Below are 70,328 nucleotides of genomic sequence, written 5' to 3'. Positions count from 1 at the left end.
AGCAGATTCAAGGAGCTGGATTAGAGAGTGCCCACAGTCATCTATCCAGTCTGGTGGTATGTCATACACTTGTACCAAGGTAAGGATTTGAGTTATGGAATCATCATCTGCATATTTCTGTGACAGTGCTTTAAGCAGAGTGACTGCTTCCTTTGGAGTCCATTGGTTTATTTGTACAAGTTTGAGGAGCATTTCAGTGGATTTTGAGTGGGCTTCTTTTCCATTTAGATCTGTGAGTGTGGATAAGAGAAGCTTTAAACACTGGATTTCCATCTTTAAAATGAACACAGAGGCTCTGCTGACTGTACTCTGCAGTGATGATGTGAGGGTGCTCAGGAATTCAATTATAAAGAGGTTCTCAGTAGAAATCTCATATTCTGCCCATTGTTTGGCTATGAGGACAGCATCATTATCAGATCTGCTACCGTCATGGAAAAAGTGCATCAGGTTCAGATACAGGGCTTGAGTCAAGAGGAAACTCTCAAAAACACCACATGCTGATTGGCTGATGGATCCCAAATGGGACTGCATATGATTGGAGATGGTTTGTAGGGAAACTCCTTCAGATATCTCCAGAGACAGAGCACAGAGCTCTATGATGAACACCTGAGTGTGCTGCAGAGTGCTGATGGATTGAAGAACCTTTAAAGGTGCCCCAAAGAACCATCAAGAAATGGTTCTTTGGGGCACCTTTAATCGTTTTTCAAAGAACCTTTTTAAAAAGATCCTTCAAATGGTTCTTTAAAATAACCATTTTAAAGAACCTTTTTTGAGTGGTTCTTTAAAGAACCATTTTCAATCTTTCAAAATAAAATGCATCATAAATTGAATTTGAGTAGGGTAAAATAAATACGAGCACAGCATAGACATATATTAATGGTTTATTGTCATTTTGTAGTATACCAAAAGACAAAAAGGCATTTTAACCCTCAGCACAACATCACTACTAATACATGTCACATATTAGTGTTTTAAACAGTAATAATTAAATATATTGGCTATACTATAAATAAATATATATATAAAAATACTATATCTACAGATAACACAACAATTAATACATGTATTGTTTAATTAAGAAAACATCAGAAAGTGATAAAACACATTAGAAATAGCTTCATAACAGACCAATAAATCAACACATTATCATCAGCAGATGTTTGCATGTTCAGTAAAAATATTTCAACAACAAGTTTATGATTAAAATGATCAATGAACTTCAGCCTTACGCTATGTAATGTACGTTTCATGTTGTACTCATTGTCCTTTGTTAGTCCAGTTTAGGATAATGTCTCTGATGTATATATCATATCAAATATATGTCATATCAAAACAAGCCCACACCTGCAGTTGTTTCAGTTTTTCACTGGTGTTTCCTGTCAGCTGGTCAACCTCACTCAGGCGGACATCCATATCAGCCAACCAAACGACAAGTTCCTCCCTTTGTGCTTCAAATCCCTCCCACTCTGAGACAAGGAGCTGAAAGAGATAGAGAAAAGAGTCAGTTATAAAGAAGAGAGAAAAGTGAAACCCTCCTCAGAAGGTCTGACTCGCATACCTGCAGTTGACCTGTGATGGACTCCAGTTTGGCGTTCACGTCATCCCTAGTCGATGCCAGCAGCCGAGTCTGCAGGGTGCCCTGGAAGAGCTGAGTTAATGTTCGACTCCTCCTGGTCAGGCTCTCCAGCTGGATGAGCCGAGGTCTCCCCTCTCGCCACTGCCTCTGAACACAGAAACACAAATTGCATCTGAAGCAGGAGGTGCAGATTTTTTTTGCTATTCTTTTCTAAATCCAGGCTTGATCACGTGGAGGTATTTGGAAAACTTTTTTGGCCAGCGGACGACTGTTGTCTTGCAGAAAGTCAAATAAAACATATGCGATACACAATCAATTCACAAGAACACATTATAAAAAATAAGTCCAGTTCTTGCCTGATTTCAAGTGAAATCTGCATCAAAACAGGGTGACAGAAGTAAAACGAGAGCACAAAGCCTCACTTTGTACAAGCCTGCTATTACAGTTCTCCTCTATGCAGACGACTTTCCTGTTTTCAAGGCACAACTTGGATCTGCTGTACGAATCTCATGGATACACACTAAATGAAACAATAGTGTGCATGACTCCAGATTCTGATCCCTCATCCTAATATGGTCCCAACATAGCAACAGTAATAAAGCAGATGTTGAGGCTTCAAAATACAAAGTCCATAAACCAATGGCTGACATGGGTTTTATCATGAGGGTGATAAATATACAGATTTCAGTCTGTCTTAGAGATTTGATGTTCATTTACCTGCAGATGCCCTATACGTACCTGCTCCATGGTTTTCCACAACGTTTTGCACATCACTATTTAATACAGGAAGTAGGTGAACTAAAACAAGTCATCTTTCTTTGTGAGAGGACCATATTAATGAAACAAACCTCAATGACATCATAGGGAGTCCTAAAGATGCTCCTGCTGCTTCTCTTCCTCCTCATCCTAAGCTTCCTTCTCCTTGTCCTCGCCTTCCATCCAATTGTAATTCAATCTAATTGTGTTTCTCCCCCTCCTCTTCCTCATTTTGTTGGAGCTGTGAACACAATTAATGTGAATCTGGATTAATTTGTGCAAACAAGAAAAATCTACAGCTTTTTGGTCAGAGGTGCTCTTGTGATTTAAGCCGGGTAGAGTAGATTTATGTGTTGATGCTACCTGCTTCAGCTCTGGCTGCTGAGTGATATTTACACCCTGGCTGGATTACAAACTTTAACCATGTGCTGAACTTTGGCCCAGCGTTGATACCTCTTGTTAGTATAACAACCTCTTCTTAGCTTGTATGTATGATGTATGATGGTGGATAAATGAAATATACAAAAAAATTAACTATATTACAAAAGAACATCTATCTTGGAAACATCAAATGACCGGAGCATAACTTGTCAACTAGTCCGAAAATAAGTTATGCAGGAACAGTCAAAGACACACCTTCTCATGTCACATTTCTATTCACATTTCTATATAATTCGATTAGACAATAAAGAGTTATCTAATCTAATTATTCATTCAAAACACTTATGCATAGCTGTATTTTATACAGCTCATACAGAATTCAAAGTACAGGTTCATGTGAGTATTTAATGTACGGCTCAGCTCTACTGAATTTCAGAGTTTCTAGAGCAGACACAGAGCTCACATCACAACAGGCTTCAGGCGCCATTTTAGTGACTTTAACAATATATTAAATTTTAATTTCGGTCTAGCTGACATTAGGTTATGTACGCAGCACGCAATTGAACCACATATTTTAGAAGCCAAGGGTTCAAATTAGCTGGGAGCACCTTCACTTAATTATAACAGTGGTTTTGTCAGGAAAACAGTTGGATACTAAATTGCGCTTACCTCAACAGCTAACGTATCTAGCTAATCGCTACTGTTAGCACATTAACAGCAAGCTACAATGACGAGTAACAAAAACAAAACAGTAATAAGGTTTTAATGAAAATGTTTTACCTTTTCCAACAGTCCCAGAATCCACAGCTTCAAAGTCCAGCAGGTACTGAAGGCTGTTATCCGCCTCGCTGTCACCGTCCGTGAGTTTTTTTCCCCGAAAGGTCAAGGCCCGCCGCTCGCACACTCTGTCTGCGCGTGCGCATCCCAACGACTGACCCCCTCCGTCCGCTCCCGGGAGGTTATAGTATGACGTGTTCTGACGTCACTGTCTCTCTCCCTGTCATTTATTTGGCTCGAAACACATATTAACAAATTGCTCAGTGATGAACAACTACTCAGATCATTTACCTAAGCTGTGCTTTGTCAAAACGAAGTGTGTGTTCATTACACTGACATTCTGTTCTGCGATTGTTATTTACTTGTATTTTATAATTTGACTTTACATACTGCTGGGTGGTTTGTAAAGTTTACAATAACTAGTATTATCATTATACTATATTTTCAAAAATATATAGTAATCTCAAAAGTAATGCCTTGGAGTAGAAAATAGTAATGCTTTATTAAAATTTAAAACTAAAGTACAGTATTTGAATGTGTGTATTGTGTCTACTGTTTGTTAACTCACCATATTCATAATGTGTTTGTGGGGTTAGGGGTGTGTGTGTGTGTGTGTGGGGGGGGGGGGGGGGGGTTAGGGTCTTTAGGCTTTGGCCCCCACCCCTGCCACCAGTATATTTTTAAGCAAATATTTCTAACTTTTATTTGAATATTCAGTTTCCTACCATCTTCTCTTAAAGGGTAATTGCCAGGTATCCCGCCCTCTCCCTTCGCACACACATGCACACAAAGAAAACACACAGTATAATTCACAGCCTCGTTATAGTGAATACATATTTATGCCATTTACACCATCAAACTTAGATTGCTAAGGATGAAGAACCTTTTGTTCTTTAAAGAACCATTTGTAATAGCTGAAGAACCATCCACAAAATAAAAAGGTTCTTTGACGTATGATGGTTCTTTAAAGAACCATGAAGACATCTGAAGAACCATTTAAGAACCATAATTTTTCTGAGTGTGGGATCAATTGGGATAGAAGGCAGAGGCAGTGATACAGGAAACAAAAATGAGCCTGCCAAGCTGGTGAGTGAGAAAGGGTAAAGAAAACACTGCACAAACCTACGCTGCCCAGCCTTTTCCTCACAAACCACTATTATTAACAAAGGGGATGAGCTGAGGCTACAGCTGGAAGATAATAGACTCACTGGGGACTGCTGCAGAGGATTTACCCAGCAAAACCCAATGCACTTGTCAAGACAGAAACCAGAACTCAAAGAAACAACAGCAAGGTGGGGGTCTTTCCCTTTATATTAATGAAAAATGAGCAAATAATACTAAGACTGTGGACAATCACTGCTCTCCAGACAGAGTTTGTGGGATTTTTCTTCCTCGTGAGATTCAAGCTATTCTGACCACGGCACTAGATATAGCTTCCAATGCTAAATCTAACTCAGCCCTTAGCCTTCTACATAATGCCATTCACACCCACCTGAATAAGAAAGATGAATAAGAAGCAGCACACATTAAAGCTGACGTCTTTAATCATGTGGACTTAAAAGTAGTGTTCCCCAAATTTCACTTGCATGTAAACTGTGCTACATCTGCGAAAAGGGTAAAGTCTGCTCCAACATTAAACAGAGCTACTACAAAGCCTCACCATCACCCGCCTGGGCCAGTTGGACCACATATCCCTGTTTATGTTTATGTTGCCAGCTTACATCCCCCTCGGGAAATGAACCCCCCACACACACACACACACACACACACACACACACGCACCCCCACCCCGCCACATTTGTAAAACAAAAAAACTGTTAAGTTTTTTTTAACAATGTATAAAAACAAAGCTGACACTTGTGAGACTTCATTAGAGGTGTAAGCGTCACAGAAGGTGCTTTTTAAGACACAGAAAAATATGAAGGAGATTTTTTTCTATCCTGCCTTTTTATAGCAGATAATCCCTTAAAAATATTCTGCACTAGATCAAAAATGGAAGAAAACCATGAATCAACATATGAACATTGCCTGATGCTGAACAAAGTTTCAGAGGTTTTATTAGAGACAGAGCTAAGCATTTTGCAATTTGGCATAATTTGTAAAAGTTTCAATTTCTCTGGTATTGAACAGCAGAAATTAGGCTTTCTTGTCAGAGGTCATTTTTGAAAAAGTAAATAAATAAATAATAGTGGGCGACAGTGCTGTAAAGAACAGTAGACTGGTGAAAAAGCTTGCACACAATTGCAGCCAGTGACATATTTACCAAAAGAATCTTTGAAAAAAGTGGGATACAGTAATATTGTTTTCCAATGGAAACTAAAAAACAGGTCACTGCCTATTCAAATACACTCAGCACTGAAGTCATTAGACTTAACCGAGTAATAAAACAGATTTGCTTCTGGGATACACTGCATTGGCCGTTGGAGTCTGGGGCTCAAGCTCATATATGTGTGGAAGTAACAAAATAATTTCAGAGTATTTAATCAAATAAATGTTCAGTTTATTCCAAAATAGAAAAGGCTTTTGCTTTGAATTACATCTCTGCTCTCCTTGTAATATATGCATTCAAATAAAATAATTTGAATGCAGCTAAACAGAAACAACATAAAAAAACATTACATTTTCAACTTCGTTTAACCCGATTTAAGCCTAGAAGTCTTTTACCACATGTTGTGGGCATCTGTTGAATTAACAGCAGCCTTTTTCTTCTTTTAAAGAAAGACATAAACTCATCATTTCAAATCCTGTTTGTAAATTGCTTCCATTTTACATTTTAAGCACCCCCAAAACAAAAGCTTCCCTGTCAACTTGTGGCATCACGGCAGCATCTTAGTACCATCTAAGTATAGTAAGTAAAAAGGTGAATGGTGATACTGTCATGTTTGGAGTTGGTTCAAGTGTGGACCCAAAAACAGACAGAGGAGGAGGCAGATTGCAAAGTGAAGCAAAACTAAATACAACATACATGAGACAAGAGTTTCCAAAATAAACCAGGAAATAACTAAAGCATGAGAACACCTTACACAGAGATGGGTGGTATATACTGAAACAGTGACTAAAAGCAAACTATAACCAAGAACTAAGCTAGATAGCAAAACTGTAAATAAGAATAGCCCAAGGATGAAAACAAAGAAACTAACCATGAATATTTGTAATAGAAAACTCCAAAAACTCAAAGCACCATAACACAGGACACCCCAAAATAAACATAAAAGCAAATGACAAGATTTTAACTAGCTGTCTCTCCAGCAATATGTTATATTGTGGACTGTATTGTGGACGCTGTCCCCAAGTCTTAAATGAATAAATAAGATGTCATTAACACAGCAGTAGGCCCAGGCTACAACTAAACAATGGACACGCCATGCAGTTATGTCTTACATACTTGGCTTTGAAATGACGACTCTGGTTCAGTTTTGTTGAATTCCTATTTCCCGACTCCGCACTCCTTTGCTTGTATCTATGAGGATGTAGAGACTGTGAAGAGAGAATGGGGGACTGAGAAACAACAAGGGAAAAGCAGAAGTGCAAAATGCTAACCGGTGTCTTATTTTACGAGTAATATCTTTGACAGCCCATGTTGCTCATATGCAGAGGAATTTGGCTGAAAGTCTTTTCTCCTCAGTGCATCTCTCCATCAGTATTTTCTAACTGTATCTTTGGGAAATATAAACATGCAAAACAAGTCCATCTAAACAACACCATGCAGCTCTGTGTGTCTTCATAGCTCCAAATTAGGTTAACTTAGTGTGTGCACAGTAACATTATTGCCATCTGTCAAACAGACTATTTAATAGCCCAATCTAGAAATGAACACACACACACACAACACACAAAATACAGCACTTACTTTCTTGCTATGTCAAAATAAAAGCAATACGAAAACAACTTCTCATCATTAAGTTTTTTTTATGCTTTATGTGTAATAATGGCCATAACTCCTAGTAGTTAATAGCCCTACTTTATGATAACCTCTTGAAGTTAAGCTAAAAGTCTGCGCATAAATCACATTTTGACTGAAGAAATATGCATTAAAATCAGTCATTTAATCAAATCAAATTTGATTATTGAACACATATAAACAGATATGAAAGAAACTCCTTAGCTTACTCTGGATGTGCATGAAGTGTTCTGAAGTCTGCCACATATAAAATAACACATTTATGCTTTTCACCTGTCTCTTGGTGTGATTTCCTGCTGCCTCGACGTAAAGACAAAGGTACACGTCTTTGCTTCAGAGGATGTCCAACACCATCTGGGTTTACAGCTGTGTCATCCAGAAAACCACAGTTTGTGTCCCCATCGGAGCTTTTATTCTGCCCGTGAGTTTCGTTTTGAGTCGTTGTAACGGGACATGTTATGCTTTGTACGTTTTTTAAACTTTCTGTTTTGGGGTTGTTTCACCAGCTATTTACTTTTGCTTTCAGAGTTAGTCATTTGAGCTGTCTACAAAGGTCAAGGCATGTAAGGGCTTAGAAACGTGACACTGAAAACAAATGTTGACTTTTCAGATTACAGATATTTTCACTTGGACTATTCCACCAGGCTCCTCTCACAGTGGTACATCCTGTCTTCCCAATATAGAAAAGTCACGAGTTTTCTGAGAAATTTTGTTGAAATGTCCTTAATTTATGGTTGACCATAAAACGACAACGATGCATATTAAGTAGAAAACCTTGAATCAATAAATAAGTGAGTATAAAAGTTTGTTATGTTTTTTTTCTCATTATATTTATTCACTTATTGCTTTTGGTTTTTTCTTTTGTAGATGGAGTGACTGAGTGGGACTCTCCTTTACAGATATGATCCAGACCAGTTGGAGGCAGAATATCATACAATTAAAACAACAACAAACAAAAACAAAAAAATTCTAAATTTTTAATATTGATTTAATAAAATGAATAAACCTGTGATTTTAATGCGAAGCTGCCTCTTGTTATTTACATGTTAGAATCCTAATGTTTAATGGTAAGGTTAAAAAGGTTAAAAATATATAAAACAGCATCATCACAACATTCATCCTGCCCATACATAAAGAAGCACAGCAGTTTAAAGTGTTATTAGTAATTTGCTGTGTATCAGCAGAAATACCATTGAAGTCTTACTGCACTTTAGCAGTGACCTCGCTGCTGTTTCAGTATTGTGTTAGGGTACAAATATGATCAAGGATCAATGTCAGACTTCAACATATATATTCAGTTAAATTCAGTGATGGGAATAACGGTGTTACTTTTTTCAGTAACAAGTAATCTAACTAATTACTATCGTTACAATGCCATTACCGTTACTAACAAGAAACTTGATACTTCAAGATGACAAAGCAACAAGGTGATATATACCAGTTTTTAAACTGTGTTGATAGGCCACGTAAAACCAGAGTCATGATAAAAAGTATATACGCGGGTTTTTTTCTTAAATACTTTCATAACGTTTACTTTCTAAGGACAGCGCTAGCAAGCACTCTCTGCTTTTGACCCAAAAATTAAAAAAAAATGAAACAAAACAAAAGATACCACAAGTGTGTAGTTAGTGTGTTGTCTTGTGTAGTTAGTGTGTAGCGTAGTGGATAATTTTGTGTTGTGTGTCAAAACAATGAGACGACTGCTGAATGACGCAGGTGCTGCTAAAAAGCCACCAAAGGTCTGTCCCGCTGTTTGTGAATGTGTAAAAATTTTGAAACTTGCATAAATAAATACATTAAAAAAAAAAAAGCCACCAAAGGTAGATTACAGTGTAAACAGTGTCTCCAGGTAGAGAACAGGAGGAGTGACACACCTGTTGCTGTCAGACCTGCAGGTATCAGGCTGTGATGTTCTCCTTTATAGTGGACAGAAATTATTTTTGGGAGTGGCACAAATAATTTGTGTGGCATCTTATTTAATGCAGAATACCTGATTGTTATGTAAATAGTTTGAAATGGCTGCAAATAACTTTGTTTGCAAAACTTGTGCATAGGATTTTAAAATTTACAATTTATATTTGCATTTAAAGTTATGAAATATGATTCATTAAACATGTTTGTGGTTGTTACAGTAAAAAATATAACTTTTTCTACTTGGATTTTACGTTTTTTGTCTGATTTTAGATCATGTGTGTTAATACAGTATGTCAAAATGAAAACATAACTGTAAATTCAGATGTGAGGTTCGTGTTGAAAAGAATGATACCAAACAAAGCAAAGTAACTAGTTTTTAAAGGGGAAATGTAGAGATAAAAATAAAAGTAGTCAAAAACGGCCAATTATACTCTGGACCCCAGAGGGTTAAACATTTTTTAAAGTAAGGCAATAGTTACTTTCCCTAGTAATTAATTACTTTTAGAATCTTGTAACTCAGTTACTAACTCAGTTACTTTTGAAAGAAGTAACTAGTAGCTATAATTAATTACTTTTTCAAAGTAGCTTGCCCAACACTGGTTAAATTAAATATTCAGTTAAATTAAACCTGACAGTCGGTTTTCATACCATTGAAGTCCCATTGACCTTCAGTCATGATTTCAACATCGTTTCAGTATAGACTAGTCTGATTTCACAGTGATGTAACTTTAAACTTCATATTTTGGATATTTACTCTAATTGACACTTTTCTGAGCAGTGATGATGGGAAATCAGTTGGATATTAAATAAAACAAGTTGAGTGTTAAGAGGAACAATTTAGTGGTAAATGAAAGTCAACCACTGACCTGAGTTTGACCTCAGTTTCAGGGCTGAGAAATCACAGTACCAAAAAAAGATTTTGTTAGATATTGTTACTCGTTATTCTGAAAGTCAATCACTTCCTTAAACTTTGTTCCAGTTTTGTTAAAAACGTTCCACTCAGTTTGAGGCAACTGGAAATCCCTAACATATGTAAAAGCAGTACTATTCGGCATTATAGTATTATAATGTTCCATCTAGCTTTCACTCAACAGTGTTGTCACAAGTGGTTTACTTTGGCCTGCCTTTGTTTGTCCCACATTCTAGTGGCAAACATTTCAAAGACCCATGAAAGTCTCGCCAAAGACGCACAAAGAAAACCTCTGCTGTCTTCCCAGTCTAAATCCCAAACTTTACTTTAAATCCATCATCTTTTTCTTTCAGTCAAAGTAGCAATACCACAGTATAAGAACCAAGTGTTGAAATTACCTTCATAAATTTAATTTAGCAATGTAGTATTAATCCTTCGGGATTAATAAAGTATTCTGATTCTGATTAGTATTCATCACCCTAGCTCACATAAATGTTGCTGGCCCATTTTGTTGTTTTTATATCCCTCAGCTGTTGAGATCATGTGAGATTTATAGACTTTAATTGAACTAAAGCCAATTTTATTTCAGGGGTCTCATTTATGTCATGAGATGGAATCGGCTTGACTGTTTTTGAATTCAAAAGCACAACCCAACAACAGACTCTTCCTTGTTTCCCAACAAGTTTATTTAGAAGATCACTCATCAGTCACCGGCATTTTAGGGACACAGTTCAGATGGACGAGGAGAGAGTGGTAAGTTAGAGCCAGAGCAGATGTAAAGCACTCCTTCCTCAGGGAATGCAGACCAGCTCAGAGTTTCCAGGGAAGGCTGTCACTGAAGGTAAATGGTTTCGCTGACAAAGAAAGTAACATATTAACAAAACAACGATGGCCCCACCTTATCATGCGAATTCCTGAGGTCAGACCCTGGGCTGTCTGACCTCAGGAATTTGCACGTCTGACCTCAGGAATTCGCATGATAAGGTGGGGCCAGGTTTCACAATGAGCTCACCCGAAACTCTGGCTGATTGGGACCCACACCCAGTTTCACACCTTGGCTCAGGCGATTAGAGGATCATCAGGGGGTCCTTTTGTCCCTCTGTGGGGGGTTACTCCCACTAGGTTTAAATCTGGGACTCCCCACCATTTGACCTTAGAACTGAAGAAGCTTCTTGGATGAGAGGTGAAACGTCTTCAAGTAACTTAAAGAAGTCCAGACGCTTTTCTTTGCAAGCTCCTTTGACTACGATGTCCTGGATGACTGAGAACCTTCACAGACATCTGTTAGATCGATCAAACTAATCTCGCGGGTGACTGCATTCAAGAGCTGTCTGAGTATTAGCATCTTGAACTTGTACATTCATAGATACTTGTTCAAGACTCGCAGCTCGCAGGATGGGACAAAGTCCTCCAACTTTTTTCGAAACAACAAAATAACAGCTGTACCAACCGTTTTATGTCTCTGGTGCGGGGACCACTCGTATTGCTCTTTTCTGCAATAGCACCTTTATTTCTTCCCTCAGTATCATTGCTGCTTCGATGCCAATGGTAGTGTTTACAACTCTGCAGAAAGGAGGCGGCTTGACCCGGAACTGCAACTGGTAACCCATAGCAACAGTTTGCAGCACCCACGGAGAGGGCGCAAGTGCGTCACTGAGGGAAGTGAGCAGCCAGCCAGCTGGCTTGCAGCACCTCGGTGGGGCATGTCGTTCCCGAGTGTGTCTGCAGGGGAATGCATCACCTCCCTGACCTGGCTCATTCTGCCTGCATGCTGAGTATTTGTGATTATTTGACAGTAAACACTCTTTATTGATTGTAACATGGGAATATGCACATTCATATATTTTGATGGAGGCAACTTTCCAGAGTTACAGCCTGAGGCATTTTGTGGGCATGGGGTTTGTGCTTGGGAGACAGTGTTAGGAAAGTGCAGCGCCTTCTGGGGCTGACAACCTGAACAGAACTTGGACGGCGACAGAGGGGTAAAAGCAGCGTCTCCCTGCCGCTGGACTCTTTCTTCACTTAGAACCAGAGCTGGGAGGGCTGAGGCTTCTTCCTCCTTGGCGTCGGGTCCCGCCGGTGCCCTTTGCTCCAGGCTGACTGGCGTGTAGATCAGACTGGATCAGTCGGCAGAGGAGTGGCGGGCCTGTGAGAGCTAGCTGTGGGCTTGGGCTTCGCCTGACGTGTGGGGGTGATGTTGCACAGAGCTTCTGTCTGCTTCTTCCTCAGATCAAACCTAGCCTGAATGGCTTCAAGTGAATGTCTGAATAACCCAGCTGTAGACACTGGTTCGTCCATATATACAGCCCTGTCCCTCTCCGGGACATCAGAGAGGGTCAGCCATAGATGCCCCTATATGCCACTACTGTCAAAGCCATCCTTCTGCCCAGGGAGAGCGCTGCACAGCGGGACTGACCACATTAAGAACAGGTGCCAGCGGGCTGTCATCAGGAACCAGCGACCCGAGCTCCACCAGGCACATCGCCTGGTACGTCTGGAGCATGGTGACAAATCATAGATGTCCAGGCTGATGTCCAGCGTGCTGGAACCATGCTCCTGCATGGTTCTGGCTTGTCTTTGACTAACCCCTCAACACATTCCATGTGGTAAGCCCAGCAAACTGCGGGGACATCGACCAGGCTTCAGGCTCCGTCAACGCTCCCCTAGCGTGGACGATCCCCAGACAGAGCAGGCATCATGCTGGCTGTTGTGCAAAGAGAAACCGCATCCCTGAGGACCGGGGTGAACAGAAGATTTCTGCTTTGCTCGCTTCGGTTTGGAGTCCATTCCAAAACACAAAGCAAACCGCTGCCCAGGAAAACTCGAAATTACCACTCGAACGCACCAACTGCGCGGTGGATGCTAAAACCAACAGGGGTACTTAAGCTAAGTTCAAGTCAGTGGTCAATGGTCAATGGTAACTTTATTGTCCTTAACGGGAAATTGATTTGCAGTATGTCCATACAGAAATATAAAAAATAAACAAACAAACACATCACATATACACAAAAAAAAATATTTTTTTGTGTATATGTGTGTATTTTTTTTATCATCAAAAAAGTGCAATGTGCAATGGCAACAACACTTATGGTTTAGTGTTATTAACCATGATAATAGCAGTAGGTACAAAAGACAATCTATGTCTCTTTGTCTTCACTGCAGGCAAGTTTAAAATCAAGTTTAAACTGGTTAAGAACTTTATCAACTAAAAGATGTGGCTGGATAGTATTAAAAGCTGAAGAAAAATCAATAAATAAGAGCCAAGCATGAGTTTTGGCACCAACAAGATGGCGATAAAGGAAATTCAACAGAGTAACCACTGCATCATCAACACCTCTACGAGACCTGTATGCAAATTGTAGTGGGTCGATAAGCTTTTCTACTTGCTGCAGGATCTTCCTGACAAGTTTTTTAAAGGACTTCAACATTAAAGATGTTAAAGCGACAGGCCTAAAATCATTTAATGATGTAGGTTTTGTGGTCTTAGCAACTGGAGAAATAATTGATTTTTTCCATACCTCTGGAACCTTCTGTTGCTGAAGTGATAAAATGTATAGCATGTTCTAAGCACCTGGGCACATATATTATCAGGACCTGGACTTTTATTAGTCTTACTCATTTTAAAAAGATTTTCCACCCTTCTTTCATCAAAGAACAAAGCTGGGGGGCTCTGGTGCTCTCTATTAAGAAATCAAGTGTATTCCTAAAATTATAATTATCATTAAATCTCAAATAAAATCTATTCAGCTCATTGGCTAACTGAGAGTCTGAACTAAAACTAGGGAGACTTATCTTATTACAGTCACTGTAACAGTGACCAGTCATGTGTTTCATGCCTGCCCAGGCAACCCTTATGTTATTGCTGTTATTAGGGAAAAAATGCACAACCTTTGAAGGGATAATCATGTCTCTGCAAAAGGAGATATAGCTGCAGACAACATCAGTGAGTTCATTAATGTCTCTACATGATTCTGTAAACACCGACCAGTCTGTACAGTCAAAGCAGCCCTGTAGGGTTAAAGAGGCGTCGCCACTCCAAACCTTTATGTGGTGTTTCCTCACCTTCTCAGCACAGTCTTATAAACCGGCAGGAGATGCACTGTGTTGTGATCCGAGGATCCAAGGGCGGGGCCAGCCACAGATGTGTACGCACCTTTTAAGGAACCGTAACATAGATCCAGAGTCTTATTGAAGCGTGTGGGACAGTTCACATACTGATAAAAACTGCTCAGTGTTTTCTTCACGTCGCAGCGATTCAAGTCCCCAAAAACAATATTAGGGGCCTCAGGAGAGAGAGATTGTAGTGAGTGGATGACGTTGGAGATGGTGTCAGTCGTATTCTTAGGATTCGCTTTAGGGTGGATGTAAACAACAGTGACGTTGATCTGTGGGAATTCCCTCGGCAGATAAAACGGCCTCAAAGACACAGAGAGGAGCTCAATGTCAGACAGACACACTTGTTTACGAACTGTAACGTTTTTACACCATTTCTTATTTATATACAAACATACCCCTCTTCCATTTTTCCACTTATTTACTAATCTTATCTGAACTATGACAAATATACAGGCAAAGCGTTTGCTTTTGCCTGTATAGCTGTCATAGCTTCATCATTCTCATCATTCTCTTAGGGCATCTCCTAATCAGAAGATTGGTGGTTTGATCCCTGGCTACTCCAGTCTGTATGCCAAGTATCCTAAGATATCCACGATACTAATCCCAAGCTGCTCTCCGATGTGTGTGAATGTTAGATAGGACAAAAAGTGAGGAAAGTTGTGTAAAGCACTTTAAGTGCTCAGATAGAGTAGAAAAGCAGAACCAGTCCATTTATAGCTTTGTAGCTACCCTGACATTTAATACTGGATACCATACTCTCTTTTAATGGAATTCATCCTTTTAACCACTGATCAGACTTCAAGAATTTCTGTCTCCCTTTGCATTTGTAATAATTCTTCTTGTGACCTTTTATTTTGAGTAAGATTTATTTAAAAGAAAACAAAAAGTTATTTCAGCTTTTAATTGCTTTTAATTACTTTATCACATTCCTTTGTCCACCTGGGTACAATCTTCTTTTTGCTCTCACTTCAATTCAATTCAATTGACTTCCTTCTTTATAGTCAGCTTGCTGCTTGTAGAACACCATTATAAACATTCATATCAACTATGTTGCATTTCCTGGCCACTAAAAAGCCCGAGTGTCCCCCATCTGCAGAAATGAAACACCACTTCTGCGCACCCCCTGTATCATACTCCTCTACACTCAGTTCGATCTCAGTTATTACAGGATGGTGGTTACTGATCTGAGATCCCTGTGTTGGTTTTGTTCTGCCATTATTATAATAACGTTGGTCCAGGATTGATGTGATGTCATGGCTTTGCAATGTGAGGACATTTTTAAAAAAGATAAAACAGCATTTGTTTCTGTAAAACTGTTAAGCATTTTGGGTATTTCTTTATTAATTTATGCAGCATCTTAAATATGCTATCAAGCTGTTAGCCAAATTTCCATTATTCATGTTGGTTTACTAGTGAGTTCTTTTTTTTTTTTTTTGCTAATGGCAACTGAATGCTCAGACAATTTCACAGGTCAGTTGTTCCCCTCCTCAGTTGTGTCCCTCAAGATAAGTACACCCTCAGTAGAGAGTGTATTTTACTCACAATACACCCTCTGCTGAGAGACGCCTACCTCAGGCTGTTCAGATCTGGGTGTTTACCGTAACATCTCAGGGCCCAGATGGGGTTTTTTTTTCTCCTCATCTAGCCATAGACTGCAGTGCTCAGCAGTCCCTCAAATTTCCCTGAGGGTGTTTAGGAAGTGTGTCTGTGGTTGTAGTGATGAAACCCAGCAGTCGACATCCACTGGGCAAACTGCTGCTCTCCAGATTTCCTGTTCTGCCTTCAGCTCGGTATATCGCAGCCTCTTCCTCTCACTGACGTCTTCCTTTGATACTGTAGTAGTAGTACAGAGAGAGGTGGACCAAAGTACCAGACTGGTCTTAGGATGAATAGAAATGTACTACTTTGGCACTTTTGTTTCTGGTCCAGGTTTCAATTATGATATTTTGTCATATTTGTCATATTTTGTTACTTTTACCAAAGTAAATGCAATCGTACATTTACACTACTCAAAATTCAAGACAAAGTGATGTATTTCCTTGAATTTTTTATTCAAAAAACATACACAGCACAGGGTATTGACTATAAATTACTACCCAGGTGTATGCAAAGTCACCTACCACTGGGACACAAACTTAAACACAAGAGCAGCAGGTTTAAGTCAGAGAAATATCACAAACTAACCACCTATTACTAGTTTTAATTCACTTTTTGCATAAATAAATACATTTCTTAAAATATGGGAACCATACATATTCCCTTGTGAGTAATTTCAAAAGTTCATCTTTATTATTTTTTTTCTCCAATGTCTGTTGCGGGGCTCCGTATTTCCGGACTATACTACCTCTGTCTGAACTGTTTTCTTCTAAACTGGGGCACTGTGCCCCCACCCAGTGTTGCCAACTTAGCGACTTTGTCGCTATATTTAGCGAGTTTTCAGACCCCTTAGTGACGTGAAAAGACGTGAAAGCGCGTATTGCTTTTACTCTCAACAAGCAGCGGGTGCTGTAACACAGTCAGTTCTTCTTTTACTCTTATGCTGTTTTGTGGATCACAAGGTTTAAAACTACTTATAAACACACACACACAAAGTAACTCCACCAGAGTGCCTATTTCGGGTCACTTTTGCCGGTCCAAGCCCAGGTAAAGGAGCAGGGTTGGAATTGTGACATTAAAAAAAACAACAATTGCTAAAAGAAATTTAATTTGTAGTTCTAAATAAACTCAAAATGTATTTAGGACGTTTTTTACTCACTTTATGTCTCTTCCACGATGTTATTTCGCTCTCCAACAACATAGGTTACAATTAGATTAGCATGACCAATTATGCAAATTAGGCGATGACGTCATTTAGCCACTTCTAGCGACTTTTAGGACAACCAATAGCGATTTTCCTTACTGAGGAGTTGGCAACACTGCCCCCACCACACTTCCATCCCATCACCGGTTTCTCCGTCTTTCTGGCCCTGTCCCACTACATCCCGGAAATCTCGGAAGTCGGAATACGCCCTAGTTCAATAATTCTGATTTAATCAAAAAACGCACCATGAATTCACGTCGTCGTGCTCCAGATTAAGTTTAAAGTCGGATTCCAGTTTTTTTCCTCTCGGAATTTTAATTTGAAATGGTCCCTCAATAGAGATTTGCACCTCGCAAACGTCGGAGCAGCCTCACAATCCCAGAGTTAACCATTCAGAACACTGATAGCTTTTCAGCATGAACGCCCACACTAAACGAAGAGCAACGTTTAAGCTAACTTTCACTACAGAATTTTAAAGGGTTACTGTTATTTAAAAAATAATTGCTTCAGCCGCTATATAAGGCAGCATGTTAGCCTGTGATATCATGGTTTCTGTGTTCCTCGTATTTGGTAAGTCAAACAGCAGCTCCATGTTTGCAGCACGTCTTTTATGTAAAGCTAACCTTAGCTTAGCTTGTAGCCTGTGTGGAGGATGCTTATCACTGCGTCCTAATCCTGTGCTTGCCTGCAGCATGTCGCGCTGCCTCCGTGGTTTCTGCAGTGTCTTGTCACACAAAGGAGTATGCAACAAGGGATGGGCAGTGCTGCCCGATGTGCCAAGAAGGTACGATAAGAAAACATTTCTAGAAGTAAACCCGCCCACATTATGTGAGTTCCCACTGTGAGAACAAAGAGTAAATAAAGAGACGTCTATCTTATTTCATGTTACAGCTGCTTCTTTTATCTCACAATTCTTTAAGTTAATAAACCAGAAAATCTGCTGACTCTTTTTTTTTTTTAATCATTTTTTCCCCTGAAACTGTCAACTAACCTTCATTAATAGTTAGAATTGACACAGTTCAGATAATAGCTTTCAGGAAACATCACAAGTATTGTAAATAAATTGTAACTGTTTGTCTGAGGGGGCAGCACACAAACAAGTTATTAAGTTGCATATTCAGATGAGATAAACCTTTTTTTCATACCTTCCGTCCACCTCGACTCAGTTCATCTTACACATACTGAAACGTCATTTCATATGATCAGATGTGTTGAGCATGTGCCTCTACAGCACTGCTGGCACAGGGTGAAGTAATGCAAGGCTTTGTGGCACACTATAACCATTTCAAATGTACCAGAGCTGTAGAGGTTTAAAAACAACTTGATCCCCATATTCACAGTTCAATTCACATGTTATTTATATAGCGCCAAATCACAACTACAGTCACCTCAAGGCAGTTTATACTGTAAGGTAGACCCTACAGTAATACATACAAGAGACACCCAATGACCTCTTTTGGTATTGTCACATCTTGAAACTGCTACTGTGTGAAAAATAATGATGCACACAAGGATTGTACAGTTCTAAACAAGGCAATTTCTTATACCCATCTATTAGTACCTGAAAAAAGTTGATTCTTTTCATCTGCACGTACATTTGAATCAGTGATATAACATTTCTCTATCTATCAACAATTAGTTCTTCATAATGCCCAAAAGATGACTAGGTAAGCTACTAGTCTGTGTTATCTTGTTGTTGTAATAATTATGTGAAATATGCAGATGGTTCACAGAGCAGAGGCTCCTCCACTATCAGAAAAAGTTGTAAGTGGTGCATACTATTATCTGCTCCACAGCACTCATCCACACAGGCTTGTATTTTGCAATAATTGCGCACACCAATTGTTCTTGAAATATAAAAGATTTAGTAATATATAGTAGGAGTACAGAGGAAACTATTATATTCTGGCAGTTATTTTGCCAGTACCAGCTGGTGGTTGCTTAGTAACTTTACACAGTCTATTGTGGTGTTTAAAGTTTTCTAAAATGTGTGTCTAAAAAGATTCACCCCAGATTTAATACACTGTGCATTCACTGTGCATTTGTGTTCTTGACCTTTAATGTGGCTTTAATGTTCACATAAATGTTGTGCTGTGTTGAACAGGTACAGTTGTTCAGAGGGACTGCACAGCATATTCAGGAACTCGGTGCCGTTCCTGTGACCTGGGGACTTTCATGAACCAACTCAATGGTCTATCTAACTGTTTCCCCTGCACTACCTGTGATACAGGTACAGATGGAAACTTCTTAGTCAAATTTTAATTTAAAAAATAAAAATGTTTTCAAATTGCACCGATATTTTTTTTTTTAGGTCATGGTCTCTTTGTCAAGCGGAACTGTACAGCAAAAACTGACACAGTGTGTGACGTTTTAAATGGATATTACTGCAAAGGTTTGATTGACAGTAATGGATGTAGTTTGGCAGAGAAACATTCACAGTGTGAAGCTGGTCAGAGGATAAAAGAATCTGGTAAGAAAAGTTTTTTTAGATGAGCTGATAAATTAGGATTTTTTTGTGTAACAACGAATGTGTTTCTTTCAGGAACCAGCAGAAGTGACACAGTGTGTGAAGACTGTCAGCCAGGCTTCTTTTCCAAAGATGGTGTGAAGTGCACTGCTTGGAAAACGTAGGTCATAATTTATAACAAAATCACTCTAAGTTTATTTTATTTTCAGTTATTGATCATCAATTTCTTAATGGAATCTCTCATATACTTGGGACTAGGGCTGTGCCACATCATATCATTTGCAATAATATCGGTATTACACTATACACTGTGTGTCGCTATAGCAAGAATATGTGTTTGTATCCTAGTGTTTATGACAAGGAGTCAAAACCATGCATGTCTGAATGTAAGAGCAGTGTGCAACTAAAAATGGAGCTACTTCAGCAGCTTCCAGTGAACACAGGACGAAAACATGCAGGAAAACTGTTTGGAAAAAAGTGAAAACAACAAACTGGTAGAAGAGGGTAAAAAACACACCTTTGAGTAGAACGAGACACATGGGACATGAGCAGTCACTCGCTGCACTCGCTAGTTATCCTCTATATAACAGGAGGAGCAAACAGTGGATGGAAATTAGTGATGCAGTTACATGATGGAAAAGCAGGACTTTAAGCATACACTTTAAGCATAGACTGACCAAGGCAGAAAATATTTTTTATGTTTATATTTTTTAATATTAACATATGACAATATTGTGTAGCTCCTAACATTTTACAAGAGTAAACTAATTTAGTTATTGTCAAACTCAAGTTTTAAAATTTATTTTATACTTTCACTTGAAAATTCCAGGGAAAATACTACCTAGGCTACTTTTGTGCTTACATTTTCTTTCATTAGATTCACATTTCAGTTTAAGTAGTCTGACATTGGTGAGACTAGCTCTCTGGAAAAGAAGGATGCTTCATCTACTTACAGTTATTAATGCTGCTGCCTGTGAGCATTTAAAAAACATACAGTATTTTTTTCTATATCTTCATATCTCAGTTGTCATATATTACTCACCTCCACACAGGACTTTGGTACAAGAAAAACTTTGAATTTGTTTAAAATAAAGTTTTGAATAGTTTAAACTACAGTCATAGATTATTAGAGATTCATTAATAATAACATGGTGGTGTCTCAGTTACTGTGTATTGAAGATAAACACGAGTACCTCTGGAAACCTCTGCATGTGTCCCGTTCTGTCTGTAAACATGATAGCTTGAAAGGTTTTGAATGAATTCTGACAAAACCTTGTTTGAGTGTAGAACTGACAAAAATCCTCATGACTTAAGAGTGTATAATTCTTACAAACATTGTGCGTACTATCAACACATAGAAAGCACCATATAAAATGTAAAACATCATGTCACATTTGACCTCTGACCTCTCCTTCAATAGATCGAGACAGATGACAGCACAGTTGAGGCATCAGTTAATCCTGATGGCCACATTCAAACACATAAACATGAGCTCTGCTTTATCACAAACATCTTGTTTTTAGAGTGAAAACACAAGATGCTTGTCAGCAGGAATACTAACTGTAGTCCATGTACTTGTACTATGCGCTTTACAGATTTCAGTACACTGTTACATTTGATGTCAGGCTCATAAAATAAAATAATAATTAACTTAGAACTTAAAAGTTGGCAGTACTGATGTGATATTTAGACCTGCATAATTACTTCAGTTTTTCATCAACATATGACAGGATATTAAAATATTATAACAATTTACATACAATTATTATCTTGATAATTCTCTGTGGTCCTGCTCCTTCACGTGGATTAATTTGGATTTTCTTTCTCTTTCACCTCTTCTTTTACAACAGTTGCTCAAACACACAGATAAAGGTCAGAGGAAGCTCAAACAGTGACGTTGTCTGTGGGAGAACATCAAGTCAACATTACTTTGTGTTTTTACCTTTTTTGCTTTGCTCAGTAGCATTTGCTAGCCTTGTGACAGGTTAGTGCATCGTCTGCATTGTGTTGATTTTTCAGTTTAAAGCCTTAACAACACAGTGTTGCCTTTTTGTTATTGCTTAGGGTTTTTTTCCTGCTGTAACACTAATTTTCTTTGTGTACCAATAAAGCAAAGAAGAAGAAGGAAGGGAAAAAAATGCCCTTTTAAAAAGAAAATTGAACTCACTAACCATGAGCAGTTTATTTATATCATTAATAGACTTTTAGCTGGGAAGGCCAGAAGACCCAGCACTGACAACTAAATAGGTGCAGTTGGATCATGGTGTTGTTCCGAAAGGCGATTTCTGGTGTTTGTGTATGTATGTGTAATGTCTTTGTTTATATTGGAAGGTAGACTGCAGTCAAAATGATTTATGAAGGAGTTGTATATAAAATAAAGAAATTACCTGTTTTGCAAATATCTTTATAACTGCATTATTGTACCCAAATTATAATCAGTCTGGTTGTTGGTCACTTAAAATGTCTAAAAAACTATTATGTTATATTTGTTGCAATTTCTATTAGCCTCTTGACCCAACATCTCTTTAAAAAGACATTTTTAATGTCTATGAGGTTTTTTAACTGGATCCATGAAGCATATAAAAAAGTCACTTTGTCAAAAACTGATTGCAGCTTCTACCTGGTGGATAAAATGTTGTTTATGGTTCGAAATGACTCGATATCATTCATGATGGAAATATTTGACATGTTTTTTTACACATTATAGGCCAACGGGTCATTAATGACAGTTTAAATGGGGGCAATCACTTTTTTGGAAAATACTGAAAATCACTTTTTTGGCATCACAACTATCCACAGAAAACAGATGTGTCCAAAGTCAGAGGCTGCATTTAGTCACAAAGGACTGAGATGTAGAGTAACACATTAAACAGTGCAGAAATGTAGTTTATCCTCTGTACTGTGTGTGCTGATGGGCTTTGGTCTGAAGGAAAAGAGTTCATGTACAGCAACATCAGATAAAGTCTCAAACTAACAGATTTGACGGCTGTTATGATGTATTTGGTTGATGCTGAAACTGTAGAACATACCTTAATTAATTTTTCATAAACTCTGAATATGGTGTTAATTTGAAGTAAAATGGTAACTAACTAGTGACCTGCTGGTTCACTTTTCATTCACAGCCCTTTAAGTCACAGCTTACAGGCAAACAGCTCAAAGTAAACCTGATGAAAAGAAGCAAAGACTGTGGGAGAAGCAGTTGGAAAAAAGAAGAACTGCAATAAGAGTTAAAGTTACAGTGAAAATAAGTTGGATGAAATAATCTGTTGGTTAAGTTCAGTGTTCTGTCCAATACAGGGAGTGCAGAATTATTAGGCAAATGAGTATTTTGTCCACATCATCCTCTTCATGCATGTTGTCTTACTCCAAGCTGTATAGGCTCGAAAGCCTACTACCAATTAAGCATATTAGGTGATGTGCATCTCTGTAATGAGAAGGGGTGTGGTCTAATGACATCAACACCCTATATCAGGTGTGCATAATTATTAGGCAACGTCCTTTCCTTTGGCAAAATGGGTCAAAAGAAGGACTTGACAGGCTCAGAAAAGTCAAAAATAGTGAGATATCTTGCAGAGGGATGCAGCAGTCTCAAAATTGCAAAGCTTCTGAAGCGTGATCATCGAACAATCAAGCGTTTCATTCAAAATAGTCAACAGGGTCGCAAGAAGCGAGTGGAAAAACCAAGGCGCAAAATAACTGCCCATGAACTGAGAAAAGTCAAGCGTGCAGCTGCCAAGATGCCACTTGCCACCAGTTTGGCCATATTTCAGAGCTGCAACATCACTGGAGTGCCCAAAAGCACAAGGTGTGCAATACTCAGAGACATGGCCAAGGTATGGATGGATGGGCCCGTGGCTGGATTGGTAAAGGGCAGAGAGCTCCAGTCCGACTCAGACGCCAGCAAGGTGGAGGTGGAGTACTGGTTTGGGCTGGTATCATCAAAGATGAGCTTGTGGGGCCTTTTCGGGTTGAGGATGGAGTCAAGCTCAACTCCCAGTCCTACTGCCAGTTTCTGGAAGACACCTTCAAGCAGTGGTACAGGAAGAAGTCTGCATCCTTCAAGAAAAACATGATTTCCATGCAGGACAATGCTCCATCACACGCGCCCAAGTACTCCACAGCGTGGCTGGCAAGAAAGGGTATAAAAGAAGAAAAACTAATGACATGGCCTCCTTGTTCACCTGATCTGAACCCCATTGAGAACCTGTGGTCCATCATCAAATGTGAGATTTACAAGGAGGGAAAACAGTACACCTCTCTGAACAGTGTCTGGGAGGCTGTGGTTGCTGCTGCACGCAATGTTGATGGTGAACAGATCAAAACACTGACAGAATCCATGGATGGCAGGCTTTTGAGTGTCCTTGCAAAGAAAGGTGGCTATATTGGTCGCTGATTTGTTTTTGTTTTGTTTTTGAATGTCAGAAATGTATATTTGTGAATGTGGAGATGTTATATTGGTTTCACTGGTAAAAATAAATAATTGAAATGGGTATATATTTGTTTTTTGTTAAGTTGCCTAATAATTATGCACAGTAATAGTCACCTGCACACACAGATATCCCCCTAAAATAGCTAAAACTAAAAACAAACTAAAAACTACTTCCAAAAAACATTCAGCTTTGATATTAATGAGTTTTTTGGGTTCATTGAGAACATGGTTGTTGTTCAATAATAAAATTATCCCTCAAAAATACAACTTGCCTAATAATTCTGCACTCCCTGTAGAAGCTGATTCGCCTTCTGTGGTGTGATTTTAACCTGAAGCTGCACTCAGAGTGATTAAATTTGGATTCTAAAAGTAATGTGAGGATGACAAAGAACACTGACATCATGATTTACATTATGTTATGAAAATGACGTATTAACTACTAAAAAACACTGACCTTTGTGTAAATGCTTGGAGCAGACTAACCTGTGAGCTGGAGTGTTCTGGGACGTTATATTTGGTCTTTGAATGGCTGCAATCCAGGCCACCCGTCGCGTCTTTGTCACTTCGGAAACACGGCTCGAACAATTTCTCTTCAACGACGTAATCCGATAACAACCGATCTCTTTACCCGTCGGCTTCCCGTGGCTGTCATGCGACCGGCTATTGCAGTTAATAATACAACGGCTTCTTGACATTTTTGTGTTTCTTTTTATCGCTGTGTAACTGATTTTAATTGAAAGCCTGCGTGCGCTAGTACAGCTTGCCACGAGTTCCCAGAATCCTTTGCGGTTTACCCCTGAATGACGTCACATTTTCAATCTCTATATAATATGCATGTTACATTTTATATTTGGGGTAAAATATCAAGTCTTTTCAAGTAAACCGGTTCAAGTCCAATTCAAGTCCCAGGTCATTGGTGTAAAAGTCCAAGTCAAGTCACAAGTCTTAGAACATTTTTTCAAGTCAAGTCTAAAGTCATAAAATTAATGACTCGAGTCCACACCTCTGACTTCTTGTGCTCTTTTATCCAATCCATCACTGGAAACTAATCCCTCTTAAATAATCCCTCTTAAAACCTAAATATTATTAATTAATGGTAACCATCTACGTGGCTATAAATTATTTACTTTTTATTTTACAGTGGCAAATACGAATCGGGGTACAGGTTCAAATAAAAATCCCAGCTTCATTATTCATTAGTAAAATCTTCGGCTACGAATACTTCCGCGATCCTCAGTCAGTCTCGTGTTACTCGTAAATATTCATCGGGTTCAGGAGTAAAACAATCGCTGGAATGTGTACAAATTAAACATTAAATCCTACGATTTCCTTCAAACTCTCTCTGTTGTATTGTCTCTGTCTAAACGAAGATGAGCCTTATAAAAGATCAGTAAAATATCTTCAGTTTGTCGACAAAAGTCACGAGAATCGTCAGTGTGGGATGGACTTTGGCTCTTTCTTCCCCAAGTTTTCTTCTTGTTACGCCCACATCACAACCGAAAGCGTAACGAATTTTAGCGGTCTCTGTTAGATTTGTATAGTACTTTAGTGAAATAAAGCCTACAAATGTATTACAGAGCAGCGTGTTAGGATGTGATATCATGCTGTCTGCGTTACTTATCTTCGGTAAGTACTGCAACATTTTCGTGTATACGACACAGCCTTTGGCTTAAGCTAACCTTTAGCTTAGGTTGTGAGCTAACTGAGCTATTTGTCTGTCCCAGGATATTAATATTCTTGTGTTTTCCTGTAGGATATGCCGCCGTCTTCATGGTGCCCGTGTTATCGTGTCGAACAAAGGAGTATAAAACAAATGATGGACAGTGCTGCCCGATGTGCAACAAAGGTAGGAAGAAAAGCGATGACTGCAAATGTGCACAAACCTCCAAAGCAGGTGCTTTATAGAAGAAGGACCCCCCACCACCACCACCACACACACACACACACACACACACATATCGATAAGGGGACATTGATATTTGATCCGTTTTTGGTTTCTTCTTTGAAATGACACGATAGACAAAAGTAGACGAAATGCTGTTCACAGGACAGCAAGAGTAATCGATCTGGAGAATCTTGTCTTCGCTGTCGTTCCCCTCGTATGTTTTATTACTCCGACTTCAGCTTTTTCGCTTCATAACTAAAGCGTGCAGTTTACTTTGCGTATACTCAAATGGAGTCGAGTCAACTAGTGCCACCCGTGGCAAGGTGCCATAGCCTACAGCCAGATCAACTTGTGACACAGACATCTGCACCACGTCTGAATTTGTTTCATGCACAAAACATTTGTAACTTTCAATTTTGTCTGTTTTTGCATCTTGCAAATAAACCTTTAAACTGAATGAAATTATATTATATATTTATTTTCAGCCTACAACAGTAGAAAATGCCAGATTACATACTGAAAGTTATAGAAGTCACCACTCATGATTTTAATTTTATTTACCATAACAAAGAAATACATCTTGGACAAATATATGACACATTAATATTTCACTAGAGTTGTAACATCACATCCTGTAAGCATAGTCTGCCTGTGTTAGGAGGTTAGGACCTATCACACAGCATTAACTTTCCCTTTGCGGGCTGCTGGAAGCTGGGGTGAAAAGTTTAGTTTTACTAAAATCGCTGAGCTTGACTAAAATAGATGTATTTTTTAGTTGTTAATTATCTGACGAGTCGCTGTGATTTTGATGACAGAGATTTGCTGCTTCATTTTGCTCTGCTCTGCCTACTGAGAAACCTTCAATGGGTCATTTATATACTAACAGTGATTGGATGTTTAGCTGGGGGGGGGGTTCTGCTGAGTTTTGTGTGAGCCTGTACAAAAACGGAGCATAAAGGGAAAGAGTGAACAAGAGGTGAAACCATGACATTGGTGCCTTGTCCAGTGCATTTTTCAGATGCTGTAGTAAATCTTGTCCTTATTCAGTTTGTGGGTAATCTATTTTTTTTCTTTCTCAGTTTCTGAAAGTTTGATTTAATGGGGCAGGACCTTTGTTTAAGCCCCCTCTTTCCCCAATGTAGAGCCGCCCCGTCTATTATTAGATATTTTATGTTGCATTCAGGTAATTAATATTGACTTCCTGCATCTCAGTTAAATTTAAAAGAAGAAATATGTGTTTTATTATTTTTATTATTGTTTATCACAAGCAGTAAAATGAAGCACAAGTTGCATCACCAGCAATGGGAGACAATATATGTAAAGGCAAGAAGTCGGTAGTGACCAAGAAACCTATGAAGTACATTCCATGGTTCTTAAAACAGTTAAGAAAGATTTACATGTAAATGTGTTAATAATGTCTGTTTAAACATGATTATTTTCATGTTACTTGAAATAAAATATCTCTCTCTGCTGTTACTGCAGCTTCTGCATAAGTGTCCATTTCACGCTTTGGAGAGGTCAAGCATGAAAGGGACACAGTGGACCGATGTGTCTGTTACACGTTTTGCTGTGATACTGGATCAGGATACTGGGCCACATTGAATTTGTAGATCTGTAATGTTGTAGCTGCTTGACTTACTGTATATAACACCCAACACTAAACTGCACAACTGTAGATTCCCTCTGTGTTAAATGCTAAAAGTCTGACATAAATGTTGTGTTCTGTTGAACAGGTACAGTTGTTCAGAGAGACTGCACAGCATATGCAGGAACTCGGTGCCGTCCTTGTGAGATGGGGACCTTTATGAACCAACCCAACGGCCTGTATAACTGTTTCCCCTGCACTGCCTGTGACACAGGTACAGTCAGATGAGAAATCCTTTGTCAAATTTAGATTGGAAAAAAAAATAAAGCTTTCATTTAAAAGTAAATTACAGAAACATGATTTTACACTAATGTTTTTTGTTTTGTTTTTCATTTTTTTAAGGTCATGGTCTCCTTGTCAAGCAGAACTGTACAGCAACAACTGACACAGTGTGTGACATTTTAAATGGATATTACTGCAAAGGTTTGACAGACAGTAACAGATGTAGTTTGACAGAGAAACATTCACAGTGTGCAGCTGGTCAGAGGATAAAAGAACCTGGTAAGAAAAATTAAAGTCTAAGACCATTTTTTTAGATGAGCTGATAAATTATAATTTTTTTTGTGTAACAATGAATGTGTTTCTTTCAGGAACCAGCAGAAGTGACACAGTGTGTGAAGACTGTCAGCCAGGCTTCTTTTCCAAGGACGGTGTGAGCTGCACGACCTGGAAAGTGTAGGTCATAATTTATAACAAAATCACTCTAAAAGTGTTTAATATATTCAGTTATTGATCATCAATGTCTTAATGGAATCTCTCATATACTTGGGACTAGGGCTGTGCCACATCATATCATCTGCAATAATACCGGTATTATATTATATACTGTGTTGCTATAGCAACATTATGTGTTTGTTTCCTAGTGTTTATGACAAGGAGTCAAAACCATGCATGTCTAAATGTAAGAGCAGTGTTTCAATGATGATTTAGTAACTAAAAATGGAGCTACTTCAGCAGCCTCCAGCAAACACAGGAGAAAACATGCAGGAAATCTGTTTGTAAAAAGTGGAAAACACTCCGTTGAGTAGAACGAGGCTATGAAGACACATGAGGAGACAGGAGCAGTTACTAGCTGCACTCGCTAGTTAGACTATATATAACAGGAGGAGCAAACAATGTGTGGAAATTAGTGATGCAGTAACATGATGGAAAAGCAGGACTTCAAGTAGTTGATTAAAATTCTGACACGATAAATATTTTTTGATTTATTAATAACAGTGTTAAAAGTTTTTTATACTTTATTTGAATATTCCAGGGAAAATACTACCTGGGCTACTTTTGAACTTACGTTTTCTTTTGTTAGATTCACACTTCAGTTTAAGTAGTCTGACACTGATGACGGTAGCTCTCTGGAAAAGAAGGGTGTCAGTACTTAGAGTTATAAATGCTGCTACCTGCAACCATTTTAAAACTCAATGCTTTTTTTCTATATTTTTATATCTCAGTGATATATTACCCACCTCCACACGGGACTTTGGGATTTGCCCCCCTTTAGTAACCTGAGGACCAGTGATTCAGCTGATTAAACAGAAAATTAGCCAACTTTTGATTTTAATGTTATAATTGTAGAATAAATACTTTGAATTTGTTGAAAATAAAGTTTGATTAATTTAAAATACAGTCATATATTATCAGAGATTCATTAATAGTAACAGCGTGGTGTCTCAGTTACTGTGTATAGAAGATAAACATGATTACCTCTGGAAAGGAGGTCATGTTTTTAATAGGGTGTGTGTGCATGTGTGCCGTTCTGTAAACATGATAGCTTGAAAGGTTTTGAGTGACTTCTGATAAAACCTTGTTGGAGTGCAGAACTGACAAACATCCTCATGACTTAGAGCAGTGTTTCCCAACCACTGTACCGCAGCACATAAGTGTGCCATGAGAAATGATCAGGTGTGCCGTGGAAGATTATCTGGTTCCACCTGATTAGTACTCGAAGCGTCCGGCATGAGTCACGGGCAGAACAATTACATTCTCTTCCACTAGAGGGCAGTACAACTATGCGCTCTAATTAAATGAGTTGCCAACTGCCAGTAAAACAGAAGAAGACCAAGAAGAAATTACATAATAGTCATGCTGTGAGCGAGACCACGCAGGGTGTAATAGCAATAAATAAATATTTAAAAAGAAAAAGTAGTCAATCTGACTTGGGTCCTGGAGAAAATCCCGACCCAGATGATGCCCCTAGCATGAGTAGTGGTCAGAAGAAAGCAAAAAAAAGTGTACTGGGGACAAACCGAACCAATTCTGCTATGCCATGTGCACGGGCAAAAATTATCAATATGCCTTTTTTGACATTTTTCTTTGATGGTGTGCTGTGTGATATTTGTTTTTTTTGTTTTTTTTTCTTTTTATTTTTTTTTTTTATGTGAAATATGTGCCGTGGCCCCAAAAGATTGTGAAACAGTGACTTAGAGTGTAAAATTCTTACATACATGTTGCATATTATCAACACATAGAAAGCACCATATAAAAATGTAAAACACCATGTCATATTTGACCTGTGACCTCTCCTTCAATAGACTGAGACAGATGACAGCACATCTACAGATGTAAACAGGAGCTCTGTTTTATCATAAACTCCTTGTGTTTAGAGTGAAAACGCAAGATGTTTGTCAGCAGGAACACTAACTGTAGTCCATGCACTTGTACAATGCACTTTACAGATTTGAGTACACTGTTACATTTGATGTCAGGCTCATAAAATAAAATAATAATTAACTTAGATCTTTAAAGTTAGATCTACTGATTTGATATTTAGACCTGCATTTTTCAGTTTTTCATCAACATATGACAGGATATTGAAATACTATAACAATTCACGTGGATTTATTTTGATTTATTTTGATTTTCTTTCTCTTTCACCTCTTCTTTTCCAACAGTTGCTCAAACACACAGATAAAGGTCAGAGGAAGCTCGACCAGTGACGTTGTCTGTGGGAGAACATCAAGTCAACATTACTTTGTGTTTTTACCTTTTTTGCTTTGCTCAGTAGCATTTACTAGCCTTGTGACAGGTTAGTGCATCGTCTGCATTGTGTTGACTTTTCAGTTTAAAGCCTTAACAACACAGTGTTGCCTTTTTGTTATTGCTTAGGGTTTTTTTCCTGCTGTAGCACTAATTTTCTTTGAGTAATAATAAACCAAAGAAAAAGAAGGAAGGAAAATAAATATTTTTACAAAGAAAATTGAACTCACTAACCATGAGTTTATTTATATCATTAATAGACTTTTAGCTGGGAAGGCCAGAAGACCCAGCACTGACAACTGAACAGGTGCTTTTGGATCACGGTGTTGTTCCAAAAGGTGATTTCTGATGTTTCTGTATATATGTGTAATGTCTTTGTTTATATTGGAAGGTAGACTGCAGTCAAAACGATTTATGAAGGAGTTGTATATAAAATAAAGAAACTACCTGTTTTACAAATGCGTTATTGTACCCAAATTATAATCAGTCTGGTTGTTGGCCACTTAAAATGTCTAAAAAACTATTATGTTATATATTTGTTGCAATTTCTGCCTCTTGTATTTTATCCAATCCATCACTGGATTTTCAACTCTTTGCAGTGAATACACCACGACGTCTCATCATCTGGCGATTACGTTTCACCAAACTAATCCCTCTTAAATAATTACTCTTAAAACCTAAATATTATTAATTAATGGTAACCATCTACGTGGTTATAAATTATTTACTTTTTATTTCACAGTGGCAAATACGAATCCAGGTACAGGTTCAAATAAAAATCTCAGCTTCATTATTCATTAGTAAAATCTTCGGCTACGAATACTTCCGCGATCCTCAGTTTGTCTCGTGTTACTCGTAAATATTCATCGGGTTCAGGAGTAAAACAATCGCTGGAATGTGTACAAATTAAACATTAAATCCTACGATTCCCTTCAAACTCTCTGTTTTACTGTCTCTGTCTAAACGAAGATGATCCTTATAAAAGATCAGTAAAATATCTTCAGTTTGTCGACAAAAGTCACGAGAATCGTCAGTGTGGGGTGGACTTTGGCGCTTTCTTCCCTAAGTTTTCTTCCTGTTACGCCCACATCACAACCGAAAGCTTAACGCATTTTAGCGGTTTCTGTTAGATTTGTATAGTACTTTAGTGAAATAAAGCCTACAAATGTATTACAGAGCAGCGTGTTAGGATGTGATATCATGCTGTCTGCGTTACTTATCTTCGGTAAGTACTGCAACATTTTCGTGTATACGACACAGCCTTTAGCTTAAGCTAACCCTTAGCTTAGGTTGTGAGCTAACTGAGCTATTTGTCTGTCCCAGGATATTAATATTCTTGTGTTTTCCTGTAGGATATGCCGCCGTCTTCATGGTGCCCGTGTTATCGTGTCAACCAAAGGAGTACAAAACAAATGATGGACAGTGCTGCCCGATGTGCAACAAAGGTAGGAAGAAAAGCGATGACTGCAAATGTGCACAACCACATATCGATAAGGGGACATTGATATTTGATCCGTTTTGGTTTCTTCTTTGAAATGACACGATAGACAAAAGTAGACGAAATGCTGTTCACAGGTCAGCAAGAGTAATCGATCTGGAGAATCTTGTCTTCGCTGTCGTTCCCCTCGTATGTTTTATTACTCCGACTTCAGTGTTTTCGCTTCATAACTAAAGTGTGCAGTTTACTTTGCGTATCCTCAAATGGAGTCGAGTCAACTATCACCACCTGTGGCCAAGTGCCATAGCCTACAGCCAGATTAACTTGTGACACACACATCTGCACCACGTCTGAATTTGTTTCATGCACAAAACATTTGTAACTTTCAATTTTGTCTGTTTTTGCATCTTGCAAATAAACCTTTAAACTGAATGAAATTATATTATGTATTTATTTTCAGCCTACAACAGTAGAAAATGCCAGATTACATACTGAAAGTTATAGAAGTCACCACTCATGATTTTAATTTTATTTACCATAACAAAGAAATACATCTTGGACAAATATATGACACATTAATATTTCACTAGAGTTGTAACATCACATCCTGTAAGCATAGTCTGCCTGTGTTAGGAGGTTAGGACCTATCACACAGCATTAACTTTCCCTTTGCGGGCTGCTGGAAGCTGAGGTGAAAAGTTTAGTTTTACTAAAATCGCTGAACTTGACTAAAATAGATGTATTTTTTAGTTGTTAATTATCTGACGAGTCGCTGTGATTTTGATGACAGAGATTTGCTGCTTCATTTTGCTCTGCTCTGCCTACTGAGAAACCTTCAATGGGTCATTTATATACTAACAGTGATTGGATGTTTAGCTGGGGGGGGGGTTCTGCTGAGTTTTGTGTGAGCCTGTACAAAAAGGGAGCATAAAGGGGAAGAGTGAACAAGAGGTGAAACCATGACATTTGTGCCTTTTCCAGTGCATTTTTCAGATGCTGTAGTAAATCTTGTCCATATTCAGTTTGTGGGTAATCTATTTTTTTTCTTTCTCAGTTTCTGAAAGTTTGATTTAATGGGGCAGGACCTTTGTTTAAGCCCCCTCTTTCCCCAATGTAGAGCCGCCCCGTCTATTATTAGATATTTTATGTTGCATTCAGGTAAATAATATTGACTTCCTGCATCTCAGTTAAATTTAAAAGAAGAAATATGTGTTTTATTATTTTTATTATTGTTTATCACAAGCAGTAAAATGAAGCACAAGTTGCATCACCAGCAATGGGAGACAATATATGTAAAGGCAAGAAGTCGGTAGTGACCAAGAAACCTATGAAGTACATTCCACGGTTCTTAAAACAATTAAGAAAGATTTACATGTAAATGTGTTAATAATGTCTGTTTAAACATGATTATTTACCATAATTATTTTCATGTTACTTGAAATAAAATATCTCCCTCGGCTGTTACTGCAGCTTCTGCATAAGTGTCCATTTCACGCTTTGGAGAGGTCAAGCATGAAAGGGACACAGTGGACCGATGTGTCTGTTACACGTTTTGCTGTGATACTGGATCAGGAAACTGGGCCACATTGAATTTGCGGATCTGTAATGTTGTAGCTGCCTGACTTACTGTATATAACACCCAACACTACAACTGCACAACTGTAGATTCCCTCTGTGTTAAATGCTAAAAGTCTGACATAAATGTTGTGTTCTGTTGAACAGGTACAGTTGTTCAGAGAGACTGCACAGCATATTCAGGAACTTGGTGCCGTCCTTGTGAGATGGGGACCTTTATGAACCAACCCAACGGCCTGTATAACTGTTTCCCCTGCACTGCCTGTGACACAGGTACAGTCAGATGAGAAATCCTTTGTCAAATTTAGATTGAAAAAAAAAAAATAAAGCTTTCATTTAAAAGTAAATTACAGAAACATCATTTTACACTAATGGTTTTTGTTTTGTTTTTTTTAGGTCATGGTCTCTTTGTCAAGCAGAACTGTACAGCAACAACTGACACAGTGTGTGACGTTTTAAATGGATATTACTGCAAAGGTTTGACAGACAGTAACGGATGTAGTTTGGCAGAGAAACATTCACAGTGTGAAGCTGGTCAGAGGATACAAGAACCTGGTAAGAAAGTTTAAAGTCTAAGTCTATTTTTTTAGATGAGCTGATAAACTGTGATTTTAAGTTTGTTTGTTTTTTCTGGATTGTGTGTAACAACGAATGTGTTTCTTTCAGGAACCAGCAGAAGTGACACAGTGTGTGAAGACTGTCAGCCAGGCTTTTTTTCCAAGGACGGTGTGAACTGCACAGGTTGGAAAACGTAGGTCATAATTTATATTCAAATCCCTCTAAAGGTGTATTATATATTCAGCCATTGATCATCAGTGTCTTAATGGAATCTCCAATATCCTGGGCTGTGTCACATCACATTGCCTGCAGTAATACCAACATAAATCTCCATGTGATTTAGTGTCATACCAGAATATCATTGCTATAGCAACACCATGTGGTCATGTTCTCTTGTTTGTATATACAGTCATATAATATTATCAATTATTAATTACCAATAATAATGTGGTGTCTCAGTAGCTATGTACTGATGATAATCATGATTTTAATAATATAATATCTATAGTGTGAAAGTCACATAGTGATAAATAATTGTCTAATTATTTGTTTTACACAGTCTTACTACATTTAGTTTAATTATTTTGCCACAAAGACAAAATAAAGGTTTAAAAAACTTTGACTGTTGACTGTGTTTCTATAGATATTGCAATAATGATTATTTACATGATTGGTGTGAAAATTGAATTATGACATGCCAATAAAATGTTAGTAAAATGATGAGTACTGGGTAATCGCAGATAGAGTACTGGGTAGTTACAGGTAACTAGATATTAAAGTGGAACCAGCTACATTCCAGGACATGTTTGTCCTGCATATCTGAGCCACAGACAGACGACAGGACAGTTAAACAGTTAATATTGATGGTCACATTGTTACAAACATCTTTACAGTGCAAACACAAATAAACACTGATAATAATGATTTATTTATATTTTATTTCTTTTTTGCCACAGTTGCTCTGAGAGCCAGATTAAAGTTGAAGAAGGAAGCTCAACCAGTGATGTTGTCTGTGGAAGCGCATCAAGACATCATTATTTTGTTATTTCATCTGTTGTGCTTTTCCCAATAATAGTAATTTACCTTGTGACAACAGGATTTGTGAAACCACGTAAGTGCCATCTAACCAGTGTCAAATCTGCTCACTCTGCACAGCACCTACAGTCACTAACATGTTAATAACTCTGTTTTAGATCAGAGCAGAAAATAATTGCTCAGGGACTGCTGATGATGCCTGAGAAAGCGGCTCTCATGTTCGCCATCTCTGCTCCATTTTACTAGCAGGATTGATGTCCTGACATCGATGATGGCTTCACCTGGTTCGGGACTCACTGTCCAATGTGGCACTTACACAGATGTGCACAGCTGTTTAATCAAAGTGATGCTGCAGTCGTCTGTTGAGGGTGCTGACCAGCCATCACCAATTTCTCTGCTCGATGCTCGCTCCATTATAGACAAACCACTTATTCTAAACGATCTCTTCATCAAGGAGTCTCCAGACTTCATGCTCCTGACCGAGACACCGCAGCAGGACATGGATCATGTTTATTTTGAGGAGATCTGCACAGCTGGCATTTCCGTCATTGTAACTGGGTGTCTTTGGGGATGTGGCAGAGGACTTTCTGCTGTTTACCAGCACAGACTCACATGCAGGCTGATGAAGTCGGACTCTATTTCTTCATTTAAGTTACAGATGATTAGGGTCGGTTCTTTGAAAAACCTTTTATTGTATTTCAGTCTACCGACCTCCTGGTGTTGCCAGAGTATTTTCAGCTGAATTCGGCGACCTTTCATCATTTATCATTACATTGGGGAAGGTTGTAATACTGAGATATTTTAACCTTCATATCGATGGATCCTGTAACTCAGCTGCTGAGTCTTTGAACTTTAAGCACCATGTTTCTGGCTCCACACATATAAAAGGCCACACGCTGGATCTTGCTTTCTCCCTGGGTTTAAAAACAAACGATGTATGTGTGAAAAATGTACATGTGACAGACCACAGCTGTATATTTTTTTAGTCTGTCATTTGTTCTGGATCCTTCACTTCATAAATTGATGATTCAAAGGTGGATTATAAATCACAATCCTGCTGAGAGGGTCCCTGCCTTTTTTGATGCCAACATGACTCATAGTGAAGTTCACACATTTATTTTGTCCTTTAACAATGAATGTAGGTCTACTTTTGACCCACTAAAACAAAGAATTTTCCAATATTCAAGTTTTTGTACTTGGAAAAATGAACATATTTATTATTTTAGGAGGAATTTGTACAAGTTGGAACATTTGTGGAAGGCGTCCAAGCTCCAGCTTCATGAGTTGCGTGTTAAAGAATCAGTTTTATCAAAAAATGCCAGAATAGACTATTTTTCACATCTTATTGCTTCAGAAAAGAAAACTCTTAAAGTCTTCTTTGATACAATTAACAATTTTTTCTCTCACAATATTCCTCACGTACCAGTGTTTTTAAAGTCTGAGTGCAATAAGTTTTTGCACTGTTTTATAATTAAGCTAATGATAAACAGGCTTAAGGACATGTTTGGGTTTACTGGTGATTTTTTAATATGGCTCATGTCATATCTATCTGGGAGATCTTTTAGTGTTTTTATGAATTCAGTTATCTCTGAAACAACAGTTGTGCCTTCTGGGATACCTCAGGGGTCTGTTTTGGGTCAGATTCCTTGTTTGCTTCATGTTCTCCCTTTGGACTGAAATATTAGAACTCATTCATGCTGTACAGATTCTGCTAACCGTTTAAAAGAGCAGCAGAACACATTTTTGTTCAAAGCTTGGTATTTTATGTTGTATTATATCTATATGATATGTTATCCTTTTCTTTCTTGTATAATTGTGAGGCAGTTTATTTGTAAAAAGTTACAAAATGTAAATAAATTTTACTTACTCTCCTCTCTACTACACATGATACTGTGTCCTTGTTTTACAAGAAGAATTGAAGAATTGAACTGTAAAGTACTAACGTAAGTAAGGTATTAGTTTTCAGACTCCTTCAAATTTACAGTTCAGATTAAAGAAAACTTGTAATGACTTTGTCTAATCCCAAACTTCTTTCTTGCTTTGCTTACTGTGCATTTAAAAATCAGCCTTTATGATGACTTTAGAGGACGTGGAGGTGTCAGTCCATCTGTTCTGTTCTGTTTTTTGTTTGTTTGGTTTTTGCTGTTCTGTTTGTTTTGAAGCCCTGACACAATATACATGATTTCCTGCACATGCCTCATGCTAACTACATGTTTTATAATGTGGAGTCCAAGTGTTCAGAGATATTTATGGTGAACTACATCAAGACTTCACCATTAATTTTAGGTCCTTTTTATTCTTCTCGAGAAAGCACCTCATTGGTCCCGTATTCATTTTACAACAAGACGAGCTCAAATATAAACATAAGAGTCACAAACAGCTACAACCACAATTCCATACAAGATGTTCAAAATATAAATAAAAACAATGCAATGATACTTACCTGTTGCTATGTAACCTGATGAGATGCAAAATGTTCCTCCAGCTGTTTCTGTTTGTTGCTACTTATTTCTTCAGCCTTCTGTTGCGCTAATCGCAATGTTTTTCAGAGCTCTTGTTGTCATTGAAATTTTTTTTCTTAAAATATATATAAAATATGGGTTTATGAGATACAAAAATAGTGTATTTAACATTCATAGTTCAAAACAGTCATATAATATAATGTATGAGCACTGTTTCTGAACTATAAAAGCTGAATTTATAACCAAATTAACAGTTTATCTGTGTTCTGTTGCTCTTCGTTGGTCATCACTGCCCTGCCTCTCCTGCTCTTGGCTGTGGGAGCTCTGTCTGGTGCCTCCATCTTCCCCCTGCTGGGGTGGAGGCACAGTTGTGATAGCGATGTGTGGCCTTGGGTTTTCAGCACTCATGGGGGACCCCAGATGGCCGGAGTCTCCTGGTTCTTTCTTCTCTGCCTCTGGCTCTCCCTGTTTTCTCTTTCAGGCACTGCGTATAAGTGTGCTTTGCTACAGATGCAGCAATTGGAGACCAGCATGTCTGCTTGTTTCATCCCCCACCCCACTTCTTTTCTCTTTCTGTCCCTTTTTTTTGTCTGTTCCTCTTTTTCCTTCTATCTTTTGCCAACCTGGCCTTCCCCTCCTGTCTGCTCCAGCATAATATCCACACAGATAATATAAAAATAATTAATAAATACAATAAAAATATTAATAAAAGGAGCCTACAGAGAGTCCATAGTGCTTCTCTTGGAAAAGCGAATGTGTTTTGCACAACAAAGCAATCAGATCATGATTCTACAAACTACAAGTGTTTCATATGGCAGGTGTTTAAAAAAAGATAATGTGCTGATCTGAATTTCCTTTAATACAAATACAACCAATAATTATAAATCATTTAACAAACATAAATACACCTATATTAGCCCAGTTTTTTCATATTTCACAAATGTTTGATTTTTTTAGTGTAATCATGAACCTTAAAAAAACCCCACATGCATCAATGCAACAGATTAAAAAAGAAATCACTGAAACACTGAAAATGTTGCAGCTTCAATCCTCTTCCTCGGTCATCTCCATGGATACATCATGTTTGTTACCTGTGGGCAGAGTTAAGAAATCAGGATGGAGAACTGAAGTGGATGATTGGCGTATGTGTTGAAATCTAGATAAGAGAGTGTACCTCATTTCCTGCTGCAGCAGATCAACAGCAGCAGGATGGTAGAGATGAAGTATGGACAGAAAACCAGCAGGTGGCAGAAGAGTCTTAGTACAGACACAGAGGGTGAACGAGGACGAAGAGAGGAAGAGGCCGAAGGCTCAGTATTACCACGGGGCGAGGGTGAATGTGAGGGTGAATGTGAGGGTGAGGGTGAAGGAGTGTACATTATGGTTGTGTGAGGGGGAGGAGGAGGCTCTGCAAGAGACACGATGAAGATGGTTCAGTTTATTATCAGGTCAGCAGTTTAGTTTATGCTTGTGAATGAATGCTTTTCTTATTTTAAGTTTCTCACTTCCTGGAGTAAAGAGAGAGAGGGATTAGTTTTAGATTTTTTTTGCCCCTGACTCATATCTTTAAAGCAGGAGTGATGTCGCTGCTCTGACCTTTGACCTTCAGCCTGCTTTGAGGAGACTGATGAATAAGAGTAGAACACGAGTAGAGCCCTTCATCAGACTGCTGCACATTATGGAGAATCCATTTTCCTTCAGGTCCATGTCCAAGTTTGACTTTATCTCTGAAGAAATACGATTTTTTTGCTGAACCGTTTCTGGGTTTGCAGAGCAGAGTGACATTACTTCCTGTGTTCACTGGAAGCGCTGGGATCTCCAGGATCAACTGTTTTTCTGACCAGCAGAGACAAACAGAGTCATTTAGAGACAGAGGTCCACAAAGCAGAGTCATACAGAGACAGCAAGACAGATGGGAACAGATCGCTTTCTGTACCTGAAACAGCGATGGAGACTTCATCGCTCTTCTGTCCAGATAAGTTTTCACACCAGAAACTTCCACCAGATGAGACGGAGAGATCCAGAACACAGAAGGAATTATTAAACCTTCTAAAGTCTGCAGCTGTACTACAGCCCTCAGTGGATACTCCTCTGGTCCTCTTTACTGTCCATCCATCAGCTGTCTGACCATCATCGACACAACTCAGGTAGACATAACGGTCTCCTTTGAAGAACTGCTGATGGTTTGGGCTGACATACAGAGAGACTGGAGGACAGACAGAAACACAGACGGACTAAATGTATTTGTATTATTGGTCGAGTGAATAATTTCACTTCCATAAACTCACCTGCAGAAACAGTCGGTGCAGACAGCAGCAGCACACACACACCTGCAACATGAAGACAGTCAATAAAGGTCAAAGGTCAGAGAGAGAGGAGTCTAAGTAAATTTTAGTAGTTATTCAAATTGCTGTGGGTAATAATACAGCTGTGGGATGACTATTCAATTCAGTTACATTTTATTTATATAATACCAAAACAGTCACCTACTGACAGAGAAAACCCCAACGATCATGGTGAGGTTTTCTTCTCGAGTCATCTTTTATCCCCTCGCTTATTTATTCATTAGTTATTATTACTCTCTGGCTCATCCACAGCATGTTTTTGGTCCCGCCTCCTTCCCCACACTTGCTCATAGACGGTCATCTGATGTTTTCTCAGTATAATTGAAGAACCTTCATCTTACAATGTAAAGCACCTTGATTCTTGTGTTTTGGAGCTGTATACATTAGATTTTATTGAACTGTATTGACATTTAGTTATAATTTCACAAGAATACACTTTGCTGGCACAGTTAAGCCCTGATAACCTGACTGTTTATGTTGTACACACTTTACTAGTTTGAACTGGACATGATCAGAGAAGCACAGCAGTTTAACAGTAGAATAACAGTTTAATAATTCAGTTAAAACTTGTAAGGAAACAGAAATTAGGGTCAAGTTTTTGCATTAGATGTGGGAGTGATCAATGTTAAATGTTTTTTAAATCAGATAAAAAATACTCTGCAGGTTAGTGCAGGATAAACAGGTTGTTTGCTGTACTGTGTGATGGGGCACATTGGCTGTGATGCTCATGGTCTAGTATAAAGTTAGTACGTATAAACAGCATACTTCCAGTGTAGAGGATGGAAACATCTGCTTTCATCTTGATATATTTAGTTGTGTAAATCCACAAAGAACAGTAAACCTCAGAGCAGCAGCAGGTCAGCTGATCACAGCCTGTACATTCATAAAATCTACCGAATTCGCAATAGAAATTATTGTAAGTTATGATTCTTTTCTGCACACTAAGACATTTCAACCGATTTTGGGGATTTCCCACCTGCTGTATCTCACTTTAACCCCTGACGGTACACAATTTCTGTTTAGAGGCAAAGTCACCCTCGACAAAGTAGGAACAGAAAACAGAGCAAATTTTTATTTTCATGTTCACCTTAACTGACTCAAGCTGAGAATATTTATTAGAATTAAAATTTAGACTAAAATAAAGTTTGTATTCCCATCTACTAATATTATTTTATTATTACCTTAACATAGCAAGGTTTGGTTAGCTTTGCAGAAAAATAGCTCTAAAAAGAATGTGTACTTTTTCACTTTTACTTGAGTAAAGAAGTTGAATCAGTACTTCAGCTTTCACTAGAATATTTTTTTTAATACTTGTATCTGTACTTCTACTTAAGTACAGAATGTCTCTACTTTTGCCACCTCTGGTCACTTTCATAATCTCAAAAATAGATTCATTTTTACTGACTTTTTTCCTTTTTTAGCAGGGGCGTAATTTCCATGGGGGTTAGGGGGGTTATGACCCCCCCCCAATAGTCAGACCCAACCAATATAACACCCCCAATAAAATTATGAATTATCTTGCATAAATAGTCTGTTGATTTTCTTTACTCGTTTCAGGTATTACCAGCAAAATAGTTGCATGTTTAATCATCTAGGAATTTACCCAGATTTATGTTCAGCACAAAGTTGCGCCGATGTTTTTGAGTGTGCACTGTGGTTTCCATTAGCTTCTGTTGTTTGCTAACATCTTTCTTTATTATTTCTTTCAGTTATCTAAAATGTTTCATATCTAGGTTTAATTAACTGTAAAAAGCTTGATGTTAAAAGTCTTCAGAAAGTCCTGACCCTTGTCTTAGATAAGCTTCTTCCCTGTCGGTGAAAGCTTACCAAATCCGATTCACATGTTTTCTGTTTTTTTCCTTAAGGCCAAACTTTCACTTCATTTTTTTCAGACCTTAAATCTTTCCTTGTGACTGTAATGACCAAAGTTACAACATTTGTCTTAACAAAAACTGTCTTTCGTCTAACTTCGGTTTAATACTTAACTGAATTCTTACATAATTTTGCTCATACAAATACAACTAAAACAAACACAAACAAAACTTTATATATCCCAACAACAAAGTCGTTTCTTTCACCTTCCCATAACATGCGAGTCCGGTAAAGTATGACTTAACACAGCAGCCTAATTGATGACATCACCATGTCACTAGGTGCTGGAAAATTTTATCCATCTATTCATTCTAATCGACTTATCCATTTCAGGGTTGTGGGAGTGCTGGAGCCTATACCAGCCTATACAGGCAATTTAGAATCACCAGTTAACCCCATGCATGCCCTTGGATGGCGTGACAATCTGAAGTACTTGGAGAGAACCCACAAAACATGGAGAACACACAAACTCCACACAGAAAGACCCCGTCAGATGGCTGATTCAAATGCATGACCTTCTTGCTGTGAGAATGTAGAAAATAGAAGATAAAATGTGCCTCTTAAAGTTATAGTGAATGTTAGATGTTTTTCAAAGCAGTATTAACTAAAAACAAACATATTTCTGTGTTTTAGAGACAGAGGGACCCTCAAACTCAAACAGATACCAAATGCGTTATTGTACCCAAATTATAATCAGTCTGGTTGTTGGCCACTTAAAATGTCTAAAAAACTATTATGTTATATATTTGTTGCAATTTCTGCCTCTTGGCCCAACATCTCTTTAAAAATACATTTTTAATGTCAATGAGGTTTTTTAACTGGATCCATGAAGCATATAAAAAAGTCACTTTGTCAAAAACTGATTGCAGCTTCTACCTTGTGGAAAAAGTGTTGTTTATGGTTCAAAATGACTCGATATCATTCATGATGGAAACGTTTGACATAATTTTTTTTACACATTATAGGCCAACGGGTCATTAATGACAGTTTAAATGGGGGCAATAACATTTTTGGAAAATACTGAAAATCACTTTTTTTGGCACCACAACTATCCATAGAAAACAAATGTATCCAAAGTCAGAGGCTGTATTCACGAAAAGTGTAATTTAGTCACAAAGGACTAAGATGTACAGTATCACATTAAACAGTGCAGAAATGTAATGTATCCTCTGTACTGTGTGTGCTGATGGGCTTTGGTCTGAAGGAAAAGAGTTCATGTACAGCAACATCAGATAAAGTCTGTGGAGGGACTTTACTGAATCTGAAGGTGTCCACTGCATGAAGACACAGAAACACAGAAGCTGTAAACCAGGACACATGAGTCAGAGCATGGTTGATTTTCTTGCTATAAGACATACCGGAGTACCAGATTGATACAAACATGTAATGTAATTATAAATATTGATAAATCATATACAATTCTGTTCAGTCTTGTATAAAGTTATTAAAATCTCAAACTAACAGATTTGATGGCTGTTATGATGTATTTGGTTGATGCTGAAACTGTAGAACATACCTTAATTAATTTTTCATAAACTCTGAATATGGTGTTAATTTGAAGTAAAATGGGGGGGAAAGAACTGCAATAAGAGTAAAAGTTACAGTGAAAACAAGCTGGATGAAAGTTCACTGATAAGATAAGATAAGAGAGGAACCCACCCGAGGGATTAATAAAGTTTTATCTCTTATCTTATCTTATTAGTGTTCTGTCCAATAGAAGCTGATTCGCCTTCTGTGGTGTGATTTTAACCTGAAGCTGCACTCGGAGTGATTAAATTTGGAATCTAAAAGTAATGTGAGGATGACAAAGAACACTGACATCATGATTTATATTATATTTTCTGTCAATAACTTTTTCCTCAGACAAAAATGGAACTCAAAACAACACAGGAAATGACATCTTTTATGTGTTTTTTTTTATTTCTGTGTAGAAAGGAAAAGAAACAGCTACTGAATGGGTCAAAGGAGCAGGTAAGACAACAGTGAGGTGTTTCTTGTGGATTATTTTTTTTTTTTTTCTTAAAGCAGCTAAAAAACTCAACTTTTTAAACTTGCTTTTGGGTAAATTTATGTTTTAATATCTTAGTATCTGTCACAGATTATTAGGCAGAGGACTCACTCGCAAGACTTTTAAGTTTAGAGAGAAGGTGAAGGATTTATTTACAATGAGGCACCAAGTGAGGATATATTCATATATACAGTGAGACAAATAACACGGGACTACGGGGGGTGGGGGTGGAGGGGGGTCTGAAGGGGAGGGAAGGTCCAGGGCAGGCACACACACACTCCTCTTCTACTCAGTCTGAAACTCACTCAGATAGTCCAATCCAGAATGCTCCTGCTCACTCACACACATCCACAGGAATCCAGACAGCAGGGAATCCAAAAGGCCTGTACACAGAGGGAAAACAACGTTAGGAGGAAGCTCTAGGACATAGGTGTCAAACTCTGGCCCGCGGGCCAAATTTGGCCCACAGCCTAATTACATTTGGCCCGCGAAGCCATACCAGATTACTATTAGAGCTGGCCTACTGGTATTATACAGCTAATATATATATATATATATATTGTTTAGTATTAAGCTTTGCTTGTTCCATATAATCAGTTTTTCAGCAAAACATGTTTGAGTCCATAAGAAAAGATTCATTCTTATATCTGGAGGAATAAATATATTTCAATAAATATTAACGTTAGCCTGCGACTTTGTTCCAGTTTTGAATTTTGGCCCACTGTGTATTTGAGTTTGACACCCCTGCTCTAGGAAATCACAAAGAATGCTTAAAGGGCTAGGCTACACTGATGCTAGGTAGTGTGACAATACAGTGAGGAAGCAGCCTCTCCTGCCGTTTTAAGTAGTTTGCCAGTAATAATACGTGTGATGAGAAGCCAGAGCAGCATCAGTGTAAACAAGCCACAGGTATGTGTTGAAGGCGGGCTCAGAGGCGGGGGAAGCAAGGTCCAGCTCTGCCCTGGTGGGAGAAAAGACAAACACACCACAACCTCTCCAGATGTTGAGAACCATGACAGCATCCTGTAGTGAAGCACTTTGCGATATTTATGAGATGATCAGACATTTACTGCAGCATTATGGAACACATGAGGGGAGCAGTTTGTAATGTTTTCATCTTTGCTATACACATTTTCTGTGGAATTCATTGTAGATGTTTGTGTAGATACAAGTTCATATTTATCCTTGTAATGTATTTATGGGGAATATTTCATAAACAGGTTGACTGCACAGAGACAATAAAGAAAACCTTCAACAAACTTGTGTACAGCAGACGTGCAGTAGTTCTTCATCAGATTCACGGACACGTTTTCTAAAAAGTTTACATCATTTTAAAAAGTTAACACGTTAGTTGGTATCACAGACAGCTGGTTTTATTTCATTTCTTGCATCCTCACATTTCCAAGATTCAGTGTAAGTGAAGCACTGCCGTGTTGATCATTATGAGGTCACAAATTATTTGAGTCTACATACAAAGAAGATTAATCAAATGGAAGAGGAGACTGTGAGGATGGAGACAGGGAGACATCAGGATGTCCTGAAAGATAACGTAGCTGTTGAAACTGCTGGTTTTCTCCCATCACTGCTTTGTACTGATGCTGCTTAATAATACCTGTCAAGAGGTGACTGTCAATTCTATATAAAGACACTCACTTGTTTTTTTTTGTTTGTTTGTTTTTACTTGTCTTATCTATTTATACTTGAAGTAATGATAGTATTGAACTGTTTTATACTTCTTGTGCTCTTTTATCCAATCCATCACTGGATTTTCAACTGTTTGCAGTGAATACACCACGACGTCTCATCATCTGGCGATTACGTTTCACCAAACTAATCCCTCTTAAATAATTACTCTTAAAACCTAAATATTATTAATTAATGGTAACCATCTACGTGGCTATAAATTATTTACTTTTTATTTCACAGTGGAAAATACGAATCGGGGTACAGGTTCAAATAAAAATCCCAGCTTCATTATTCATTAGTAAAATCTTCGGCTATGAATACTTCCGCGATCTTCAGTTTGTCTCGTGTTACTCGTAAATATTCATCGGGTTCAGGAGTAAAACAATCGCTGGAATGTGTACAAATTAAACATTAAATCCTACGATTCCCTTCATCTTCCTTCAAACTCTCTGTTTTATTGTCTCTGTCTAAACGAAGATGAGCCTTGTAAAAGATCAGTAAAATATCTTCAGTTTGTCGACAAAAGTCACGAGAATCGTCAGTGTGGGATGGACTTTGGCTCTTTCTTCCCCAAGTTTTCTTCCTGTTACGCCCACATCACAACCGAAAGCTTAACGCATTTTAGCTGTTTCTGTTAGATTTGTATAGTCGTTTAGTGAAATAAAGCCTACAAATGTATTACAGAGCAGCGTGTTAGGATGTGATATCATGCTGTCTGCGTTACTTATCTTCGGTAAGTACACACACACACGTAGAAAAATATTTAGTATACACATCCAGAAATGCATATACTATTATATACTGTACATATATTTATTAGTTTCAGATGTAGCCATTCTTGTATTTTGCTTGTTTACATTATTGTATTTTGCACAACTCTGTTGCTTGTGAAGCTCGCACACAAGAATTTCACTTACATGTGCTGTACCAATGTACCTGCACATGTGATGTGACAATAAAAGTGATTTGATTTGATTTGATTACAGCAACATTTTCGTGTATACGACACAGCCTTTAGCTTAGGTTGTGAGCTAACTGAGCTATTTGTCTGTCCCAGGATATTAATATTCTTGTTTTTTCTGTAGGATATGCCGCCGTCTTCATGGTGCCCGTGTTATCGTGTCAATCAATGGAATATAAAACAAATGATGGATGGTGCTGCCCGATGTGCAACAAAGGTAGGAAGAAAAGCGATGACTGCAAATGTACACAATAGTGATGGGCCGTTCGCGAATGAAATGACTCTTAGGCTACGTTCACACTGCAGGTCTTAATACTCAATTCCGATTTTTTGATCAAATCCGATTTTTTTGTCTGCGTGTTCACACTACAAATACAACGCGACAGCAAACGTGGTCAAATGTGATCGCTCAAAGCGGCCCGCATGCGCAAAAGAAGACTTCACACACAACGCGCTCTGTTGAGACCCAGAGCAAACAGTATTTTTGACTGATGGCCGTTAATATAAAGACTTCGGACTTTACGTTTCCCAATTTTTGCTTTAAGTTATTTTGTTAAATAACCTAATAATTATCCTTATTGCTGTTTAAGAGAGGAGCGGTGCTTCAAAGGATAGTTGCAGATTTCTGTCAGAATCTGCAGATTATACAGTACAAATAAAATGTTAACGTTTCTCCAACGTTGTCTTCCCAACAGTTTCACTGACATCTACACTGGATGGCAAGGAAGTGTTCGCGATGTCTTCTCGGGCGCTTCTCTGGCGCTGATAATTGGCTTCAGTCTTGTGTCGGTGACGTAAAAGGCGGATTTAATGCGACCTGACCGTTCAAACAGCAGTCGCTTTCTAAAACATTGGATATGTATTGGATTCAGTACCACATACGAAAGTGAACCAGATCGGATTTGAAAATATCGGATTTGCGCCGTTCACACTGTCATCCCGTGATCGGATATGGGTCGCATAGGGTAAAAAAAAATCGGATTTGATGCGCTTTCGCCTACAGTGTGAACGTAGCCTTTGACGTGAACGACGCGAGCCGGAGGGGGGAGGGGCGGTAGCAGTAGCACAGGAACAGAGCCAGAGGGAGAGAGAGAGAAAGAGAGCCAGGGACAACAACGTCACATTAGAAAGGTATAGTAATCATCCACAACTATTTTCAGTTGCAGATGATAAAGGATTCAGAAAGTTCATTCATGCAGGCCCATATGACAGAGAATATGCATGTTCTTTTTGTTTTCATATTATAATTTATATTTAATTGTGTTGTGGTTTGCAGTGTTTTGTGTTGTTTCACTTTAGATTTGTAAAAGGAAAAAGCTGAAAATGTAAATAGTTAAAAGTTGAAATGTGAATAGTTGATTTTTGTATTATATGATTTATTTATTACATTTTATGTGGAGTGAATAAATAAAAGTATATTTACGGTGGCCCCTAGAGACAAAGCACATACAAACTTCAAATCACGTACAAACCCTGAAGCATGTACAAACTCCAAAACACATAAAAACACGTACAAACTCCAAAACATGTAAAAACACGTACAAACTCCGAAGCACATAAAAACTCAGAAGCACATATTCAAAGGAGCTTGCAAAGAAAAGCGTCTGGACTTCTTTAAGTTACTTGAAGACGTTTCACCTCTCATCCGAGAAGCTTCTTCAGTTCTAAGGTCAAATGGTGGAGAGTCCCAGATATAAACCTAGTGGGAGTAACCCCCCACAGAGGGACAAAAGGACCCCCTGATGATCCTCTAATCGCCTGAGCCAAGGTGTGAAACTGGGTGTGGGTCCCAATCAGCCAGAGTTTCGGGTGAGTTCATTGTGAAACCTGGCCCCACCTTATCATGCGAATTCCTGAGGTCAGATGGCCCAGGATGTGAGTGGGCGTTAAGGCGTCTGGGAAGGGATCTCAAAACTGGATTATAGATGGCAGAGAGTTGGTGTCGTAATCCCCGCCTCTGTTCAAAGATGGTCGCTCACAGTGGACATAGATGGCTTCTTTCACTCCTCTTTCAAACCATCTGTCCTCTCTGTCCAGGGGGTCCTTTTGTCCCTCTGTGGGGGGTTACTCCCACTAGGTTTATATCTGGGACTCTCCACCATTTGACCTTAGAACTGAAGAAGCTTCTCGGATGAGAGGTGAAACGTCTTCAAGTAACTTAAAGGAGTCCAGACGCTTTTCTTTGCAAGCTCCTTTGACTACGATGACCTGGATGACTGAGAACCTTCACAGACTCAGAAGCACATAAAAACCCCAAACACGTACAAAAGACAACAGAAGTGCTCCAGGATGCTAGGCGCAGTGTTGAGCTTTTGTTACCTAGTGGCTACACAAGCCAGCAAGTACCAACGACCGGATTTGGCGTGTGGTAGTAACAGGTAAATGAACTTTTTTTTAAAAATTATTTGAATATATATGAATGCTTGTGTATAAATACACAAACAACACACATATGCTTTCAATTGTGTAATTTAAGTGATCTAGTAGCTCTGCTTTGGAAGTTCAGTTCATACTAGAAATGTGTTTTGGAGTTTGTACGTGTTTTGTCTCTAGGGGCCACCGCATATATTTATATATAAACATATATAAATAAAACCACTTTTTTAACGTTAGTAATTCCTTTTGTGCATAATTTTATATTATTGTTAATAATAAATTAATTAAAGCAACAAAACAACCAAAAGAGCCGGATCTCTAAAAAGAGCCGGAAATCCCATCACTAGTACACAAACCTCCAAAGCAGGTGCTTTATAGAAGAAGGAACCCCCCCCCCCCCCACACACACACACACACCACATATCGATAAGGGGACATTGATATTTGATCCGTTTACAAAAGTAGACGAAATGCTGTTCACAGGACAGCAAGAGTAATCGATCTGGAGAATCTTGTCTTCGCTGTCGTTCCCCTCGTATGTTTTATTACTCCGACTTCAGCTTTTTCGCTTCATAACTAAAGCGTGCAGTTTGCGTATCCTCAAATGGAGTCGAGTCAACTAGCGCCACCTGTGGCCAAGTGCCTTAGCCTACAACCAAATTAACTTGTGACACACACATCTGCACCACGTCTGAATTTGTTTCATGCACAAAACATTTGTAACTTTCAATTTTGTCTGTTTTTGCATCTTGCAAATAAACCTTTAAACTGAATGAAATTATATTATGTATTTATTTTCAGCCTACAACAGTAGAAAATGCCAAATTACATACTGAAAGTTATAGAAGTCACCACTCATGATTTTAATTTTATTTACCATAACAAAGAAATACATCTTGGACAAATATATGACACATTAATATTTCACTAGAGTTGTAACATCACATCCTGTAAGCATAGTCTGCCTGTGTTAGGGGGTTAGGACCTATCACACAGCATTAACTTTCCCTTTGCGGGCTGCTGGAAGCTGAGGTGAAAAGTTTAGTTTTACTAAAATCGCTGAGCTTGACTAAAATAGATGTATTTTTTAGTTGTTAATTATCTGACGAGTCGCTGTGATTTTGATGACAGAGATTTGCTGCTTCATTTTGCTCTGCTCTGCCTACTGAGAAACCTTCAATGGGTCATTTATATACTAACAGTGATTGGATGTTTAGCTGGGGGGAGAGGGGGTTTTCTGCTGAGTTTTGTGTGAGCCTGTGCAAAAAGGGAGCATGAAGGGAAAGAGTGAACAAGAGGTGAAACCATGACATTTGTGCCTTGTCCAGTGCATTTTTCAGATGCTGTAGTAAATCTTGTCCTTATTCAGTTTGTGGGTAATCTATTTTTTTTTCTTTCTCAGTTTCTGAAAGTTTGATTTAATGGGGCAGGACCTTTGTTTAAGCCCCCTCTTTCCCCAATGTAGAGCCGCCCCGTCTATTATTAGATATTTTATGTTGCATTCAGGTAAATAATATTGACTTCCTGCATCTCAGTTAAATTTAAAAGAAGAAATATGTGTTTTATTATTTTTATTATTGTTTATCACAAGCAGTAAAATGAAGCACAAGTTGCATCACCAGCAATGGGAGACAATATATGTAAAGGCAAGAAGTCGGTAGTGACCAAGAAACCTATGAAGTACATTCCATGGTTCTTAAAACAGTTAAGAAAGATTTACATGTAAATGTGTTAATAATGTCTGTTTAAACATGATTATTTTCATGTTACTTGAAATAAAATATCTCCCTCTGCTGTTACTGCAGTTTCTGCATAAGTGTCCATTTCACGCTTTGGAGAGGTCAAGCATGAAAGGGACACAGTGGACCGATGTGTCTGTTACACGTTTTGCTGTGATACTGGATCAGGAAACTGGGCCACATTGAATTTGTAGATCTGTAATGTTGTAGCTGCCTGACTTACTGTATATAACACCCAACACTACAACTGCACAACTGTAGATTCCCTCTGTGTTAAATGCTAAAAGTCTGACATAAATGTTGTGTTCTGTTGAACAGGTAGAGTTGTTCAGAGAGACTGCACAGCATATGAAGGGACTCAGTGCCGTCCTTGTGAGATGGGGACCTTTATGAACCAACCCAACGGCCTGTATAACTGTTTCCCCTGCACTGCCTGTGACACAGGTACAGTCAGATGAGAAATCCTTTGTCAAATTTAGATTGGAAAAAAAAATAAAGCTTTCATTTAAAAGTAAATTACAGAAACATCATTTTACACTAATGTTTTTTGTTTTGTTTTTTTAGGTCGTGGTCTCTTTGTCAAGCAGAACTGTACAGCAACAACTGACACAGTGTGTGACGTTTTAAATGGATATTACTGCAAACGTTTGATAGACAGTAACGGATGTAGTTTGGCAGAGAAACATTCACAGTGTGAAGCTGGTCAGAGGATAAAAGAACCTGGTAAGAAAATTTAAAGTCTAAGTCTATTTTTTAGATGAGCTGATAAATTGTGATGTTTTTGTGTAACAATGAATGTGTTTCTTTCAGGAACCAGCAGAAGTGACATAGTGTGTGAAGACTGTCAGCCAGGCTCTTTTTCCAAGGACGGTGTGAGCTGCACAGGTTGGAAAACGTAGGTCACAATTTATATTCAAATCCCTCTAAAGGTGTATTATATATTCAGTTATTGATCATCAATGTCTTAATGGAATCTCCAATATCCTGGGCTGTGTCACATCACATTGCCTGCAGTAATACCAACATAAATTTCCAAGTGATTTAGTGTCATACCAGAATATCATTGCTATAGCAACACCATGTGGTCATGTTCTCTTGTCTGTATATACAGACAAGAGAACATGTCTGTATATATTATATGTCTGTATATACAGTCATATAATATTATCAATTATTAATTACCAATAAGTGTCTCAGTAACTATGTACTGATGATAATCATGATTTTAATAATATAATATCTATAGTGTGAAAGTCACATAGTGATAAATAAATGTCTAATTATTTGTTTTGCACAGTCTTGCTACATTTAGTTTAATTATTTTGCCACAAAGACAAAATAAAGGTTTAAAAAACTTTGACTGTTGACTGTGTTTCTATAGATATTGCAATAATGATTATTTACATGATTGGTGTGAAAATTGAATTATGACATGCCAATAAAATGTTAGTAAAATGATGAGAACTGGGTAATCACAGATAGAGTACTGGGTAGTTACAGGTAACTAGATATTAAAGTGGAACCAGCTACATTCCAGGACATGTTTGTCCTGCATATCTGAGCCACAGACAGACGACAGGACAGTTAAACAGTTAATATTGATGGTCACATTGTTACAAACATCTTTACAGTGCAAACACAAATAAACACTGATAATAATGATTTATTTATATTTTATTTCTTTTTTGCCACAGTTGCTCTGAGAGCCAGATTAAAGTTGAAGAAGGAAGCTCAACCAGTGATGTTGTCTGTGGAAGCGCACCAAAACGTCGTTATGTTTTTATTTCATCTCTTGTGCTTTTCCTAATAATAGTAATTTACCTTGTGACAACAGGATTTTTGAAAGCAAGGTAAGTGCCATCTAACCAGTGTCAAATCTGCTCCCTCTGCACACCACCTACAGTCACTAACATGTTAATAATTCTGTTTTTTCAGGAAACCAGATAAGAGCAGAAAATAATTGCTCAGGGACTGCTGATGATGCCTGAGAATGCGGACCCCATCTCTCCTCCATTTTGCTAGCAGGATTGATGTCCTGACATCGATGATGGCTTCACCTGGTTCGGGACTCACTGTCCAATGTGGCACTTACACAGATGTGCACAGCTGTTTAATCAAAGTGATGCTGCAGTCATCTGTTGAGGGTGCTGACCAGCCATCACCAAGTTCTCTGCTCGATGCTCGCTCCATTATAGACAAACCACTTATTCTAAATGATCTCTTCATCAAGGAGTCTCCAGACTTCATGCTCCTGACTGAGACATCGCAGCAGGACATGGATCATGTTTATTTTGAGGAGATCTGCACAGCTGGCATTTCCGTCATTGTAACTGGGTGTCTTTGGGGATGTGGCAGAGGACTTTGTGCTGTGTACCAGCACAGACTCACATGCAGGCTGATGAAGTCAGACTCTATTTCTTCATTTAAGTTACAGATGATTAGGGTCGGTTCTTTGAAAACCTTTTATTGTATTTCAGTCTACTGACCTCCTGGTGTTGCCAGAGTATTTTCAGCTGAATTCGGTGACCTTTCATCATTTATCATTACATTGGGGAAGGTTGTAATACTGAGATATTTTAACCTTTTAGCCTTTTTTGATGCCAACATGACTCATAGTGACGTTCACACATTTATTTTGTCCTTTAACAATGAATGTAGGTCTACTTTTGACCCACTAGGACCCCTAAAACAAAGAATTGTCCAATATTCAAGTTTTTGTACTTGGAAAAATGAACATATTTATTATTTTAGGAGGTATTTGTACAAGTTGGAACATTTGTGGAAGGCGTCCAAGCTCCAGCTTCATGAGTTGCGTGTTAAAGAATCAGTTTTATCAAAAAATGCCAGAATAGACTATTTTTCACATCTTATTGCTTCAGAAAAGAAAACTCTTAAAGTCTTGTTTGATACAATTAACAATTTTTTCTCTCACAATATTCCTCACGTACCAGTGTTTTTAAAGTCTGAGTGCAATAAGTTTTTGCACTGTTTTATAATTAAGCTAATGATAAACAGGCTTAAGGACATGTTTGGGTTTACTGGTGATTTTTTTAATATGGCTCATGTCATATCTATCTGGGAGATCTTTTAGTGTTTTTATGAATTCAGTTATCTCTGAAACAACAGTTGTTCCTTCTGGGATACCTCAGGGGTCTGTTTTGAGTCAGATTCCTTGTTTGCTTCATGTTCTCCCTTTGGACTGAAATATTAGAACTCATTCATGCTGTACAGATTCTGCTAACCGTTTAAAAGAGCAGCAGAACACATTTTTGTTCAAAGCTTGGTATTTTATGTTGTATTATATCTTTATGATATGTTATCCTTTTCTTTCTTGTATAATTGTGAGGCAGTTTATTTGTAAAAAGTTACAAAATGTAAATAAATTTTACTTACTCTCCTCTCTACTACACATGATACTGTGTCCTTGTTTTACAAGAAGAATTGAAGAATTGAACTGTAAAGTACTAACATAAGTAAGGTATTAGTTTTCAGACTCCTTCAAATTTACAGTTCAGATTAAAGAAAACTTGTAATGACTTTGTCTAATCCCAAACTTCTTTCTTGCTTTGCTTACTGTGCATTTAAGCCTTTATGATGACTTTAGAGGACGTGGAGGTGTCAGTCCATCTGTTTTTTGTTTTTTTTTGTTTGTTTGTTTTTTGATGTTCTGTTTGTTTTGAAGCCCTGACACAATATACATGATTTCCAGGCACGTGCAGAGGGGGGGGGGGGGGGGGCTAGAGGGGCTTGAGCACCCGCCCCTTTCCTGATGGGTGCCCAAGGTGCCCTTTTGTTGAGGCAACTTTTTAAAAAAATATATATATTATTTTTTTTTTTTTTATGTGTGTGTGCGTGCGGAGTCCTGTCTGTGCCCCTCAACAATAATATTTAACTATTAATCACAGTTTTGCTAAATAAAAGGATCTGGCTTGCATCAGTCACATGATCACATTTAACCAATGATCGCCCTTGACGGCAGAACGCGCTGGTTACGAGCCGGGAACGAGCTCACAAAGAGCACGCGCATTTTTTCCGGTCCAGAGCTGTAGGAGAAACACAAGTTAACTCAGAGACACAGACTGATGCGACAAAACCAGTAAGTAGGTGTACAGCGTACACTGTAGTGTATAGCACCCAGGAGTATTGGCTTATTACGTACACGTTGGTAAGCTGTCTTGTTGCAACTGACGAACTGAAACAAACTGTGTGTGCAACAGCGTGACAAACATTACCTGTCCTTTTATTAACTGCACAAGTAGTGCTGTCATGGGTCTGTAGCTCTGTCACCGTTTTAGGGAACATATTTAGTTTTAAAGTATTTAGAACATATTTAGTTTTAAAGTAAGTTTCCGGGCTTTTCCTGCCTTTCTGGAGGGATTATATTTCACTAAAAAACGATCTAATATGCATGTCCACATAATAATTATTATAATTATAATATATTAAAAACACACGCTGTATTTTAAAGAACATACATTAAGAAGCAGATTATATTAGATTTATATTTTAAATAAGACAAAATTTGGATTTTACAGCAGTAAAATTATTGTATCTCTACAGTTTAAACATGTAATAAGCTTTGCCCCTGCACAGAGTGGATAGTGAAACAAATGGAATCATCATAATGACATTATTTCATATTTATTACTTCCCCCTCCTCATTGCTTTATTATTGTAACTCTAGTAATAAATAATAATGTAAGGATTCTGGATCAGCACCATGATGCCCATAGTATATACAGTATTCTGAAGAAGGTCTAAAATGTCACTGTGTGTGCGTGCATGTGTGTGTTTTATTTAGGTGGATTTTTAAAAAAAATATTACTCGTGATATAACATTGTCCAGACATGCCTGGTAAGGACATGAGGAGGAAACAGTAGGAGCTGTGTGAGGCTACTAAAGGCAGTGCTATAACATTTTTCTGTCATCATTTTATTATAGATTAAGTGCAAGAGTTGTTAGGTGTGGATAATTAAATTATAGTTTATTGCAATAGCAAGTTGTGCCTTGTTCTCAGATAGACAGCAAGTGGAGAGTGATATATGAAATGATGGGATGGAAGGAAGAAGAGAAGCAAAGAGTGATTCACAGGCAGAGCCTAAATTATTTCTCACAGTTTTTTGTTGCCTTGTGGTTCCAAGCGCTGTCACCAATCTTTGCATTTTGTTATTATCTCATGACACTTGTTTAATCAGCTACCATCTCTCCTATGGATTTTTTAATGTTTACAGTCTCAGATCAACACAGCCCTGCCCTCCAGCCCTATCCACAGCAACCTCTCAACAGCAACATTGTACCCATCGGCTACGTTTGCTTTGCCTTGTTGCCCATATTAGATTCTTGATGAATGTGTGTTGTTGTTATTCAGCCTGGTTCAATGTGCCCCTTTTTAACTTTGAGCACCCACCCCTTTAAATCTCTCTGCACGGCCCTGTGAGTTCCTGCACATGCCTCACGCTAACTACATGTATTATACTGTGGAGTCCAAGTGTTCAGAGATATTTATGGTGAACTACATCAAGACTTCACCATTAATTTTAGGTCCTTTTTATTCTTCTCGAGAAAGCACCTCATTGGTCCCGTATTCATTTTACAACAAGACGAGCTCAAATATAAACATAAGAGTCACAAACAACTACAACCACAATTCCATACAAGATGTTCAAAATATAAATAAAAACAATGCAATGATACTTACCTGTTGCTATGTAACCTGATGAGATGCTAAATGTTCCTCCAGCTGTTTCTGTTTGTTGCTACTTATTTCTTCAGCCTTCTGTTGCGCTAATCGCAATGTTTTTCAGAGCTCTTGTTGTCATTGAAATTTTTTTTCTTAAAATATGGGTTTATGAGATACAAAAATAGTGTATTTAACATCCATAGTTCAAAACAGTAGTCATATAATATAATGTATGAGCACTGTTTCTGAACTATAAAAGCTGAATTTATAACCAAATTAACAGTTTATCTGTGTTCTGTTGCTCTTCGTTGGTCATCACTGCCCTGCCTCTCCTGCTCTTGGCTGTGGGAGCTCTGTCTGGTGCCTCCATCTTCCCCCTGCTGGGGTGGAGGCACAGTTGTGATAGCGATGTGTGGCCTTGGGTTTTCAGCACTCATGGGGGACCCCGGATGGCCGGAGTCTTTTTTCTCTGCCTCTGGCTCTCCCTGTTTTCTCTTTCAGGCACTGCGTATAAGTGTGCTTTGCTACAGATGCAGCAATTGGAGACCAGCATGTCTGCTTGTTTCATCCCCCACCCCACTTCTTTTCTCTTTCTTTCTGTCCCTTTTTTGTCTGTTCCTCTTTTTCCTTCTATCTTTTGCCAACCTGGCCTTCCCCTCCTGTCTGCTCCAGCATAATATCCACACAGATAATATAAAAATAATTAATAAATACAATAAAAATATTAATAAAAGGAGCCTACAGAGAGTCCATAGTGCTTCTCTTGGAAAAGCGAATGTGTTTTGCACAACAAAGCAATCAGATCATGATTCTACAAACTACAAGTGTTTCATATGGCAGGTGTTTAAAAAAGATAATGTGCTGATCTGAATTTCCTTTAATACAAATACAACCAATAATTATAAATCATTTAACAAACATAAATACACCTATATTAGCCCAGTATTTTCATATTTCACAAATGTTTGATTTTTTTAGTGTAATCATGAACCTTAAAAAAACCCCACACCCATCAATGCAACAGATTAAAAAAGATATCACTGAAACACTGAAAATGTTGCAGCTTCAATCCTCTTCCTCGGTCATCTCCATGGATACATCATGTTTGTTACCTGTGGGCAGAGTTAAGAAATCAGGATGGAGAACTGAAGTGGATGATTGGTGTATGTGTTGAAATCTAGATAAGAGAGTGTACCTCATTTCCTGCTGCAGCAGATCAACAGCAGCAGGATGGTAGAGATGAAGTATGGACAGAAAACCAGCAGGTGGCAGAAGAGTCTTAGTACAGACACAGAGGGTGAACGAGGACGAAGAGAGGAAGAGGCCGAAGGCTCAGTATTACCAGAGGGCGAGGGTGAGTGTGAGGGTGAATGTGAGGGTGAGTGTGAGGGTGAGGGTGAAGGAGTGTACATTATGGTTGTGTGAGGGGGAGGAGGAGGCTCTGCAAGAGACACGATGAAGATGGTTCAGTTTATTATCAGGTCAGCAGTTTAGTTTATGCTTGTGAATGAATGCTTTTCTTATTTTAAGTTTCTCACTTCCTGGAGTAAAGAGAGAGAGGGATTAGTTTTAGATTTTTTTTGCCCCTGACTCATATCTTTAAAGCAGGAGTGATGTCGCTGCTCTGACCTTTGACCTTCAGCCTGCTTTGAGGAGACTGATGAATAAGAGTAGAACACGAGTAGAGCCCTTCATCAGACTGCTGCACATTATGGAGAATCCATTTTCCTTCACGTCCATGTCCAAGTTTGACTTCATCTCTGAAGAAATACGATTTTTTTGCTGAACCGTTTCTGGGTTTGCAGAGCAGAGTGACATTACTTCCTGTGTTCACTGGAAGTGCCGGAATCTCCAGGATCAACTGTTTTTCTGACCAGCAGAGACAAACAGAGTCATTTAGAGACAGAGGTCCACAAAGCAGAGTCATACAGAGACAGGAAGACAGATGGGAACAGATCGCTTTCTGTACCTGAAACAGCGATGGAGACTTCATCGCTCTTCTGTCCAGATGAGTTTTCACACCAGAAACTTCCACCAGATGAGACGGAGAGATCCAGAACACAGAAGGAATTATTAAACCTTCTAAAGTCTGCAGCTGTACTACAGCCCTCAGTGGATACTCCTCTGGTCCTCTTTACTCTCCATCCATCAGCTGTCTGACCATCATCGACACAACTCAGGTAGACATAACAGTCTCCTTTGAAGAACTGCTGATGGTTTGGGCTGACATACAGAGAGACTGGAGGACAGACAGAAACACAGACGGACTAAATGTATTTGTATTATTGGTCGAGTGAATAATTTCACTTCCATAAACTCACCTGCAGAAACAGTCGGTGCAGACAGCAGCAGCACACACACACCTGCAACATGAAGACAGTCAATAAAGGTCAAAGGTCAGAGAGAGAGGAGTCTAAGTAAATTTTAGTAGTTATTCAAATTGCTGTGGGTAATAATACAGCTGTGGGATGACTATTCAATTCAGTTACATTTTATTAATATAATACCAAAACAGTCACCTACTGACAGAGAAAACCTCAACGATCATGGTGAGGTTTTCTTCTCGAGTCATCTTTTATCCCCTCGCTTATTTATTCATTAGTTATTATTACTCTCTGGCTCCTCCACAGCATGTCTTTGGTCCCGTCTCCTTCCCCAGACTTGCTCATAGACAGTCATCTGATGTTTTCTCAGTATAATTGAAGAACCTTCATCTTACAATGTAAAGCACCTTGATTCTTGTGTTTTGGAGCTGTATACATTAGATTTTATTGAACTGTATTGACATTTAGTTATAATTTCACAAGAATACACTTTGCTGGCACAGTTAAGCCCTGATAACCTGTGTACACACTTTACTAGTTTGAACTGGACATGATCAGAGAAGCACAGCAGTTTAACAGTAGAATAACAGTTTAATAATTCAGTTAAAACTTGTAAGGAAACAGAAATTAGGGTCAAGTTTTTGCATTAGATGTGGGAGTGATCAATGTTAAATGTTTTTTAAATCAGATAAAAAATACTCTGCAGGTTAGTGCAGGATAAACAGGTTGTTTGCTGTACTGTGTGATGGGGCACATTGGCTGTGATGCTCATGGTCTAGTATAAAGTTAGTACGTATAAACAGTACACTTCCAGTGTAGAGGATGGAAACATCTGCTTTCATCTTGATATATTTAGTTGTGTAAATCCACAAAGAACAGTAAACCTCAGAGCAGCAGCAGGTCAGCTGATCACAGCCTGTACATTCATAAAATCTACCGAATTCGCAATAGAAATTATTGTAAGTTATGATTCTTTTCTGCACACTTAAGACATTTCAACCGATTTTGGGGATTTCCCACCTGCTGTATCTCACTTTAACCCCTGACGGTACACAATTTCTGTTTAGAGGCAAAGTCACCCTCGACAAAGTAGGAACAGAAAACAGAGCAAATTTTTATTTTCATGTTCACCTTAACTGACTCAAGCTGAGAATATTTATTAGAATTAAAATTTAGACTAAAATAAAGTTTGTATTCCCATCTACTAATATTATTTTATTATTACCTTAACATAGCAAGGTTTGGTTAGCTTTGCAGAACAATAGCTCTAAAAAGAAAGTGTACTTTTTCACTTTTACTTGAGTAAAGAGGTTGAATCAGTACTTCAGCTTTTACTAGAATATTTTTTTAATACTAGTATCTGTACTTCTACTTAAGTACAGAATGTCTCTACTTTTGCCACCTCTGGTCACTTTCATAATCTCAAAAATAGATTCATTTTTACTGACTTTTTTCCTTTTTTAGCAGGGGCGTAATTTCCATGGGGGTTAGGGGGGTTATGACCCCCCAATAATCAGACCCAACCAATATAACACCCCCAATAAAATTATGAATTATCTTGCATAAATAGTCTGTTGATTTTCTTTACTCGTTTCAGGTATTACCAGCAAAATAGTTGCATGTTTAATCATCTAGGAATTTACCCAGATTTATGTTCAGCACAAAGTTATGCCGATGTTTTTGAGTGTGCACTGTGGTTTCCATTAGCTTCTGTTGTTTGCTAACATCTTTCTTTATTATTTTTTTCAGTTATCTAAAATGTTTCATATCTAGGTTTAATTAACTGTAAAAAGCTTGATGTTAAAAGTCTTCAGAAAGTCCTGACCCTTGTCTTAGATAAGCTTCTTCCCTGTCGGTGAAAGCTTACCAAATCCGATTCACATGTTTTCTGTTTTTTTCCTTAAGGCCAAACTTTCACTTCATTTTTTTCAGACCTTAAATCTTTCCTTGTGACTGTAATGACCAAAGTTACAACATTTGTCTTAACAAAAAACTGTCTTTCGTCTAACTTCGGTTTAATACTTAACTGAATTCTTACATAATTTTTCTCATACAAATACAACTAAAACAAACACAAACACAACTTCATATATCCCAACAACAAAGTCGTTTCTTTCACCTTCCCATAACATGCGAGTCCGGTAAAGTATGACTTAACACAGCAGCCTAATTGATGACATCACCATGTCACTAGGTGCTGGAAAATTTTATCCATCTATTCATTCTAATCGACTTATCCATTTCAGGTCAGGGTTGCGGGAGTGCTGGAGCCTATACCAGCCTATACAGGCAATTTAGATTCACCAGTTAACCCCATGCATGCCCTTGGATGGCGTGACAATCTGAAGTACTTGGAGAGAACCCACAAAACATGGAGAACACACAAACTCCACACAGAAAGACCCCGTCAGATGGCTGATTCAAATGCATGACCTTCTTGCTGTGAGGCAACAGTATAACAGTAACAGAAATGTAGAAAATAGAAGATAAAATGTGCCTGTGAAAGTTATAGTGAATGTTAGATGTTTTTCAAAGCAGTATTAACTAAAAACAAACATATTTCTGTCTTTTAGAGACAGAGTGACCCTCAAAACTCAAACAGATAGTATGAGAGAGAAGTTCAACTAATCTCAAGGAGACTTTAATCTGTCTCTGAAATTATGTGTTTTCCATTATTCATATGTGCTGGATCTATACTGGATTAATTAATAAATGACTAAGATAGAAGCTCTGTGTTTGACTCACCGAGTAGCAGAGAGACAGATGAAGTTTTCATGGTGTCTTAATGAAGATTTAACTCCACACTGAGCAGATAAACAACTTCAGCTTCCCCACTTCCCTGTTAGCACATCTAGGGATTTACTGGGACTTTTATTTCCTCCTCTCTGTGACCTCAGTATCAGTGCTCCATGTTAAAGGTTCTCTCAGTTCCTTAAATGTCTCAGGAGGACAGCGCTATCCTTTAGAAGTGGGAAGCATCGCATTCATCTGTGTTATCATTTCCCCCAGGCTGTCAGATTTATTCTCCTTCCAGTCCAGAGAACAATAGAAGATGATGTGAAACACTGGAGAAATCTCCCAGTATCAACCATCAAAATTAAAATCCTTTGTTGGACCATATTAGTCTTGATACAGCCTCTGCTGCCACATTAGATCAATCTCTCTCTTGTTATAGTAGTTGTTGTCAGGCCTATTTACCCCCACCACACTACTTGCCTGTGGCCTGTGCCCCCACCCACCTCGGACTGATTTGGTAGATTTGGTAGACTGATTCTTACATAAAGTCTACTCTGAGCACTCAAAGTGCTTTATGCAACCTGCCACATTCACACAAGCATTTTTTCTATGCTTTAAATGCTTTCTAGCTGACATTCACACACATTCATACTCCGACGGATGCATCAGAGAGCAACTTGGGGTTAGTATCTTGTTAGGATATTTGGCATGTCAAAACAGGTACTTACAAATGCACAGTATCTTGGTCGGCTGCTGCCTGTAAACATGTCATGTGTCATTTATACTGTGTGCTGCTCAGTAACATTTAATATTTATTATTTACTGCTACGTATGCATATGTTGGTTGTCTCTGTGGTTTCCCTGCTGTTTTGGTTTTTTTGCTTGGTTTTTTTTTCAGTGTTTCTCTCTCTCTCTCTATCCCTCTTCTTCTCTATTTTTCTCTCCCTCTTCTTAATTTTCTCCCCAACTTCTCTTTCTCTCTTCTTTCCTTTTCCCGGTATTGTCTATTCGGGCTGTAATAATTCAAAATAAAAAAATGTTTGTAAAAGTCTAATAAAGTACGCATATCAAGTGGACTAGTATAGCAAAAGCAATAATGCTCCACTTGGACATTTTGTTTAACCTTCAGACAACAATTCTGATCGCTACACTGCCGGAGAGGACAGTCAAAAAAGAACAAATAAAAGAAAAAGTAAAAGAAAGAAGTCAGCATCAAATGCATTATTATACTTTAACCAGAAAATGTTTTATTCCTTAAAACATAAGCAAATTAATTGTTAAGCTTCAGCAGTTTCCCTTGTGTTAAAAATTAGTCAATAATACAACAACTCAAAATTTCAGAGAGTGGATATCCACTGTGGTCATCTCAGGCACACAAAGCTTCTGCTTACAAGGAGCAACTAACCAGAAAATGAACACGTAATCTTAAAAGAAGAGGAAGTAACATGGCTCATTTCAGACAGAGCTGAGGTCAACACCAATGCCCACCAAAACTGCGAAAAAACTGTAGAAGAGATACTTTTCAAGGAAGCATTTAAATCCACTGATTGTTTTTTCATTTGGAATAAAATCTTTCTCTTTGAAGCTTTATTTCAGAATATCAATGAGCAGACCAGATAAACACTAACTTATCTTTTACACAAAACCCCTTAGAGAAATAATGACAAATCACACATTCATTTCCAAAATGCAGAGAGAAGACATGTATCCCCTCAAAACTCTGTTACATATCTGAGCATTATGTGTCAAGCAGTCACTTAATGCAAACATACCAGCCTTGCTTATAGATTGTTGTTCCTAAATTTCAACGAGCTTAAACTCTTTGGTGGAAATAAAGAGAGGCTCTCTCGGTAAGAGAAAGAAAGTCAAACAGGAGGATAAACGGGAGAGGATTGAAAAGATGTCGAAGAGTGAGCAGCTCGTTTGGGTGCAGGTCAGCCACAAACACAAAATATTGGTATTGTTGAAGCTTTTGTTCACTTTTAGTCAATGTGCAAAGTTTTTCATTATAATTTATCTGGATGCTCTCACATAAAGCTATTTAATTCATTTTGAAGGTTTGTGCTTACTTTGCACCATGTTTCTCTTTTAAAGATTTTAATTATTTTGGCCTCGAGTGCTTCAGCTTCAGCTCACATGCACATTAACAGATATGAGAATTTCCTTCTTGCATCTATGTAATGTAGATAAAACCATATATCTTATAATGATGATAATCATAAACGAATGTTCTGTATAACCCTGACGTCTGTGTGGGACACACAGCAGAACACAGAACATTATTTAGCGTCAGCCCTCCGTGTGTTCATGAAGAAGCCGCTCCTCTGCTACATGTGTGAATGTGAGCAGGTTGTGTGAGGGTACAGGTATGAAACTCAACCCGTCCACCATATTGTTTCACTTCAGCAATAAACACGAGTACGTTTAGCTGAAGGCTGAACCGCACTACCTCATATCTAATCAATTATCTTTTTACCTGGAACTAATCACAAGCATATAACTTAATATCATCGAGAACCCATCACATAAAACTTTTTAAGACCATTTCTGTGTCTGTCCTCGATGAAGCACCAACACGATTCCCTCAGTAAGAGCTCTGCTCACGTTTATTCGCTGAGGCTCTAAAACCACACCCACACTGAAGCTCACCTTTAACCTCAGCCGATAACATCAGTCATGTTCACAAAATAGTTACCAATGAAGAAGATGAAGGTCCTTAGGTTGAGCTCCATGCTTCTGTTTCACTGTCAGAGCTCAGAAACTGTCAGGAAACCCATTCACATCACCTCTGAGTGCAGTTTAAAGCTTCAAATATCTGCAGCATCAGAAATCAGCACCACTCTAACACAGCTTCCTGTGTGACCTCAGTGTGGGTAAAACAACAGGCTCACTCATCACTGCTTTAATAACCTCTGAGAAAAACAAACTGCATTATGTGTTATTTTTAATATTTTTTTCTTTAGCACATAAACACTTTTTTACACTGAAACACAAAAAGATTTTCTGCTGCCATCCGTGAACATCTGTGAGGAGAAGACAACAGACCTTTAAATGCTTTGAGTCCATCACAACTTTTAACTTTACAAGACTTTAAATGCTTTACAAGAAACTGAAGTTCATACTGTATGGTTATTGTATTTATGATCACCTGTGTCAGTATGTAGTATAAAGACATTATATAAAGACATTATATGAATGTAAAGTTCCCAATCAGCCAGAGTTTCGGGTGAGTTCATTGTGAAACCTGAGGTCAGATGGCCCAGGATGTGAGTGGGCGTTAAGGCGCCTTAACGCCCACTCACATCCTGGGCCATCTGACCTCAGGAATTCGCATGATAAGGTGGGGCCAGGTTTCACAATGAACTCACCCGAAACTCTGGCTGATTGGGACCCACACCCAGTTTCACACCTTGGCTCAGGCGATTAGAGGATCATCAGGGGGTCCTTTTGTCCCTCTGTGGGGGGATACTCCCACTAGGTTTATATCTGGGACTCTCCACCATTTGACCTTAGAACTGAAGAAGCTTCTCGGATGAGAGGTGAAACGTCTTCAAGTAACTTAAAGAAGTCCAGACGCTTTTCTTTGCAAGCTCCTTTGACTACGATGACCTGGATGACTGAGAACCTTCACAGACATAAAGTTTCAATACATGAAAATATATCTCATTAATTCATAAATTCAAACCCTTTAATATTCATAAGGATAGAAAAGAAATAACAGTTCACTCAACTGCAGAACTCCAGTTTCCTTATTTATTGCATCTTCTCAGACATTTCGAGCACACCTACTCTTCATCAGTAATAAGGTTTGTCAAAATCCAGGGGCTGCAGCCATCGTGAAGCACAGGGCAGTACCATCTTAAATCAACTGTGATAGGTCACATGACCAATAGGAATAATATCCAATCAGAACAATGTCTTATGTCAGATAAACAGGTGATAAACCATCTATAAGTGATACATATTGCCTTTACTTGAGTGAGAAAAGGGCAAACGGGAAGAAAGAACAAGAAAAGAAATAGAAAGATGATTAAAAAAAGAAAAGAAAGAAAATGAAAATCCTCATTCAGATTGACTAGTTTTACCTCAGTGCTCCCCAACTTTCCCACAGCTCAGTCTCTGAGCTCCTCAATCTCACGTTTCTACTGGAAAAGCCAAAAAAGCAGCTGACCTGAGGACGGGCTCCTCATCCTCACTTCTGCTTTTCAGACCGTCATCTGTTTTGACCGCACTCACTTATAGTCATTTCAACACCATCAACACTGAACCCTGTAAAAACACACTGCAGCGTTTTTAAACCACAGCAGGATATCATATACTCACTCTGTGATCCCTCTTTAACATTAAAAAACTGGATAACGGTCAGACAGCATCAGGTGACCCTGCGCATACAGAGTATAAAAACACAGGCGGACAGTGAGACTAACAGACTGACACTGGGTCATCCACAGCAAATAAAAGCAAATATTTACACAAATTTTAATTTAAAAAACGAAAAAACAAATGTTTTGGTTCAGGTCATCAGGTTAATTCAGTTTTCCATAAAGATTGCAAAGAACATCACTGAACAGACTAACAACACTGCAGATGGTGAGACTTTTTGATGTCTTTAACTGTCAAAATAAGGAGAGTAAATAGTGGTGGGGACATGTATTGTAGTTGCTGTAAAAATAAAGGATGTTAGCAACGATAACCTGTAATTTTGTGGTTTTGAAAGAAATCCATTTTCTTTTAGGTCTCCTAAACGTCTCCCACCAAGTTTCAGAATTAAGGTTCTTATTAAATAATTAATTGAAAATAAAAAGAACAAAAAGAAAAAAAAGTTACTTAGTCGATCACAAATGAAAAAATATTTTACAGAAGTCGTCCATCTGTTTTAGAAACTTTTGTATTCTTCCAAAACCAGGAACACAAAACAACAGAAAAGTCACAAAACGACATTGTCGTGCAGATAAAACATAACATGTTTCAATGAGTTGTGTTAGAGTTTAGCAGTAATTTAAAGAAATGTCAAGTATTCTTACACCAGTATCATAGTCTTTGGGAGCGAACAGCTTTGAGCAGAGAGTTTGGTATTACAGAAATACAAGTAAATGTTGTGATTTCCTCCAAAACTGAAGCTTGTGTCCATGTCTCTGCCCTAAATCTGCATTTTGTTCTACTCATGATCATTGACTGAATATTTTCTCTTTGCACTGTGACAACCAGCTCACAGGCCTTAACAATGGTGTGTGGTGTGTGGTTAGCACCATTGCCTCACAGCAAGAAAGTCCTGGGTTTGAAGCCACTGGCCAGCTGAGGTCAGCAAACTTTGCCCATCTACTCACGTGCATGACAATAACCTGTCATGACAATAAGTCAAAAAATGAAAATAAATAGATAAAATGAATAACCAATATAACTTCATAAGGACATACCTAATAGAGACTATCATCCAGCATATTGGAAACAGTTCAGTGCAATTATAACAGTGGATATGAAAAAAGATTAATGTCCCTTAAAAAAGGAGAAAGAATGAGTAGATGAAACGTGCTGCCAATCAGCTGATCAGTTTGGTCAGAAAGGCAAGCTTATACAGTCATATCATTATTGCAGTCCCATGGTAGGCACTCTGCTGCCCTCTACTGTCCACAGTGGTACACATTTACTTGAAACACCAAATTTGGAGGACTTGGTGAAACTCATAACATAAAAGTGTGAAATCTGTTTGTTCGAATGAATTAAATTAAAAGGATCTTATTTTCACACTAAATACAACAAATAGCAGGCTAATAGCTTTGGAGGGCGTGAAGATGAGGCCACTGCAGTGCAGCAGCCCCCATGAAGCAGCAGGCCAGAATAATATAAGAGAGTGTGCTCATAAACTCAGATAACATCTCACTCTCCCAGGCTTTGGTGCCAGTGTGCCTTAAGACATGTACGATGATTGCAGCACTAAAAAGCATGAATGACTATCACCCGTTAGCTCTGAACCTGATAGTCATGGCCCACTTACAGAACAACATCAACACAGGAGAAAGCCACAAACCCGCTCTGCTATTCATGGAAGCAGCAGAGGTGGAACCACAGAACCACAAAATCACTGGTAACGACTGCTAACACCATTTGTTTTTAAAGCCACTAAAATCAACGTCCTCGCCACTTCTGATTCTCCTTATTGCTCCTTTTTTCAGTGTTTGCTTTCATTTTGCTGTGGTTGATCCAGTGTCAGTCTCTTACTTTCACTGTCTGTCTCTGTCTTAATTGACAGGGTGTCTTTTTCTGAACATAACAAACCAAGTCCTTTGGTTCAGGTGGGTTTAAAAAACATCACAATGTGTTCAGTGATGATGTGCACTGAAGTGGCTCAGTGTGATGATGGGTTCCTAAAACAGATGTGAAGATCTGAAAAGCAGAAATGAGGTGCAGAAGTTGTTGCTCGGCTCAGTTTCATATTCAGGGTGTGGTGAAGTTATTCAGTCCACACAAACAGTGTTACTCACACTTTGGATCTTACTTCTGTTGTTTCTGTAACCTGCTGTGTTTACACCTGCATTTGTGTAGCGTTTGCATGGATACGGTTTGTCAGCTGCCATTTTCTTCTTCTTCTTTTCTTTTTTCTTCTTCTCTTCTTTCTCAGAGAGGCCCACAGCCATTCATGCAGTTATCCTTATATACATGTCTTTGGACTGGGGGAGAAAGACTGAGTATCTTGAGGGAACCCACACACACAGGACCAGGAAGAAGAAGATGGGAAACTCCACAGCGGAAGAACTCAACTGACCATCAGCTTCAAACAAGAAACTGTTGTGTCACTCTCACGGTTTTTTCAGTACTTATCAATTATTTGGGAGAATGAGAAGAACACAATAACACAATAAATAGTAGATATAAAAAATTTTGACTATAAAAACATTCACAGAAACCCAACTATAAACTAGAAGGTCAGTGTTTGCACAGCACAACCTGCAGCTGAATCCAGTGCCACCTAATAACTTTAATTCTACTGTGAACACCTGGCATATATTTTGAAGGTTGCTGCTCAGTAAATGTTAAAAACAAGCCTCTACTGGTTGAATGAGTCATGGTTTCAACAAATGCAGACATTTCAGTATTCAGTATAAAACTGGAAAGAAAAAGTGTTTATGAAGTGTAGTGGGAATAAAGAATGACTCCTAATAACACGTCTGTGTCATTGTGACCCTGTTTTCTGTGTGATCACGGAACTGAAAGAGGCAACTTTTAACCCACCGTTAAACACTCGACTGAAACTATGAAGGAGAAAATAAGTGACTTTTAATGAACTGACTCCATATCAGTATACGTTTATTCATATTTAAATGTTAAATGTAGAATAGAATAGAATAGAATAGAATAGACTTTTATTGTCATTGTACATGTACAACGAAATTATGGGTGATCCAAGCCAGCTGTGCAGGAATAAATAACAAAGAGGAGAAATACATACGATAAAGATGTATTTCTGTATGTAAGTAAATGTATGGTTAGTGAAGACCCGGAAACTGTGTAAGGAAAGGAATAGCATTCAACACAATCAGAACAGAGTGCTGCACATGCAATAACTAACTGTAACAACTGTGGAGGAAGCCACATGGCAAAAAGAGATAAATGCCCAGCATATGGCAGTAATGTCATAAATGCAAAAAATGGAATCACTTCCAGAAATGCTGCAAGTCATCACAAACAAGGGGATTTAAAAAGAGATCTGTAAACAGTGTTGAGATGCAAGCGCCCAGCAGTGATGAGGAAATGTTCTTTGTGAATGGGGTCAATGTAGACTCTGTGAATCCCTGTTTTCTGTATAGGAATGACATATTCACCGCTGTGCATATTAATAGAAAACCAATAGAGCGGCGCTAAATGTAATGACATTCCAGCCGTTCTTTTTGTACAACTGAAACAAGATGGAAAACTCCTGCCATCACAGAAAACCAAACTGGAGGCATATGGAGGTGAGGAAATCAAACAGCTGGCACAGCTGGCACAGCTAAACGCTCATGTCACTCTGGAGACAAGGAATACCCTCTGCAATTCTTTGTAGTGGATCAAGATGTACAACCTCTACTCTAAAATTCAGATGACATTAGACTGCATTGATCAAAGAGATTTAAATAAAGCTCTGAAACGCCTGCATCACCCTATGCGTACCATAGAGGCAGTGGGTGCACAAATGCCTAACTTCACAGTCTTTTCTGTCCTGGATGTGAAATGCTCCTCTTGGCAGATAACGCTTGACTTCAAGTCATCCATGTTCACAACTTTCAACTCTCCATTTGGCAGATTCTGCTTTCTCAGAATGCCATATGGAATCAACTCAGCCAGTGAGGTGTTCCAGAGTGCAGTAGAGCAGATCTTTGCTGGATACCCCTGTGCTGTCATCGTTGACGACATAATCACTGGTGGAAGAGATATGAAAGAGCATTAACAGAATCTCAGAATGGTACTCAACCGTGCGAGGGAAGTCAAACTGGGACTTAACCCCCTAAAGTGCAAATCCTACTCAAAGAAGCCTGTTATGTTGGACGTGTTTTCACAGGCAAAGGCTTAAAGCCTGATCCAGCGAAGACCAAAGCAATTAATGAGATGCCCACACATTAGAAAACGTCACAGCTCCAAATCTAAACTGATCATCAGCCATAGTCACAATCCTAAACAAGCCCATACAGTCAGCTCCAGCCAGACCGCAGCGTATGATGCTGACAGTTCAAAGGTACAACTTCCAGATGGTGTACAAAAAAGGCTTGTAGATGGCTGAACAGTCCTCTCAGCTGGCTGGCAGTTCTTACATTAGATGATCTGGGAGAGTTTGCAAGCCAAAACTCCACGTATGAACACTAAGGCGTAGAAGATGGACTGTTTAAAAATGCTATTGCTATTCGTGGAAACTACATGTAACTTGATGATGACAAAGTGAAATGCTGATTATGTTCTTACCAGTGAAAGAGTTTCAGGTTTGAAGTGAATGATTATTTTCAAGCTATAATGCTATAAACTAGAATCTATTG

General features: G+C 38.4%; 6 protein-coding genes and 2 long non-coding RNA genes across 14 annotated transcripts in view; 4 read left to right on the top strand and 4 right to left on the bottom strand.

The window, feature by feature from the left end:
* The window catches only part of LOC120725025, a 10,498-nt gene extending 9,864 nt beyond the window's left edge, over positions 1-634 (bottom strand). Inside the window, exon 1 of the mRNA XM_040017645.1 lies at positions 1-634. This exon is cut by the window's left edge and continues 6,654 nt beyond it. Coding sequence (XP_039873579.1) covers positions 1-531 — 531 coding nt within the window. The 5' untranslated portion in view covers positions 532-634.
* Positions 635-16,679: 16,045 nt separating this feature from the next.
* Positions 16,680-26,343, bottom strand: LOC120725094. The gene is made up of 4 exons (XR_005694048.1): positions 25,981-26,343; positions 25,038-25,910; positions 22,624-22,627; positions 16,680-16,693 (listed from the first exon to the last, which is right to left on the bottom strand). It is a non-coding gene; the product is annotated as an uncharacterized LOC120725094 (long non-coding RNA).
* Positions 17,244-22,001, top strand: LOC120725080 (tumor necrosis factor receptor superfamily member 14-like). The gene is made up of 6 exons (XM_040017738.1): positions 17,244-17,701; positions 17,823-17,915; positions 19,236-19,361; positions 19,443-19,601; positions 19,674-19,758; positions 21,449-22,001. Exons 1-6 carry the CDS (start codon positions 17,659-17,661, stop codon positions 21,585-21,587), a joined length of 645 nt encoding a protein of 214 aa, XP_039873672.1. The 5' UTR covers positions 17,244-17,658; the 3' UTR covers positions 21,588-22,001.
* LOC120725087 (tumor necrosis factor receptor superfamily member 14-like) lies at positions 25,536-30,981 on the top strand. The gene is made up of 7 exons (XM_040017750.1): positions 25,536-25,653; positions 25,781-25,873; positions 27,646-27,771; positions 27,900-28,058; positions 28,148-28,232; positions 30,443-30,576; positions 30,788-30,981. The coding sequence occupies exons 1-7, from the start codon at positions 25,629-25,631 to the stop codon at positions 30,793-30,795; spliced, it is 630 nt and encodes a 209-aa protein (XP_039873684.1). The 5' UTR covers positions 25,536-25,628; the 3' UTR covers positions 30,796-30,981.
* Positions 30,982-31,356: 375 nt separating this feature from the next.
* LOC120725046 (tumor necrosis factor receptor superfamily member 14-like) lies at positions 31,357-37,011 on the top strand. Of its 4 annotated transcripts, none has more exons than XM_040017682.1 (7): positions 31,357-31,752; positions 31,880-31,972; positions 33,688-33,813; positions 33,937-34,095; positions 34,207-34,291; positions 35,055-35,213; positions 35,292-37,011. In XM_040017682.1, the coding sequence occupies exons 1-7, from the start codon at positions 31,728-31,730 to the stop codon at positions 35,377-35,379; spliced, it is 735 nt and encodes a 244-aa protein (XP_039873616.1). In that variant the 5' UTR covers positions 31,357-31,727; the 3' UTR covers positions 35,380-37,011. The 4 variants fall into 4 exon arrangements, with proteins under 4 accessions (XP_039873616.1, XP_039873625.1, XP_039873632.1 ...); XM_040017691.1 differs by having other exon boundaries at positions 31,361-31,752; positions 35,055-35,218; positions 35,290-37,011; XM_040017698.1 differs by having other exon boundaries at positions 31,366-31,752; positions 35,055-35,209.
* A 242-nt stretch (positions 37,012-37,253) lies between these two features.
* On the bottom strand, positions 37,254-61,640 carry LOC120725033 (Fc receptor-like protein 5). Of its 3 annotated transcripts, none has more exons than XM_040017665.1 (6): positions 61,333-61,640; positions 58,585-58,626; positions 58,233-58,502; positions 39,192-39,431; positions 38,770-39,003; positions 37,254-38,686 (listed from the first exon to the last, which is right to left on the bottom strand). In XM_040017665.1, exons 1-5 carry the CDS (start codon positions 61,361-61,363, stop codon positions 38,771-38,773), a joined length of 816 nt encoding a protein of 271 aa, XP_039873599.1. In that variant the 5' UTR covers positions 61,364-61,640; the 3' UTR covers positions 37,254-38,686; position 38,770. The 3 variants fall into 3 exon arrangements, 2 of the variants coding, with proteins under 2 accessions (XP_039873599.1, XP_039873589.1); XM_040017655.1 differs by lacking the exons at positions 37,254-38,686; positions 38,770-39,003; positions 39,192-39,431 and adding exons at positions 57,007-57,375; positions 57,459-57,704; positions 57,893-58,132 and having other exon boundaries at positions 61,333-61,609; XR_005694037.1 differs by lacking the exons at positions 58,233-58,502; positions 58,585-58,626; positions 61,333-61,640 and adding exons at positions 39,532-39,801; positions 39,884-41,390.
* Positions 43,674-49,298, bottom strand: LOC120725099. The gene is made up of 2 exons (XR_005694051.1): positions 49,200-49,298; positions 43,674-44,203 (listed from the first exon to the last, which is right to left on the bottom strand). It is a non-coding gene; the product is annotated as an uncharacterized LOC120725099 (long non-coding RNA).
* LOC120725067 (tumor necrosis factor receptor superfamily member 14-like) lies at positions 46,103-52,601 on the top strand. Of its 2 annotated transcripts, none has more exons than XM_040017717.1 (7): positions 46,103-46,239; positions 46,592-46,684; positions 50,901-51,026; positions 51,138-51,305; positions 51,393-51,477; positions 52,277-52,427; positions 52,514-52,601. In XM_040017717.1, exons 1-7 carry the CDS (start codon positions 46,215-46,217, stop codon positions 52,568-52,570), a joined length of 705 nt encoding a protein of 234 aa, XP_039873651.1. In that variant the 5' UTR covers positions 46,103-46,214; the 3' UTR covers positions 52,571-52,601. The 2 variants fall into 2 exon arrangements, with proteins under 2 accessions (XP_039873651.1, XP_039873660.1); XM_040017726.1 differs by having other exon boundaries at positions 46,105-46,239; positions 51,147-51,305.
* Positions 61,641-70,328: the final 8,688 nt, after the last annotated feature.

The sequence above is a fragment of the Simochromis diagramma genome, unplaced genomic scaffold (genome assembly GCF_900408965.1).
Source record: "Simochromis diagramma unplaced genomic scaffold, fSimDia1.1 OVJJ01000205.1, whole genome shotgun sequence".
Lineage (NCBI taxonomy): Eukaryota > Metazoa > Chordata > Actinopteri > Cichliformes > Cichlidae > Simochromis > Simochromis diagramma.
Note: the sequence above shows the minus strand (reverse complement) of the source record. Positions and strands in the feature narration are given on the sequence as shown.

What these genes read in the sequence shown, in the direction of transcription:
- LOC120725080 (XM_040017738.1), top strand. Translation starts at nt 17,659, where the DNA reads ATGTTAGCCTGTGATATCATGGTTTCTGTGTTCCTCGTATTTG. An exon ending in CTGCACTACCTGTGATACAG is followed by an intron (nt 19,362 to 19,442) that starts GTACAGATGGAA and finishes TTTTTTTTTTAG; the next exon opens with GTCATGGTCTCTTTGTCAAG. An exon ending in TCAGAGGATAAAAGAATCTG is followed by an intron (nt 19,602 to 19,673) that starts GTAAGAAAAGTT and finishes TGTTTCTTTCAG; the next exon opens with GAACCAGCAGAAGTGACACA.
- LOC120725087 (XM_040017750.1), top strand. Translation starts at nt 25,629, where the DNA reads ATGCTGTCTGCGTTACTTATCTTCG. An exon ending in CTGCACTGCCTGTGACACAG is followed by an intron (nt 27,772 to 27,899) that starts GTACAGTCAGAT and finishes CATTTTTTTAAG; the next exon opens with GTCATGGTCTCCTTGTCAAG. An exon ending in TCAGAGGATAAAAGAACCTG is followed by an intron (nt 28,059 to 28,147) that starts GTAAGAAAAATT and finishes TGTTTCTTTCAG; the next exon opens with GAACCAGCAGAAGTGACACA.
- LOC120725046 (XM_040017682.1), top strand. Translation starts at nt 31,728, where the DNA reads ATGCTGTCTGCGTTACTTATCTTCG. An exon ending in CTGCACTGCCTGTGACACAG is followed by an intron (nt 33,814 to 33,936) that starts GTACAGTCAGAT and finishes TGTTTTTTTTAG; the next exon opens with GTCATGGTCTCTTTGTCAAG. An exon ending in AACTGCACAGGTTGGAAAAC is followed by an intron (nt 34,292 to 35,054) that starts GTAGGTCATAAT and finishes TTTTTGCCACAG; the next exon opens with TTGCTCTGAGAGCCAGATTA.
- LOC120725067 (XM_040017717.1), top strand. Translation starts at nt 46,215, where the DNA reads ATGCTGTCTGCGTTACTTATCTTCG. An exon ending in GTCTGCGTTACTTATCTTCG is followed by an intron (nt 46,240 to 46,591) that starts GTAAGTACACAC and finishes TTTTTTCTGTAG; the next exon opens with GATATGCCGCCGTCTTCATG. An exon ending in CTGCCCGATGTGCAACAAAG is followed by an intron (nt 46,685 to 50,900) that starts GTAGGAAGAAAA and finishes TCTGTTGAACAG; the next exon opens with GTAGAGTTGTTCAGAGAGAC.
- LOC120725033 (XM_040017655.1), bottom strand. Translation starts at nt 61,363, where the DNA reads ATGAAAACTTCATCTGTCTCTCTGCTACTCG. An exon ending in ATCTGTCTCTCTGCTACTCG is followed by an intron (nt 58,627 to 61,332) that starts GTGAGTCAAACA and finishes TTCATGTTGCAG; the next exon opens with GTGTGTGTGTGCTGCTGCTG. An exon ending in AAGCAGGCTGAAGGTCAAAG is followed by an intron (nt 57,705 to 57,892) that starts GTCAGAGCAGCG and finishes TGTCTCTTGCAG; the next exon opens with AGCCTCCTCCTCCCCCTCAC.